The 61271-nt window shown below is 37.7% G+C and overlaps 2 protein-coding genes and 1 long non-coding RNA gene across 7 annotated transcripts; 1 reads left to right on the top strand and 2 right to left on the bottom strand.

Annotated features, from left to right (window-relative positions):
* Nucleotides 1–3459: 3459 nt before the first annotated feature.
* On the top strand, nt 3460–35031 carry LOC112149640. Of its 3 annotated transcripts, XR_002919818.2 has the most exons (6): nt 3460–4325; nt 19501–19546; nt 20157–20180; nt 23844–23975; nt 26331–26372; nt 34887–35031. It is a non-coding gene; the product is annotated as an uncharacterized LOC112149640 (long non-coding RNA). The 3 variants fall into 3 exon arrangements; XR_002919816.2 differs by lacking the exon at nt 20157–20180; XR_002919817.2 differs by lacking the exons at nt 3460–4325; nt 19501–19546; nt 20157–20180 and adding an exon at nt 23731–23766.
* ankk1 (ankyrin repeat and kinase domain containing 1) lies at nt 16813–26183 on the bottom strand. Its single transcript, XM_024277459.2, has 9 exons — nt 25010–26183; nt 24531–24813; nt 24273–24424; nt 23860–23909; nt 21567–21722; nt 20960–21084; nt 20371–20404; nt 19140–19380; nt 16813–19041 (listed from the first exon to the last, which is right to left on the bottom strand). Exons 1-9 carry the CDS (start codon nt 25189–25191, stop codon nt 17988–17990), a joined length of 2277 nt encoding a protein of 758 aa, XP_024133227.1. The 5' UTR covers nt 25192–26183; the 3' UTR covers nt 16813–17987.
* Nucleotides 29634–47007, bottom strand: LOC112149638. 3 transcript variants are annotated; one of them, XM_036214878.1, is made up of 5 exons: nt 38589–47007; nt 34783–35016; nt 33939–34095; nt 30485–30614; nt 29634–30186 (listed from the first exon to the last, which is right to left on the bottom strand). In XM_036214878.1, exons 1-5 carry the CDS (start codon nt 43799–43801, stop codon nt 29999–30001), a joined length of 5922 nt encoding a protein of 1973 aa, XP_036070771.1. In that variant the 5' UTR covers nt 43802–47007; the 3' UTR covers nt 29634–29998. The 3 variants fall into 3 exon arrangements, with proteins under 3 accessions (XP_036070771.1, XP_036070772.1, XP_036070773.1); XM_036214879.1 differs by lacking the exon at nt 33939–34095 and having other exon boundaries at nt 30044–30186; XM_036214880.1 differs by lacking the exons at nt 29634–30186; nt 30485–30614 and adding an exon at nt 34510–34532 and having other exon boundaries at nt 33965–34095.
* Nucleotides 47008–61271: the final 14264 nt, after the last annotated feature.

Raw genomic sequence — 61271 nt, 5'->3', positions numbered from 1 at the left:
GTAGATTACATCTTATATTGTAATGCCACGAACTTGGTAAAAGCTGGAAAATGCCTGTTTTTTAAACTGTTTCTTTGGGGCTTGTTGGCAGATGTGGATACACAATTTTTAGATTGACCATTGGAAATGATTTGCATTTCTCATAAGAAAAAAAAAAATCAAATCTTTTAACAAAATGAAACAGCATTGCTTCATGTTTAGACATATTCTTGCTTGGTAGATTTCATTTTATTTTTTTTAATTAAGGTCATTAGACTAAGGAACAAATGTTAAATACAATAAATCCTCAACAAATCACAGTGATTAAATAATACAGGAAGAACAAGAGAACAGTCTTCCAGAACACTAGAGGGTGCTGTAGCTACCATAAAGCACTGGCATGTGGCCTTACCTAGCAGCAGAAAAAACCTGATCCAGAGGTCCTGGGGGTTGAAAAAGCAGCAAACAGGCAAGTTTAAATGTATCTACATTTTCAAAATATACATTTAAGTGAGATTCACTCTCAAGTTGGGGCAGGTCTGACAAAAATTAGCCAAAGCTTGCAGATCAGAGTCAGGGTCAGTGGACGGCCGAATGTCAAAGTAGAAAGAATCCGATAGACGGATATTAGAGAGGAACGGGACAAGTGAACATGTACTGAACTGAACAGATGAGCATATTCAGGCAGGTGAAATAATACGAACTAAACTGTGCAGGCAGATGCAAAAACAAGCAGGGAGATAAAAGAAGACCAAAAACGAAGGGAATAGCAGACATCTTAGTTTAACACTGTAGCTTTGGTTACATGTAGAAAGATCATATACACTCAAAACAGCCACAACAGGGATTCCAGCTTGTGGGGGTTGGATACAGGGAGAGTCAGCAGTAAAAGAAGAAGCTGGACTGAATAAAACTGATCTATTAAAACCACTTTACCTGCAACAGCAGAGGCTGCCAGGAAAACTAGTGCAGCTAATGGGTCACGTGGTGTCAGGGAAAAACACATTTTTATTGAAGTGAGTCTTTAGAAAGTCAAATATCAGTATATGATGCAGAGAGTTGTGGTTATCCCATTTTTAATAAACCACCCTCCATTTGGTTATTTTTAAACCTTTGTTTATTATAAATTAGATATATATTTTTAAAACATATTTTAGTCATCTTGAGAGGCAGAGTAGTGATTTATTCCTATGTTGAGTTAGTGGCAGGAGTGGATTTTTTTTAGCCATTATTATTCCTTCAAAGGTGGAATTCATCTCTTTTTAGCTTAAGAGTAAGTTATTTTTAACTGTCTGTGTTCTATCGTTGTTCTACAATGGGATGGAACAAGGAGAAAAAAGTACATTCTAAGTCATTCAAATGCAAATCAGTGTTGAGCAATAGTGTGGCTAAGTGTGCAGAGGGTTAGCTCTAAAATTAGCTTAGGTCTGGAGGTTAAACAACAAACTTGCCTTTTCATTTTAAATGTCATATGCACTTACTCACAATACTTTGCAACTAGGTCAAACTAGTTTAACCAGCTCGTTATGTGTGATTTTTTTGTTAGTGAAACCTCTGACAGATGACTTCCTCATAACTGGATAATTCCAAGCAGTTTCCCGTAATGAAAAAAAATGCAGTCGGCCCAGTCACCAGGCTTCTGGTTCGGATCTGATTAAGTCACCAGATAACAGTAACGTTTACCGACAAGGAAAAGCAGTCCACAATTTCCTTGTTTTCGCTGGTGGCAACCACTGGGCACCAAAGAAATCATTCATTGTTCTTCACATTAGGCACCAAAGTCAACTGACCTTCCTTTGGGTCAAAACATTCGTAATAAACTACCAGACAAAAGGAGAAAACGTCTTTATTTTTGTCCTGACTGCAGTAAGTTACAAAAAGCTGTAATGATGCTATAAATGACATAAAGGAAGTAAATGTTATTTGTTATTTATTGATTTTATTTCTTTTTAGAAAGAAATAATATTTAAAGTATCTTAGGTGCACATCCTAGTGCTAGCTTCTCTACACAAACCATGATACAACACAACTTTGTGATGTAACTTGGTGATAAATAGAATTCTTACTATTTAGTGGAATTTAGATGTGATCTTTCCGGTCTTTGAGCAACCGTTATGTACAAGTTTTCCTCTGAAAATAAAACTTGATTAGCTTTCTAGGAAAACATGCTGTTCATTAGACTGGTAGAACTTCACATCTTCAAGTTGCTATAAAATAAATATCGGTGAGCCTGCAGAAAGACTGCATTGCGTCTTCATTAAAAGTTTAAAGCAAGCTTTAAATATATTATTTCTAGCTAAATGTTGTAGAAGCTTTGCATTTTTCTCATTAAAATTAAAACACCATGTGATTTGTGTTCAGACTGCTTTCAATAGTTCTAATTAACGGAGATGGAAAACGTAGATGCATAACATAAATCACATTGAAGTCCATGTGTACAGAGAAAATGCCTGTTTTGTTTAGCAAACATTATAGTAGAACTGAAAAACACATCCAAAACAAAGATTAAACTGATGAAGTGTCCAAACATTTTTTTTTTCGCCAACTCATTTTTGGACAACAGTCGATATAGATAACACTTGTTAAAAAAAATAAAAAATACAATAAGAATATGATCATTTTCACAACATTTTAGGATCAAATTTGAAATTCCTTGCTAGCAACAATCCACAAGGCCTTCTTTAGAGGATTATTTTTTACAAGAATCGAAAGGGATGTTGAAAAAGAACGCTCAGAATGATGGTGATACAACAAAGCATTACCATAGGAACACACACACACAAAATGACTTGCAAAAGAGGCAATGCACTGGAGCAGAACGGACAGACAGGATAACTCAGCAGCAACCCCTGCTATAAATCATGACATATTTGTGGTTGCAGAATTCTTTGGCATCATCAAAAACAGACAAAGGACCTACAGATAGAACATACATCTTCCTTCATCAGGAAGCAAAAGGTCATTCTGAGCACCTGAAATCTATAAAATAAAGAGAAACTGCTGTCCAAAGTGCTTAGCTGAATGTGATGTAAACACAGTGCTGTTGCAAAATTGTGCCCATTTAAAAATTCAAATGCACTAAGTGATATATGAAGCTGTTTCTGGTGGCACACACATTTACGCACACATACAGAGGAAAAGCTGTTGTCAGTCTATGCATGCAATTTCAGCTGACATGGCAAATTTAACAACTTCCTATGAAATTACACGAAACCCTTTAGCAGCTTTTAGAGGGTTTTTTTTCAATCCTCCTTAATAGTCTAATAACATCAGGGTTGCTGATTCTTTCCAATCTTGTGCACCTATTCGTCCCATAATTTTTGTCTTTGTTACAGTGTGATGTCACTTATGGTGAACTGAATGAGGAAATAAATCACTGGTGTGAGGACATAAGAAGTGTAATTTGAGTCACTGTTATGCTCAGGGCATGAGACTCAGCCATGCATGATTGATGTGGAGTCTTGTAAATAAAAGGTAGAAGAAACTGTGTTCCAGGTATTTCCTTCCAGACATAGCTGGATGTGTTTGAAGAAAGGCTTATCGGTAATCCTTCAGTGGTACTTTGCTCATATTCCGTTTGTTTTAGCTGCTGATAATCACAGATCAATGCATGTTTGACAAATACAAGAAGAACATTGGACTGTAAAAGCTTCTGAAATAACAGTCCAAACCTATATGGTTCTCCGTTCAGGGTAAACACCTACAGCTGGTCAAACTGCAGCCAGAATGATAACTGCTGGGAAATAACGCTGTCTGTGGCCTTCACCCTTCAGCGTGTGTCTGTTATTAAAAAGCATACCTTTTAATCCCAACAGGTCGAATCCATTTTCAGCGTGATCAGATGAAGTATCAGTTCAGTACACTTTGCTTGACACCACTAAACGATCCAACTTCTATTTGCTCTTTTTAGTTTCTGTATCATCAAAACTTTGAGGCTAATTACTTTTTGCAGGACTACAGTATTAAATCCCTAAGAGAACTTAGACGAGCTATAATTGGATGCATTTCTAATTTTGGCACCTTTTTGTTCTTGCGATTGAGCATGGAAAGTCATCAGCCATCAAGTCAAAAGCTTGAGGTCAATTCGTACCATAGAGCGTGTGTTTTTAATTGTACTGGAAGGGAAAATAAGACTAAAAATTTCTCTCAGTACAACACAGAGTGATAATCTCAGTCTTGGGAAGATCAGTTCACTTCCTTTCCCCTTTGAATTCACTTTGGATCTATTTAATGTGCTCCACTTTCTGTTAGTTTTTTTTTTTTTTACTCTCCTTAGGTCCCTAGAGAAGTCTCACTGCGCTCCACCTGACCAGCAGAAGCACAGAGCTGCTTTTCAAGAAAAATTGGTATTTTAAGATGCTTAACCAGGCAGGCATAACCTCATTTGATTTCATGTCCAGCCTTTTTAATCCAGTCATTTTTATATACAGATAATAAGTGATGCTTAAAACTCATTTTTAATGGTTTATGAGTGTCAGAATCTTTAGGTCTATATTTTGAAAGATTCTTTTTATTGATAGCTGTTTCTCCTGCATTTTAGAGCAGGGGTCCCCAAACGTTTCCTTGTGAGGGCCAAATAGCTGTTTTCTTCTCTGATGTGAGGCTAGGGTCGGTTTGTAGGCTAACAGAAAAAGTGTAACAATCACAGCCTAAACGTAAACATTTGTTGTTTTCCAAAAAGGTATAAACAGCTAAATTTTAAATAATTAATTTCTGTAATTAGTAGTCTATCCTCTCATAGTCATAGTTCAGACTGCAGAAGGGTGGATTAAAAACTCTCGTTCTGTGGGGGTCTTGATTGTCCAGATTGAAAAAAGTTATTCGTCTCTGATAGTGTTTGGGGGTTCGGGCCAAATGTTGAGTTGGGCCATATCCAGTCTGCGGGCCGTAGTTTTGGGGCCCCCATTTTAGAATGTATTCAGAATGAAAGGATACCGTTAGTCCTGATCGAGTCTGTTTAATTTGGTCCGGATCGAGTCTCAAACTTAGTATTTGGTCTGTTTTCAGACAGCAGTCATCCGGACATTTCTGCTTCAAACTAAAGCTTATAAACAAAACCATGTGACTAAAGATCTCTTCAGTCATTGGCCAGGAATTATGAGGGCGGGGCAAAGCAACAAGAGAAAGAATAATTGAAGTCCTACCCTCTGCAATTCTTGTCGGAGTAGTTCTCTTATTCAAACTTTATATTTCACTGACCAATTTTAAACGTCTGTATCAAGGTCACGTACAACAGAATTTACTGCTACTTTGGTATGGTCGAGGCATTCTGCAAGACGGTTTCTGAGGAGGCGATGGCTAAGAAGGTACGCTCGTAAGTGTTCATGACATATAGATTGTTGGGAAAACGGTGTGAGAGGAAATGTGTCTCACATTAAAACTTAATTTAATAAGCCTGCATTCATCTGACCACATTTCCCTGAGATACTATGTCTTTCCCTGAGATACTATGTCTCATTATTGCCCCACTTCTTGGAATACATCCCATAATGCACAGCTACAGTTGCCATTTTGGTCCAGTGGTTTCACTCGTAGCACAGAGCCTTTTCATCCCAGGCTTCACGCAAGTGAGTGCAAAGTGCATCTGGTACACTTTTCAAAATAAAACTTATTTTCCGCTCTACTACCTATCAATTAATTTTTTTATATCACTGCTCGCTATGTTTTCACCGTGGTGTAAAGCTTACGTCATTTCCGCCAACACTGGATCACATAGAACGTGGTAGAGTGTTGTATTGGTCACTTAATCCAAAATCACGGCAGAATGAGGGTTTGTTTGCTAGTTCTTCCAACATAAATGGTGGATTATTGCATGAATCTATGTGAGTTCAGAGTCTCGCATGGTTGTGAGCAGACCCTGTGAATTTGAAAATTTGTCCCAGATTATCTGGGAAAACAAATTCTTGTTCACTTTAAGCAAACCAAATGTGTCCGGTCTGAATACACCCTTACGATCAATGTCAGACTGGAAGTCTTGCATTTTTGTCAGACATCGACCTAAGAGACAAGATGAGTGTCCTTGTAGCTTAAATATCAAAAGAAGCTTGACAGTTATTAAGGGTGCATGACATAAATGCCACTGAGAAAATGTGCAGCATCCTGACAAGAGAAGAACACAAAGCCTCCAATTATCTTCAGCATTCTTGAGATATTTTCTAAAAAAGGAAATGTGTTGGGTAAAGTAAAAAAAAGATAGTAGATGACCTTGCTTTCTAGATTCAATTCCTTTTACTTGTGTTTGCTGTTAGGTTCATTTGGATTAACCAAATTTTTTTTTTTTTTTTTTAAATGATCTTCAAATAAATGTGCTACTCACTGGCAATAGTCTCCATGGCTAATACACTCAATAAGGTGTGTAATGCAGTATGTACTTTCTGCTCTTTTCCTGTCGTGCAAGCTTCTTCTTTTACTGCAGCTATTTGGAATTACCTTTCTTACATTTTGTTTTTTTTTATTTCTGCCTCAGCAGCAGCAGCAGACTAAACCATTTCACTGATATGTACTGAATATTTATTTTTGTTGCAGATCTTTTTTTTCTACGTTCTTCCACCTGTGTTCTGAATTTGGGTCCACCTGGTTTCAAAAAACCAAGGACTTTACTATTTTTTATGGTAAAAACAGTGACACTCTTATTTGACCAAATAGTCTTCAAAAAAACTGCTTATATAAATGTTATTGTAAATTACAAGTGAACAGAAACAATGCTCCTCTTGAAAAGCTATATGGCCATGCAGCACATTTATATTGGAGTCAGAACAACAATGCTTGAAAGCTACACTTATTTGCTTTATGACCTTGCAAACTGTTGCACTTTTTGTAATAAATCCATACGAGCTGAAATGTTCTTTTTTCAAACACTCTTCTAGATTAGTATTATCAATTTAGCATGTATTTGTTTTAGTGTTGTTACTTGTTAGATTGCATTAGTAACTGCCTGAAAACAAAGTTGTTTTTCATTGCAGATAAAAAGATTTTTTTTCTATTACTGTTTGGTAGATAAGCAGAATGTAAATACTTTGAAAAAACAAACCATTTTTCTTATATTGGGTGCAACTTATTTTTCCAAGTAAAAAATTACTCTTAAAGCTATCTAACAGTCAAGGCTCTTATTTGGCCAGGAGCGCAGTACTTGAAACTTTCCAAAACGGATAACTCATTACTATGCTGTCAAATATTTTAGCAGTCCTGCTCACGTTTAAAAAAAACTCTGTGTGCCAAAAGGATAACATTTTATTCTGAAGTTAAAATAGTACATTTTGCAGTCCCCACAACCACTACCCCCCCTGACTCTTACGAAACACACATTTAACACTTGGGTCTTCTGAAGGAAACTCTCATGGTAAAAATCCATAGAACATTTCCCATGATAAAAGGTCAGAGAGAATTTCCTCTCAAACTTATTGGATTTTCACTTTCACGTGTTATAGATGTGTGGCGATGCATCCTTTCACAGTGTTGTTTCTTTGGGTTTATATCAACCCCTTTTTCCCACATTATAATTTAACTTCCATTCTTCCAGCCTTAGTTTTTTTTTTCACACTGTTTAATCCAAAATCAGAAAAAGAACAAAGTTGCTATCCTTTAACCTTATGTGTAAAGCAATTTTACTAAGGCGATGCCTATTTTAAAAGTCACTTTGCAGTGAAAAACTCTGTCATCCACACCTCTACAACACACTGCATATAAATGACAGCTTGTGCATGAGAAGTTTTTCGTTCAACTTTAGCAAAAGTACTATGAATAGAAAAGCTGTACAGTCACTTTGTGATATTAGGTGAGGTAACTGTGAATTTAATTGAGCATTTCTATGCAAGTTCAGCGTCTCAACTAATATTTCATGCAGATGAATGGCAGTTTTTCTAAAATGCTTTCTAATTAAACATATAGTTTCTTGTGAGACATTGATGTGTTATCTGAAGAGTTTGGCAACACCATTACGTAACCTGTCAAGATATTCATTGCATAGTGACTTTGAATCAGCCACAAGATAATTATCAAAAACTACTAAAAATAAAACACTTGATACGACCCACTGTTTTGCAAACCAGCTCTCTTTTCTTGCATTCTTCTCAACTTGAAACACCTGTGGGCATATTAATCTGAGTATCAACACTGTCGATACCAATGTAAGTATTGATACAAGAGTGATGATAATGATACTTTTGCTGCAGTTTTTCTTCAATACATACAGTAAAGTACTAGGACTTAATCACAGATTTCATGTGAACACAGCGTGTATCTAAGTCAGTCTATTCAGAATCAGATTTTCATGCTAGCACTAAGCTCTGCCACCATTTTTGCCTTAGCAATGCCTCCTCTAACCACCACACATTACCTTGCAGGAGCTTCTCCACTGCTACAAAAAAGTGGGATATATGGATAGAGTTTTTTTGGGCCAAATCCAATTTCTGCCCCTACCCCTCCAATTGTAGGGGGCATTTTAAGGGGTAGGGCTGTCCAAAATGTTTTTTTTTTATGGGCTAACCCTTGCCATGGTGGGATGCAGAGCCCTCCACCATGAGGGTGAACTACTTCGTACTGTTGTGAAGGAGGAGAAGCGCATTTCTTCACATGGGTGCGCTCTGAAGCACAGAAGTTTACATTTAAATGTGAGTGATGACTTTTTGTTTTAGCATGACTTTTTTAAAGCTCCACGCTTACGCAGCTGACCAGCAACTATTGACTTCATTAAGTGGGAGTGACGACCAAATTTGGACAGACATTAGACTAAGGAACAAATGTAGATGCAATTTTTCTATAACTCTCCATTTGAAGGGCTAAGGAGAAGCCGTAGGGGTAAGAGAAGAATTTGGATTCGGCCTTTGGCATTCAAATCCTCAAATCGCAGCAGCATTGCATAGCTGGTACCAATGCAACTCTTGAATTGTTCTCAAGCACAGAAAATAAGCCAATTCCACTGGACATACACCTACTTCACCGGTGGGAAATGAATTAACCATTGTTTTGTATTTGGTGTATCTCTTTAGTTAAGATTGTTGTAATGTGTCAGGAAGGGCATCCGGCGTAAAAACTCTGCCAAATCACTGATGCGAAACAGTGGGTGCTGTTACGCTGTGGTGACCCCGAAAGGGATAAGCCGAAAGTGAAAGAAGAAGTATAATGATCACATAATCCATCCATTTCCTAAACTTTTGGTCCCTTTTGGGATCATAGGGCTGCTGGAGCCTAACCCAGCCACTTCTGGGCGAAGGGAGGACATACCCTGGACAGGTCGCTTGTCAGTCACAGGGCCACAATCACACTCTCATTCACACTCATATTCACACCTAGGGACAATTTAGAGTAACCAATAAACATATTATGCATGTTTTTGGATGGTGAGAGAAAGCCGGAGTCCCCGGAAAAAACCCACGCATGGTGTTTTTGTTTCAGGTCCTCCAGCCGGGACTTGAACTAGGGGCTTTATTGCTGTAAGGCAAGAGCGCTTACCACTGCATCACTGTGAACCCAAAAACATTAGTAGTATTATTAATAGTATTAGTCAAAAGTATTAGTATTGATATTGGTGATACTAGCCTTGTAATTATTTGTTATGAGATCGATACCCAAATTCCCAGTATTGCCCACCCCTAGTACACTTGGTAGTTTGCTTGTTCACTGACACTTTCACTAAGGTTATATTAATGTAGCAGCTGGAAGGTCTTAATAATTCATAGAAAAATCACATTACCGGTGAGAGCAAACCTCCCCCTAATCTACATAACTGATTCAGATAGTTATCATTGAATGTTCTTTATAGGATGTTTCAACTTTCTTGCTACAGAAAGACTGTCAAAATGTAATTTTCCACTAACAAATGTATTAATCTGCTGAATATTCTGTAATAAAATTGCAATATTTATTTCAAACATGAATAAATAATTTGAAACTGTGAATTCTTGCTGTCATAGAACTACATAAAAAAGTGCAAATTTTAACAAGTCTTTTTACGTTTTTATTCTTTAAAAACAACCAAAACTCTAACCGGTGGGAAAACAACAACAACATGCCACTTCCAGCAATGTCAAACAGAGAGCAATGGGGATTTATTGTATTTTTTCAAACAGTTGGATCAGGCTGTAGAGTCAGTGAAATCATTTATTAAACAGACCAACAAACGCAGTTTCTTTTGCTTTCAAAACAATATACACAATGCTGCCTTAATAATATTCTGGCAAAAAAAGCATTCCTGTGGGGAAATATTTTGCTGATTTGCTAGAAATGTTGCTACACATTGCTGAATCGCTGAACCGTTGACACAGAGGTAGATGGTGAAAAAAAAGCAACTTAAGAAGGCCTTTAGGAGGCTGGATCTTTTTTTATGATAAGGCTAAGTGCTGCATTATTTGTAAAAAAATAATAAAAAAAAAAAAAGAAAGAAAAAAAATGCTGGAAATTTTAGCTACTGAAGAGCAGTTCTAGAGAAGAGAAATAGAATCATGAACCATTGGGATTAAACCTGTGTTGGACAGATGCAATGTTTTCTTCACCCTTGTTAACCCCACTGCCTTGCCCTTGAGCAAGACACATAAACACAGTCGCTCCAGTGGAGCATCTCTGTGATTTTGCTGGCCAGGTTTTTGTATGAAGCTATTTGTGGACTCACTTGTAAAAGATAGTTCACTGTGAATAAGTAAAGGTGAAATACTTTTTATTATGCCATCTTTTTTATTTACTAACAATTTATGTTGTGTTTTTATGCAGTTATCAGTATCCAATTTTCCTATGGGAGTGGGGAGTGATAAGCTGAAAAGTGCAATCTTATTTAACTAGAAAACATTTACAGTTTTTTTTATCATTTCTATTGAATTGTGAATTTATAATTGAATACTTGAGTTATTCCATGATATCTTTTCCTTTTTTTTTGTTTTTTTATAAACGCTGTAGCTGCAGCAATAGTTTAAACTGACAAAGAGCATTTACGTTTTAGCTTCTATATTTTTGTGGCATTTACCATTTAAAGTCCTAGTCCAATCCTCTTTTGATATATTGTGACAGCATTCCTAGTGGTATTTTTATTATGCCATTATAGGCACAATCTGAAAAATTTGTGTTGTTTTCCAGCACACTGTTTCTGCAGAGCTGCAGAAATTTGTCCCCGAGTTGTGGGCGGGGCTCTTGGCACAGAGTAAGCCTTCAATCATTTCCCATCATCTCTTTGTTTACACTCTCTCCCGCTAGTTTACATTACCTCACAACCCCAATCTAACATTAATGGTGCAACAAATATGGCGAGCAATATCAGAGCTATCCAGCCGTACAGTTTTGAGCTAGATGCCAGCTCAGATGAGGAAAACCAAGATGTATATGAATCTAAGGTAGCACAAGCTGATTGTAGTTTGTACTAGTGTTTTTAAATAGCTTTTTTTGTTTGTTTGTTGTTCCTGATGCAATTTGAATAAACAAATACTTAGAAGTGCATTTTTAATCTTAATTTGCCTTATATAGGTCATCTATTATGAGAAAAGTGCCACAAGTACATGCTGAAAAAACCAACAGCACAATTTACAGCAGAGTTAGTCTTTAAAATATAAGTGAAACGCTTGATTGTTAAGCCCCCTGGACTACTTTAGCTGGACTACTGGATGACTGCTCTGAAATTTTTTTTTCCACAAACTATTGGAAAACTTATTCAACTGTGGGCTACCCAGGTTTTCCCAAAGGGTCAATAAGTGTTAAAGGTTTGACTTACTAGTTTATTGCAGCTCTTCAAACTTATTTTTGTACAAGTTATTCAGTCATTTTGTTGTACTTATTAAATATATAATGTAAAAATCTGAGATGCTCCGGTGCGGTTGATCATTGTGGTAGCAATAACTCTAAGGTGAGCAGGTCTATTGGCTGCAAAACAAAATCTTGTTCCTTAAACATTCTCACTCCAACTTGTCACATATTGGCGTTTGGCTAAGGACCACTGCGCTTAAAAAATTCACGTTTTGGGTGTCCCCAACTCATCATTTTCCCATTAAATCACAGGACCCCAACCTTTGGGCCACGAACTGGAACTGGTCTGGTACCGGGACGCGGAGCGCACCAGTACCCTAACCCAGTACCGGTTCGCATCCAGGCCTATGTTTGTTTCCTGTTCGGACTCGGTACCTTCATCTGTGCAGTGCCAGGTTATGGTTAGAGTACTGCCCTGCAAACATTGCAATGTAGGCCCCATATGTTTCAACTTTGAGCTGAATTGGTGGGCCCCAAGTGGGTGGGACTGCTGGCGCAGAAGTTAGACAAAGCAAGTTTCTCATCAGCCCTAGGTTTACACCCTCTCCTGCGAGCTTATAACACCTGACAACCCCAAGCTAACATTGGCATAATGAGCTTTTTTTAAACCGCGGATTTTTGTCTGCTCCTGATCCATCATGGTTTAAATAAAGAAACTCTCAGAAGCACAGTTTTAATCTTAAATTATTTTATATACGTCTTCCGTCATGATAAAAAGGCCACAAGAACATGTTAAAGACGCTCCATGCTAAAAAGCACAAAGAGTGTTGGCACTCCTACAGGACAGACTAAAGCAAGCCAACATTTCTGCTAATGTTCCTTAAATCCTAAAACTTCATTAAAAGGAAGGTCATTGAAGTTATAAAGTCTCCAGGACTGACTAAATTAGAATATTTTCATTTGGTTAACCCCTACAATAGAAACTGAAAACTACCAATGAAGTTGCCTCTTTTGTTTCCATGGAATACACCAGAGTATCCAATTTTTCCAACTAGCATTCAAACTGTAAATCAAAGAATGGTCACTGAGTAAGATGAATGATTGAGTGTCCCTGCATAATATTCAACAAAGAGAGCCTTGACTTTATTGAGCTTGAGAGCAAAGAAGATTATAGCTCAGGCACATGAGACATAGCTTTTATGGATGAGAGCCTCTTTATCCTTGACTCTATAGAAAGAAGACAGAGGGTGTGACAATTACATGGTGTGAATCTCCGCAATGACTGCACACAGGAAACCACTTAAGAAGGTGGGGATTCAGTGATGATGTTGATTATTTAGGAATAATGCCATTGGGGGTGCTGAATGGAAACATCAACGATGTCATGTATCAGGGCATCCTAGAGAAAAATTGACTTCTGCATGCAAGAAAGGTCTAAGGGGAAACGACTTCAAGATCACCTGAGGCAGCTACAGCGAATGTCTTAATGCAAAGGGAGGGGCAATAGATAACGTGGCCTGTCTAGTGTGCAGATAAAAAGCCTTTCAATCTTGCCTGGGATGCCCTTTGAGGGCTGTGTCCTTAAAGAAAGGGCAGAATGGGATCCACAGTGGTTGGATTGCTGTGACAAGTGGGATAGCCCCCTTTTCCATTGACAGGATCTCCAAGCTTGTGGGCAGTTTGCCAAAAGGTCCTAAAGCACTGAGGGTGGCTTTACAATTAGTCACTATGTGACATTTTTTAAGACACCATTTGTTTACAAATCCCCTTTAATGTGTTTTTTAATTGGCCCTATTTGAAAGAAATTTCCATATCAGTTATTGACCATCTCAGTTGTAGTCTAAACTGGGGTTTAGTGTCATTGCAGTATTTTTGGAAAAGGTGAATCAACAAAATGTTGGGGAGAAAAAAATATATTCTTCATCAAAAATAGGTTTATGTATTCCAAATATTACATGAAAAAAGGATTTGTATTTTTAAGACTACTTCTCACATAACCCTGACACTACACCAATTTAAAAAATGCAAGGTAGCTAAAGGATGGTGTTTTCTGTTCAATTGTAGATAGTGAGATCCACCATTAATCATTTCACAATAGCACAACAACGCCGAGCAGGAGGTGCTAAAAGGGTAATAAGTAAACACAGGACAAAAAGCAAGTTTTGTCATTAATAAAGTGGGCAAGTTATCAAAGTGCTGTTGTGGTAGGAATTTCATTTTAATTAAATTACAGTGTTTGGCAAAATGCTTTACTCTGTTGCATAAAAATTCAGTGGGGAAGGAAAACAATGTACACATGCAACAGGAGAATCAAGGATACACAAAAGACTGACCTCGGGTGTTTTCACGGCATCAGATTGCAGTGATGGGTTGCTAGATTGCTGTCCTTATCATCAAATCATCCCCGAAGAGGCATGATAGATGCCTCAGTCAGCTGTGGTGACAACAGAGACGTCTACCTAAAGGCCTGCTTGGTGTTGCTGAGGATACACACCTGGGCCAAAAGACACAGCTGCATCGTAACTGAATTCACTCTGATGGATCTACTTATCACCACAGGGAACAGCTGAGTGGTGGAGCTTTACTCTACCAGTAGGGACTGGCCTCCCAGTGCATGTAATGACTCTCATCTGAGACGATGACAGACCGGATTACAAATCATTTAGAACAGGGATGTGAATGTCAGAGGCATAAACTGTAATAGCGTTCACTTAATTTTTACAGTACAAAAAAGCATTTTTGTTTTTTCATTTTTGTATGTTGTTCAGTCCCCTTTGAGTGACAGAAAGCACATATAACAACAATTTATTGTCATTATTGTTAAAAGCAGTTTCATTTTCCTATAATGTTCAGCTAATTAAAATTAACATATGCACTAGGTAACAATTACAGTCTCAATATTTAATTAAAGTGAGAATTACAGCAAAAAAAAGTCTTTCAGTTAAGTGAATGCTTGCTTTTTTCTTCCTGTTTCAAGTGTTCGTGATATCAACAACTTGTGTGACATTATCTTCTTCCTGCTTGTCTCCCCATTAGAAATTAAAATTAGTTTAGATGCTTGCAAACCCAATTACGGGCTGTGACAGAAAGTATTCAATGTCTCGGTGTATGTGCGAAAAAGGCTGAGACAACTGTTGATTTTAATGATTAGATACTAGTGGATAAGTGACTTGTTTTTCAGGAACCAGTGTTGGAACATTGTTGTCATTGGAGAAAAAAGAGGTAGACTGTTTTCTACTGGAGATCAGCTGTTGGTTTCATTACAACAAAGCTGTGCAGGGAAAGTCATCAGAATACAATCAGGCAATGGTCTATATTGCTTACGTTTTGAAGATCCACCTAGATGAAAACTGTTTTTGGTGTTTTTAACATATTTATGTGGGATTTTTATAATGATACAATACATTAAGAAAAGTAAGTTAAAATTTGTATGTCCTAGTATTTCATTGTTTAAATTGTTGTGGATCAGGAGCAGTTTACAAAAAGAGCTTATTTGTAAAATAGAAAATACGCTGACCAGGCCACAAGCTACCTTTGGCCTTTGACATTTGGTTAAGAACTCCTCCGTGTCACTTTTTGACATTTTGGGTGTCTCCAAATCGTTTTTTGACGTGCTGGCTGTTCCCATTAAATCCCTGGTCCTCAACCTCCAGGGGACGAACCAGAACCGGTCAAGAATCACAACGCAGAGGTTCCCCTTACCTGGCACTGGACGCTGTACCAGATGTGAGACCAGACTGGGTCCCAAACCAGAACAACATGTGGTACTGGACGCGAACCAGTACTGGGTTAGGGTACCGGTACTGGACGCGTCTCGAGGACCAGTCTGCATCTGGTCCGCATCCATTATTGAGTCCCAAGGGTTACGGATACTTGATTTTCCAAACAGCCAGCACGACGTTTTTTTTTTACTTTTTTTGACGTTTTTTGAATTTCTATTTATGGATACGATTAAACTTTTTAGCGGATAAATGAAACATGAGCACAATTTCCCGATGTGACAAAGCATATGGCACAGTATAGGCTCACCATTGAGCATTTAGGATGAAAAAGGAAGGTTACTCACCAGCAATTTTTCCAAACACTCGGGATAACTCTGCCCTCTGACCATATCGAAAAACTCCAATAAATTACACCACAAAAGTTCTGTATTTGGCCAACTGACAGGATGGGATACCAGATGCTCCCTTCTTTAAAAGGAATGGTCTTTTCTGAATAAAATGACCCGGTAGTCACCAAGTGTCTCTTTGAAAAGGATGTTTGAATTCAGCAAATTGAAAAGGAAATCTCCTTTAGCAGGGAATACACTGAACCATGCTTTCTATGAAGAGACGATAATCCAACCCCACAATTTTTTGTGGAAACATTGAAAGCGAAGCAATAACCGTTCTTTCATGATTAAACCGATAAGCACAGAAGCATCAAAGGCACACGGGTATACCTTTAAAAAGCCTGTGTGTTGTAAATGTATGTTATGTAAGCCACCAGGGGTGTCTGGGGGTAAACCTTGCAACTATAAATAAATAACTGTTGCAAAAACGTTTTTAGTAATGCTAAACTCATAAATTGTCAGATGTCCAACTTACTTCTTTCTTTAGCTTTTGTAAAGTGTGTATTTGTGTTTTCCAAGATGGTTTGTTTGCAGGTTTTGTACACAGCTGCAACTGCACTCTTTGTGGTCCATCTATGTACATTTACAGTACAACCTGGATAGAATTGCATCATCTTCTGTTGTGATGAATTTTTCATTCCCATAGGAATGGTAATGTTAAATGTAAAATGCATATATCACCTTTTTTTTTGGTTTAATTTAACCTTCACCCATTTCCAAGGCCCTTCAAGCCACTGCCTAATTACATAGCCATGGGACCCCCCAAGTCTAGGTCTCCCTGTGCCGGTCTCCAGCCTGGATAATATACAGGGTTGTGTCAGGACGGGCGTAAAACTCTCTGCCAAACCAAGTGTGCAGATTGGTGAAAGCTGATTCACTGTGGCAACCCCAATTGGGATATACCAGAAGGTAAACAACATTTGAAATTCTCCCAATTCTTCTCTGTTGACTCATGAGAGAATGAGGGGCATTTTTAGGAATTTGGAAAAGAAACATATGCTTTGGACTGGCTACATGACCCATTCAAGGAACCTCTGAAATCAGAATAACTAAAACTGCCTGCAAATTACACACCTGCCAACTTGTGTTTAACCATCTGCAAAAAATTATGAAGAAACACACCTGAAACCTAAAAATATCAAGCTACATACTCATGCGGATACACTCTGCTTGTAGAGGCATAGGAATCATCTATTGACAGCCTTTGCTGGTGTGTGATTTTAGGTGTAGAAACAATTTGTTGACGTTTTGTTTATTGAAACCTTCCTAAAGTTTTTTGTGATACCCACATACATACATAGGTGGTAGTTTGGTTTAAACATTGTTTAGGTGTGCAAAAAAAGGAAAGAGAAAAGCCTGAAAGACAAATGAAAAAGCTAACAGAAAACAGCAATTACCTTAAGTCCTAGAGGGGATAATTAAAATACCACTTAAAAACCCTATTCTTTTGAGCAATACAAAAAAAAAAAAAAATGAAGCCCAGTCTCAATCCAATTTTAACTGTGCGCTTTTCATTCACTCTAATTTGATTGGACTCAACTCATGCCTCTCTTTCAGAGTCGGTCTCCTGTGGTTGCAGGGAAAATCCTATGAAAGTGTAGGTCAATACCTCTCCTCAATCTGTGCATTTTATTTCATTTTAATAAGATGTCAGAGTGGTAAATGAGTGTGGCACAAGTTGAGCTACATTTCTTTCAGTCCTTATGACTGGCAGATAATTATCTTGGCTTTTCATTAAGCATACAGTATAATCTATGCATTAACTATAGCTGGAGAATATCACCTAAAAATGTCATTGCCTTGTCAGTCGCATGGGATTTAGCCGGATTATTTGCTTCGAAATGTTCAGATATGAAACGAACAGCTTTTTTCTGTACTTTTTATTTCAAAAACTAACAAATTAAAGGAAGAATTGAAAGGAATGGGTTTGTTTATTTGTGTTACCCCCATGCTTTTTGGCCAAATCTTATTCTTTATGTTTATGGGTATTTTGCATTTTGTATCAAAATAGCTAATTTTTTAAAAGAAAAACTTATTTCAATAGGGGCTTTTAAATGCTGATTAAAGGAGGTAAAAAAAAATCAAACAAATGGTTGTCCAAAAATATCAATCCATTATTAAAAAAAGCCTTTTTTTACTGTGTACTATAGGAAAAAAATGTGCCTTTTCAGTTCACAGTATTGTTTCTAATGTGTTGATATTGAAAGATGATTTCACTCAAAAGAGTCTCCCTTCAAGTTTGGTACTCTGCAAATTCCAGTTCCAACAGGTGCAGAGTTTCCAATTTTTCATTTCTCCGGGCTACATCCACAGCTGTGGAGCCAGAAGAGTCTAAAATCGTTCCATCGGCTCCATTCATCAGCAGAACCTTTACAATGGGTTCACAACCATGTTGTGCAGCCAAGTGTAAGGGTGTTTCTTTTTCTGAATTTACTGCATTGACATCTGCTTGATATGATATCAGGTTCAGGACACAGGGCAAGCTGACTCTGTTACAGGCTATGTGAAGGGGTGTCCATCCATTGCTGTCCTCAGCTATGTTTGGGTCGGCTTTGGCTGCGAGAAGCTTTGCCACCACGTCCGCCTGGCCCTGGTGGCAGGCAAAGTGTAACGGGGTCCATCCATTCTGACCTTTGGAATTCACACAGCCATCCTGACTCAACTGGACCACCACGCCTTCATGTCCTTTTAAGGCAGCTAGGTGAATTGGAGTCCAGCCCTGGAGGTTCTTGGACTCTGGGTTTGCTCCATTTGACAGCAGCTGTCTGCAAATGCCCGCGTGACCCCACAGAGCTGCCAGGTGAAGAGGTGTGCATCCTCTCTTGTCTGTGGTGTCAGTTTTAGCCCCAAACTTTAGCAGATGCCTGACTACGCGGTTGTGCCCTCGCTCAGCTGACAAGTGAAGTGCAGTGGAGAGGGATGAGTCAGTGCCATTGGGATCTGCTTTAAGAGTAAGAAGGAGCTTGACGATATTCAGATGTCCATAGAAAGCGGCCAGATGGATTGGCGTCCTGCCATTTTCCTCCTCCCGTTCCACAATGGCTTCTTCGGAGGATCGTGAAATCAGCAGGCGCACCACGGATTCGTGGCCGTTCTGGGCGGCCAGATGAAGCGGGATCCAGCCGGACTTTTCCCGAGCATTTGGCAAAGCCCCTTTGTCCAATAGAATCCTAACAATCCTGTCATCTCCATTTTGAGCTGCAAAATGGAGTGCTGTCCACTGATCTTCATCTCCCTGGGTTACAGAGGCTCCATGTTCCAATAAAAAAGGGATGATGTCATGAAATCTGTTGAAAAAGCATGATTTTTTTATTATTATTGTGGTGCACCAAGCACAGTACCTTCTTGTGTCACGTGTGATTGCTGTAGTATTTTTTTTACAGACCTTTGCAGAACAGCAATAATAAGAGGCGTGTATCCCTTGGCAGTTACAGAGTTGACCTCAGCTCCCAGACTCAGGACATGCTTGACACTTTCTAAATCACCGCTGGCTACAGTGAAGTGAAGGAGGCTCTTCTGGCCTGAAAACTGCATACAAACATGCTCTTGTTTCACAGATTGCCTAAAACTACCAAAGTCCTTTTTTGTTAGTAAAGACAGGACGCCGTCCTCGACATTCTGGTCATCTGTGAAATCAAAACAGAAATGCTTATTGAACTGCACACACAAGCAGTACGCTGCAATGAATTGTATGAATGAGCGGATAAAGTGGCTCAACTCTGCTCTTTTCTCATTTCATCATACAGCGCTGTTCACAAACAGAGAGGAGGAAGATGTGCGGAGACTGCAGAGGTAAGTCAACACCTTCTGAAGGTGTGAAATGTTTACATTTCGTGCTTGTTTTGGAACAGACTGCATGGTGGAGTTCATTTATATCATATGTCAGTTAAAGGGCAAATAAAAAGGTGTTACAAATCACCTATTCAACTGCTATGAAAACATTCCTTTGGAATGGTCTTTGAATGATACTTTCTCGCGCTTAAGCAATAAGACCTACGCCAGATAAAACTCAGGTTTACATGAGCTATGGAGCACAGTTTGAGTGCAGTCTTTGTATGTTATAAAATGTTACAAAAAGCTGGAAAAACAGGCCTCAGCAGCACTGCTACTGCCTCAATGTTCTTTTTTGTTACAATGAGAAAAATAAAAAATGAGTCAGAGTTTCTAAACAAAGACTTACTATAAGCCCGCCCACTTTGAGGCTGGATTCAAACTCAAAACTTAAAGTGCCTATTTCGTTGGGGTACAAAAAGCTTTACTGAAGGTAAAGGTTTTATATAAGATTAAAGACTTAGTAGTATCAATTTGACATAAAAAACTTAATTTTAAATGACATCATATCCAATTAAGCTTTCATCCAGATCTAAACTTTTATAAGTTTCATTATTTCTTGTGTCAGCAGATGAGAAGATTGAGATACCTCAAGGTAAAGTGTAATGTTCCTTTATACATGTTCAGAATTGAAAAAGATTTGTGGATATGATTTACTGTAAAAAGTTTTTTATCTAAAAAAAATGTTCATTATTAATTTAATTCAATTGTCATAAAAAAGAAAACTTTTTAACAAATGTTAAGCTACAATAATTTATTCTAACTTGATGGGCAGTCTTGTTTACCTGAGGAAAAGTTGAGCTTCTCAGCAAAAGAGTCCTGCATAAGAAAAACAAGAAGGGAATATTAAAGTTCTTCATTATTCATAAACTACACCCCAAAAAAGAAATAGTCCCTAAACTTTCACATAATAACCTTATATATTTGTATTTTTATTAAATGGAAATAATTTTCTTATAACATAAATGTATAGTGAGTGCCAGATTAACTCATTCCTACAATGTAAATAGTGCGATTTCAGATTGTCAAGCATGGCAATTTGTTTAAAAAGAAAATAGATTTCCAAGACAGTCCAAGTGAAATATAAATTGACAGATAAAAACTTTTGATAAGTATGTAAAAATACTTTCTGTCCCTAAAACAGTAATTTCTCTTTAACAATGGTAAAATGTGCAAGTGCATTTGCCAAAAAGTATTCAAATAAGTGTGTTTATTTTCTGTAAGCTTGTAACATTTTTATCTCAAGCAACACAATGGAACAACTATTTTCCTCTTTAAACAACGATTGTCCTCACAAAACCCATGGTTTGCGTTGTCCTTGCTAGACTAGATGTGGTACAGCATTATTTAAGCAGTGTATCAAGCAGAACTGACTTGGTGCACTGGGGAGATCAGCCATGAATAATAGGATTCCTGCTTGGCGTCCCCATTGTTTTGACAGCCCATCGGACCAGGGATCTTCAAGCCTTCATTCAAACGCTCAGTTTTCCTCACAGTATCTGCAAACAAATCAAAAGCCAGATTGTTCAAAGTATGCTTCTTGAACACAAGTTTAATGTCATACTTGTTTAATGAAAGCTCTTAAAATTCATCAAATGCAGAGTGGATTGGTACAAAAACAGGCAAAAACCTAAACCCAAAAACAATTCTATTTTGACATATTTGTCAAAGCAGACTTTATAAAAAAAAGAGTATTTTCTATCTAATTAAGGAATACCTCAAGGTTTTTCTCCAACTGATAATGACACCATGTGTGAAAAGAGTGTGTTTGGTTATTAAATCACTAAGATAATTAGTACACAGAAGATGACCAGGTTAGACGTGGGTCAAAAAGTGATGACCTTTATTTTTGGTCGGTGTCCCAGCTGGCATGCAGCAACACAAAATATCTGACCGAATCTTCTTTTGTTTGTCCTCCTAATGCTTTTATTTTTGTCAGTCTCTTTGTTTATTTTCCCCTCACATTTTACAACATCAATACCTAAAAACAGTGGTCTCTTGGTGTGGTCCTGGTTCCAGCACTGTTTCATAATGCAGATCATCTCATCACACTCGCTGGGTCTCGGAGCTGGCAGAAAATCCAAACAAGGTCTCTTGCCCTGTGACACCTGCAGGATGACTGCTGGCACACTGCACCCTGCATCCACAACACAGAGAAAATGAACATGCCGAAATTCAGCAAAACTGTTTCTGAAACATCTGCTGGGCAAAATAAGCCATTTTCCCTCTATGTCATTAACTAACAATGTATCAATTTGTAAATAAGTCTTTGCTTTAATGCTTAAAGATATTTTTATAAAGTCTGAATATTTTGTTGTTGAGGTAATTTTAGATTTTAGGTTAAAAAAAATGCTTGAACTCCTTTCTCTGTACAAGAGTTATATGCATGCTTGTGCATTCTAGTGCACCTTGCTGCAGACGTTGTTGAAGCATATCGAGAGTAAGACGAGTTTATGAGGAGGGAAAAAGAGGAGAGAGGCTGTGCACTCTGGTGAAACCATCAATCTGCAGCTACACATAGCAAGTACGTGTTATATAAGGCTATATAAGATTTTAAAATGAGAACTTCAAATTTATGGAAAATTTTCCTCAGTAGAGAAACCTTTAATCGCTTAAAAATATATTTTTTATGCTTATTGAAGCACTTTGAATGAGTTAAATGAATGCACATGAAACATTTTTAGTACCATAAGGTTACATAAAGAAAGCTGTAAAATTATATGCTACAAAAGCTGTGCTGGCTGAACTACTGATGGAAAAGTTGTGGTTTATTATGATATAGTCATTGCGAGCGGGAAGTAGTTCCTTCTTTTTTCTGTTCCAGTTGAGTGTGTGTGAGTAATGTTTCAACTAACTCTCTGAGGCTGCAAAGCCCACGTCAAGAGAGGGAATTGCATTGTTCAGACCAGGACCCAAACACACACATCAAGGAATAGGACACAAATGCAGCTTATTTCACATTAAGACTAAAAGCTACCTGCAGCAAAGCAATGCTTTTTTGTAATCTTCAAAAAAGACACGTTGCACCTGTGTACAGAAATAAACGTTGGCTGGCAGGACATTGTGGTGGAAAAAAAGCTATTTTGCCATCAAAAAACCAACAGGTTTAATAATATTGTTGACTTTGTTTTTATTCTTTTCAAAAGAACAATTTGTATTATGTCAAAATAGAATTAAGTGCTGCAGAAAAATCAGACAAAGACAAAATTCTGCTTTACTGGCTATTTTGATGACGTTAAAGTAACAAAAAGTTAAGAAGCAAGCATTTTTAACTTCGGTCAGTAAATTGCCAAATTCATACAGTTCCAAATTAATAACTCATTAAGGAAACAGATGGAGATTCTGCTCTGTGCTAATAAATTAAACATAAACCAGTCTTTTTTTTAAAGCTTTCCATGTAACAAAGTTGAAAAAGTAAGATTTCAATAAAATACTTTTTAGAGCTTTCCAAATTATATGGCATATCAATCCTAAATTAAATGAATGGCTATATTTGTTCTTTTCAAATGCGTTGGACTGAATCTCAAATGCACATCTGTCACATTAAAAAAACAAAAAAAACAATGAAACATGTTTATCAGCAATAAGTGGATTATTCATCAAAGCTAATTTTGAAATGTAAATAATTACAATTGTTGAAAACTGATTGTCTTTTCTTTGCATTGAAAGATTTCTTTTGTTGACTTAATTCATTTTTTAAAATTCTGTGCACTCCTCTCTGTCAAACTAATCCCTTGTGCAGACTTAAATGGTGTCAAGTGAGGGGTGAATTTTCTTGCAGAAGAAGCAATAAATAATTCATTGGTTTTAACTGCTAATTTCATAAGGCTGTACAATGAGCCTGAGGAGGCAAAGTTGACGGGATGAGGTTTTTTTTGGAAAAAGTTTGGGATACCAAGTAATTCAACTTTCTGTTTTTCTTTTCCAGTCTTGAACAATGGACGGTTTGAAGTTCTCCCTTCAATAATAATATTTACTGAGGAATTGTATGTACACAACATGAAGATTCACTGTATCTTTAATGCATTTGAGTATAACAAAAAGTGGAAAGCTAAATGCACAAAAAGTGCAAAAATATTTCAAACATATGCCACTACATACCAATTTGCTGTCTTTTTCTAACTATTTTATCTCATTCTTATCACAAAAAAAGAAAAAGAAAACACTTGGAAAGATTTTGAGTCAGTAGTCGTAACAACCACACCTCCCTATGCACCCTATTGTAAATCTAATTAATATGAACATGTGCACTTTTCAGATCAGTCTATTCCCACCTGGATATGGTTTCTTCTGTGATAAAATCTCCCACATCACAATCCCAAAGCTGTGGATCAAAGCAGAAGGAGACAGCTGAGTCCTGGCATCCTGTAACTTCTCTCTTCAATTCTTAGTAAGAGATTTCCTTTGAGGCAAGAGGGGAAGTTTTCCGCTTTTTGACATTTTTATCTGTACCTTGGGGTTTGCTGAAGACAGTTCCTTCAAAATGTAATCTAAGTTTGTTGCTAGTGTCTAGAAAATTAACAGTTTTGTTTCAAACTCATTCCCCTGCATGCATCTATCACAACACTAAAATATGTCCCTATGAGAAAATAGAGTAAACATTAAATATGTTTCACTATATAAGCAATTAATTATACAAAACCTAAATGCAATCTACATGAAATAATTAATGGATTTAGTGAGTCACCTGTAAACATCAAAGGTAGTTCCTGGTGGTCCAGAAGACTGAGTAAATATCTCAGGTGGACTGTAGCGTATGTTTCCTCTTGCAATGAGATACTCCGTAAAAGCATTCTTGTTCATGCCTTCCTCCCAGTGGATTAAACCAAAATCTGCTATCTTTTTTTTTTTTAGGTAAATAAAAAAAAGAGGCAAATTATGAAACAGTTTTCTGAGGGACTTTGATCAATCTAAAATCACTAAAAGTTGGCAAAGTTGTATTGACCTTGACATGAAGATGGTCATCAAGAAGGATATTGGATGTCTTCAGGTTTAGATGGAGAAGGGGAGGTTTCATGCTGTGGAGGAAGTTCATTCCCATGGCAATCTCATGAATCATCTGAAACTTCTTCGACCACATGAAAGAGTAGCTGGCCAGGAGACTGTACAAGGATCCATTACTCATGTACTCCATCACAACAGCGGAGGCTTCGCTGCACATTCCGTAGATGGAAATAATGTACTTGCATTTGAGTTGGGCAATCTTGGACACTTCATCTATTATTTTCCTGTGATAGAAAACAATAAAAAAATGTAGGTGTGTTCTCTTTTTCTTTTTCACTTTGATGTGAAGAGGCAGAAGCTAATGAAACCAAGGATTGAGGCAAATTTAAGGGAACTCAGATACAATTCCTTCAAAACGTCTAACTCATGAGTGATTATGAGTCAGGAACTTGCATTACGTTGATCATTTCTTTCTCTTACCTGTAGTTGTTGGCATTTAAGATGGTATCAAAGGTTTTCAACGTGCATTTTTCCCTCAAAAGCTTGAGCTTGACTTGGTACACATGACCAAATTTGGATTCTGCCAGCTTAGTCCAATTAGCCTCGAAGTCACCCTTCTTGAAGTCTGTAAATTGTCCAGGGGATTGGTCCAGGCAATCCATGAGTATCTTCGCTCAATAGATTCTCGCAACACCTACACTTTGTAATCCTACACATAAACAGGACTTATCCTCCAGGTCAATACCAGTCAGCGGCGCCGCATGAACTTGTGTCTCAGAGTGCTTCTAACAAAGGCACACAGTGAAATGATCGCCTGCCAGTTAATGGGTAATCTCTGTCACTCTCTTGATCTGTGGGGAGGAGTTGAGGTGCAGAAACTCTGCAGCCCACACAACTGGTTTTTTGCTGTCAGGAGTGCTGATGTAACTTCCAGTCTTGCCTTCCATATGACTCATATTCTTTCCTTCTACGAGTCGATGCAGGTCCATATTCCTCAGACATTTGCAGGGTAAATTGTGATATCTGATAAAGACAAATGGAACCGCTGTGATTTAGGTCTGTATGAACAGTAAGGGAACTGCCTAATGAACCATTCAGTTCAATCAAACTGCGGTTTAACAAGGCACTTAACCCCCAACAGCTCCTGCAGAACGGCTCACTGGGCTTCAATTTGAAGTCGAGGACATGGTTATTTTGTTAACCTCTCTGAGCCTTTGTGTGTTTGTGCTTAGTGTGTAGACCAATGTGCTGCTGTTGATTTGAACATCAAAAGTAAAAGTTGCATCATGTACTGTGAAGAACCTGTACTTCAGTATATATATCTTGGCTCATGTTTTGGTTCACCCTGATCGGCACTGACCTTAGCACGCACAGACTATTCCCTCACATCTTCTTTCTTGCTCAACTCGTCTAGCAAGACAAACAAGCCCTTTTTTTTTCCAACTCGAAAAGTTTTGTTCCGCATTCCTGATCCCCGCTGTTTCCTCAGTATATAAAACTCAATCAACTCATCTGTAAAGGTGCTAGAAAAACACTGCTTACTTAAGCTTACAAGATAAAAACACAATCATTAAGTAAGCGGTCAGCATTAAACATTTAAGAAGAATAGCAGTTTTCCTCAAAGTTACTAAAATAGTATTTCCTTGTAAATGATCAACCCAGAAATACACCTAATCATTCATGAAATTAAAACTTGATTGTAAAAAACTTAATTTCTATCATTCAAAAACAAAACAAAACATCTTTAGTTGAATTCTTGCTGTCATTCTAGAAAACACTAATAAAGCTAATTTCTGTACAGGTTGAATTTTATTTGGACTCCATTTGCTTCCACTTCACCCAGGTAAGCTCTCCTTTACACATCAGTGGATAAATCAAATAGCCCAACTGGGGGGGAAAAAAACTCCTAAAGTTAATCAAACTTCTATTGCAAAATATTGAATAAAGGTGAAATGTGTTTTGTTTGGACCTAACCTCTTCTTTTACAGCACATAGATTGTGAAGTGTGAGCTTGGGGGTTTTATTTTTTATGAGGAGATATGATGTTACCTGAAGCCTCTTCAAGAAAATGACATGACAAATACTATCTTTTCTTTCCCACATAGATCTGTTTTTTATTGCACCTCACTTGTACAAAATATAGATTTAGACAGAGATATTATAGATATGGATTCGTGTGACTACAGTATATGCTTTCTTCCTCATGCTACAACAGTTTGTTTAAATACGTTTCCTGCTGAGAGTATAAGGCCAAACTCCTCCACAAACCCATAACTGTGTGTAAAACACACACAAACTATCATTCATGAACTGTTTATCATTGTCCAGCTTTTATTTCTTCATTATTTTAATGCAATTTTAGGTTTATCTTCAGGACTGGAATTAGCCAGCCCCACTATGGGGTGCAAGTAGAATATCATGGGATGTGAGTCTGGGGCTATGTCCAAATTATTTCACTACTTATGGTATAGTGCACTATATAGTGTGTTTGCCATTTTTTAGCGCTGTCTGAATCTACAATTCCAAAATTTAGTGCATTAAAAATTTCCCAGAAGTCTCTGTAAAACAACAGTGTGCATCAGTGCTCACTGGACTGGTGAATATAGACCACAATACACTGTGCTTAAACAATTTTTGTAAAAAAAAAAAAGTGATTTATTTTTTTATGTTATGAACCATCCATGTTTTCAACATCAGAACGCAGTGAAATAGTCTTCATAAAATGCTTGAATTTATTAGGTTCTTACTTCACAAAATCAGTGATGTCATATTTGCCGTTTAAAAAAAAAATAGAGGGCATGGTGTGTGAATTAATTATAAAATCCAGGGCTCTAGATAGCCTCCCATTATATAGTTTTTAGGAGTTGTGGAGTAGGGAGGAAATCCTTCTGAGCCCACAAGATGCATAGAAAACCATCCTATCAAGACGTCCTCATGTCCTATATGTCTAAAGTTCTTCCTCAAGCAACTGTCTGCATTTGCCAGGACTGGGACAGGCTGGTTTGTGCCCTATTGAGATTTCTTTTTATGTGCAGTATGTCTGTCCATCCATCCTTACTTATTTTTTGTATGTTGATATTTTTTTTTATTTTTGGTTGTTTGACTCCCACTTGTCATGCATGTACAAATGGTTCGAGACTTCTCCACGTCACTTTTTAAAGTTTTGGGTGTCCCCAACTCGTCGTTTTTCACATTCTGGCTGTTCAAGTGTTTACTGTCAGGTCCCCAACCCTCGTGATGCTAAGCTGGATGCGGAGCCAGTATTGGGTTAGAAATGGTGTACCGATACCGGGTTAAGGTTAGTAGTGAAACCCCTAAGTAGTGAATGCATTTTTCCCTGTCTGTGGCCCTCGGAACAGTATCAGTTCGCGGCCCAAAAATGGGGAGCCCTGATTTAATGGAAACAGCCCACATGTCGAAAGATGATGAGTTGGGGACACCCAAAACGTCAAAAAGTGAAGCGGAGGGAACCCTAACCATACCTCCATATAGGACGAGTTGGGGGTGAGAATGTGTTGGTGTGTGAGGATAACCTTTATTTCTTTAGCCCCCCTAAATTAGGTCAAATCTTTTTTTTTCTTCAAACTTCTTTTAAGTCAGATTGTTGGTATTGTGAGGGGAAAGTTGCATGACCTTTAACAGATGATGTACCTTTGAAAAGTGCATGTGAAATGTCTGCGAATGCCTACTGTCTTCAACAAACCAAAGAAAAAGGTTCATCCATTATTTATTTTTTAGTGCAGTGTGTTTCTTTATAATAAACTCTAAACTCTATATCCTACAATCATATACAAAATCCTCAGCATACTTACTTTTACATTTTATTGGTTAATAGTGTTAACTTGAGAGCCAGGTCATTGCATCCCGACGTTCCAAACATTCAACCTCTCAACCCCTCATAAGTACGCAGAAGAGGTGAGAGATGAAATTAACATTCACTGACAGCCGTAGTTTCATGGTTCACTAACCCTCACAATAATTTGGATACAGACTCGTGGATTGATGGATCAGTGAAAACCAGGTGCTCGTGATCGGATTTCTGATGGACTACCTGCAGGGAGAAGTCTGTCTTTGCTGATGGAAGCCACATCTTGCAAGTCGGCCAATCAAATTAGCAGGCTCCACCACACTGGTTAGAGCGAAAGGCTTTCTCCATTGCCCTCTCATGTCCTCTAATAGCTTAACTCCAGCCTCTCTCATCCATTTTCTCTCAATATAGACTGAATGATATTAAATGGTCAGGAGCAATGTGTGATCTGTTTCACTATGAAATTCAGACTGGAACATTAATTGGCTCTCGTGTGCATCTCAAGAGTATTGAATGTATTTTAAATCCGATTCTTATTCTTAAAGTGATGTTTTGCCTTTCAAACTGACACACAATTAAAAACCTGAGAGGCGTGTGAGAAGGAGCAGTAAGTAACACCGAGTCAGAGTAACAGGAGACAGTTTAGAGCTCCACCGAGTGATGCTTTTTATGGTAATGCATTCCACCTTGTGCACTGATTCCAATCGGTGTGTCATGCAATTTAGATAAGTTTAAACCTGTTTTCTAGGCTGTTTTGATTCACTTTACCTTAAGAAGTTTTTGGATAAACACTGCGTCTTGTTTGGACTTTGATTTATCATTCATGCATGGATGGTGTTTAGTCTTTAGATTATTTGATTTCATTTTGGATTTTGCTTCGATCACTTCCAGTTTCCCAGGGTAACCAGTTTCTTGCTATCTTTGCTAATCAACAAATCTGTCTTATTTTTTACTACAAATACTATATATGTTGTTTATTTAGGAAATTTTCCTCCACCTTTACTGGAAAAATTTGCTTAGTTTGAAACATTTTTATTACACTAATATTATTAAATGTGAAGATGCAGGTAAAAAAGTTGATACTTGGTTGTTGCATGATCAAGAACCCCTCAAATCAGAAAGAGCAAAACTATGTTCCCTAGAGAAGAACTATAAAGACTTTTCCTTTCTTATATGTTAACAAATCAATAGGCATTTATATTACTTGCTGTATTACATCATGCAACATATTGATGCAATAACAAACAATGTGAGGCTCAATCACAGGAGCTCAATGATGGCGTTAGGTCGACAAACTGTTATTAACAAGTAATCTTTATTAAAGTGGTTTACAGCGAACATTGATTTGTGTTACTGAGGAAGAAATAAAGGGATCAGTACAGGCTTTCTATTTAGGGATGCTGTTTATTTCTAGTGAACGATAATAGACTGCTCATGGTTAAGTGTGAAATTTGACTGCAACAGCTGTGTCACCTATGAAAGGAGGTGTCAATTGGATTGCTCCTCATTGTCTATTCTTTCTTATATCGGCTGATCAAACTGGCTGCTTCTGCTCACTGGCAAATATGATTGACTGCTCCACTGTCTGTTGACTAATGTAATTGTCTGCCGCTATTTTGGTGGAGACTTGATCAGGGTAATTGGCAGCAGTTCCTTCCTGGTCACGGTACGATCAAGTCGCCTCCTGGGCGTCGACAGCCGCAGCAGGCTGGAGGTGGAGCCGTTGACTGGAGCGGCCAGATTGCTCTGTGACGATAGGCCAGCCAAACCAGAAGCAGCGTCACAGTGAAAAGAGAGGAGCCAGCGACCAGGCTGATAATGACAACAACCAGTTCCAGCTCTGATGGGTCTGAGAAATTGCACAGAAAAAAAGTAACCTAATTTAAAGTTCCATTATAATTGGTTAGTGCACAGGAAAGGGAGACACATCAACTGCCCCCCTAAGTAGAGCAGTTTTCTATAATAAATCCATAAAAAGTAAAATCTTTATCTATTTTCAAAGACAGACTCTCTAACAGTGAGGCTACTTTCTGTACACTCTTAAGATAAATGGTACAGTCATCTCTCATTTCCAGTTCTAAAGCATCTCTCCTGCATGCTGTTATCGCAGACTGATTGTTTTGTTTTTAAGCCCGGCTAATAATTACCTATCTCCTCTGGGAGGGTGGAATTCTTCGCTTGCTTCAACATGGGCCCAAAAGATATGCGATTTCTGAGATTGGTGACAATAGCGCGTAGATCCTTGGAGGAAAACGCCTTCCTCTGCTCAAAGCATCGCTGTGAAAAAAGGCATTGAAAATTCATAATGAGTGTGGAAAATTACACAGGAGCTAACAAGTAAGTACATTTTTGAACAGGGGAGTTCTCTCTGTCATTTAAAAAAAGGCAATCTCAGAATTGCATAAAAAATGTAAAACAGCCTTTTGGAAAATTCACACTCCTCTTGAAGGTGTTAGTTTAAAGGAAACATACTTTCAATTTTAATTTTCTGCTTCCAGTGAAAGCTCTTCAAATGTTAGCTGAATACTAGCATTATTTCCAACATTTGCTAGACAATGTAAACACTGTTGAGCTTTGTGCCTTTAATAAGCTGTCCAGCATTTACCTTTGACAGCAGAAAAATAAGATGTTTAAGGGTGACAAGAAGCACCCACTTAAAAGAAACAAACAAAAAAAGGATTTAAAGTCCCATTTTTAAAATAAAGTTTGGTGTTATATTAAAGATAGGAAATTTATTTAAGGATGCTGTCAAACTGTGAATAAACTACTTAATGCATCTTTCTTGTAAACTACTGTTACAATTTTCCTTCCTCGAATAAATTGGTGGAAGTGTGGACAAGACTTGTAAATGTATTACAAGCCTTTCAATGAGCACAAAACAGCCTTCAAAATAGAAAACTTGCAACAGGACTTAAACTTGTGACCAGTGGCCTTACTTCCAGCTACCCTTCTGATGCTACACTTTATTACCATAACTATTTGCTCACCTGCCTTGACTCACATATGAACTGAAGTGCTGTCCCATTCCTAAACCAAAGAGTTCAAAACGATGTTGGTCCTCTAATTGAAGCTACTACAACTTTAACTCTTTTGGGAAGGGTGTCCATAAGGTTGAGGTTTGTGTTTATAGGAGTTTTTGATCATTCTTCCTAAAGCGCATTGGTCAGGTCACACACTGATGTTGGTGGAGAAGGCCTGGCTCTCAGTCTCCGCTCTAATTTATCCCAAAGGTGTTCTATCGAGTTCCGGTCAAGTTCATCCACACCAGACTCTGTCATCCGTGTCTTTATGGATCTTGCTTTCTGCTCTGGTGCAAAGTCATGTTAGAAGAGGAATGGTCCCACCCCAAACTGTTCCCACAAGGTTGGGAGCATGGAAACAATTCCACAAATGTTTGTAAAAATACTCTGCATGTCTGATTTTATACACCTGTGGCCAGACCAAGTGATTGAGACACCTGGTTCTGATCATTTAGATGGGTGAGCCAATACTTTTGGTAATATAGTGTACTTCTATACACCAGGAATGTGACGTATGTTCAAAAACATGCAAACACGCATTTTTGAACATGTGTTTAGTATAGTGTTCACACTGGACTGCTGCTACCGCTACAATTGCTGCAGCTGGAACAGACTTGATGTGAAATTTGAATCTTGCTCCAGGTTTTTTCTTTAACAGCTCTATTCTGATAAATGAAAGACTTGATGTCATATAATTCCAAACGGGCACGAAATGTAATTATTGATTCCTTCTCCATGATCAATTTTCAAACAGTTGGCACATCACCAAATCTGAGTACCTGATTAGCAAAGTTAAACTGGTTTAACGATCAACACGCACTTGCGTAGAAATGTGTGAATGCAAGATTTTTGAACGTGAAGGCCCAAAACACACATTTACATAGAGTTTTCACTGTAAGTGGTGACTGAAAAATTAAACGAGGACTGTTTGTGTTGTGATTAAATTTGCTCTGAAATGCAGTTTTTATACTGTGGTTCTGTTCATTTCCTTCATCTCCTCCATGTGTAAGCCTTGTTTTCTTATCATGTGCTTCCATTCTTTATCTTCCTCTGTGTATACATTCTTCATGCTCTTGAGTCTTGTTTTATATTAAAGGATAGCAGTTTCCCATAAGCCTTTTGTTTTTATCCTATTCAAGTGTGTCTGTCATTTACCTTTTTTTTCATCTTGTCTCTGCCTTTGTCATATGATGACTGTCTGATCTCCTCCATGAGCCTCCCTGTCCAGAATCATATCTTTGGTTTAAACTGCTAAATTTGTTGTTAAATTTTGCCGCACGTATCACCTATTATATATTCTCAAAAGGTCTTCACCACATTTTAAGTCTGTCTCCACTTGAAGCCTTTTGACATCACAAGTCAATAAAGTAGCAAGCACTCAATGTCACTTTTTAATTTGTTGGAAATGTTTTCTATATTTTGACAGCATTTTCCAACTTTGGACTGAAAAAATGTGATCTAATTTTATTTATTCATTTTTATCTTGAGCACCAACTCCAATCAATTTCCAAAAGTAAGTTTTATGTTTTGGGTTTGAATACAAACATTTATACATTTAAAATAGAGTAACTTGACTCCTTCCAATTTTTTTTTTAACTTTGTATTAACATCAGGACGTTTATTGCCATCAAATAAAGACTTTTAGAGAATTCAATTTTCAGGACATGTGCCTGAGGACATGTGAGTTTTGTTGTTTGTTATTGAGAAACCATGATTTGAGCTAAAACAAATTAGACTTTATACTTGTTTTATGGTATGCTGGTGGCAAACTGTGACTGTGATGTGAAGAAAAAAACATGTCACAGAATCTGACCTCTTCTATCCATATCTTCCAGCTTATGTCTGCATTGCAAGCTTGAAAAATATACTATTCACGAAGTAGTCAAAAGCTTCAACCAATCCTATGACAAGTATGGAATGGAAACTGGATAGATGTTTGAGAACTTGGCAGTACAAGAGGTATTGCTACAGTGAGAACTAGTGCTTTTAAAAAAAAAAAAAGTCATGTGAATGAGTCTCCAGAGTTTATGCTCCGTGTCACATCCGGCCTCTCGCACGCACCTGTCAGATGACTCACTTTCTCTGTTAAATCCGATAACTCATCCCAACAACACCAGGATTCTGAAATTGATGTCAGAGCATCGTCATTTTTTGCCACTCATAAAGGAGCTTTTGTGATACTTTGCAGAGATATCACATTTCTCTCGGAAATCTTTGTACCATTTTAGATAATTTAGGTTGTGTCCCAGTCCCACACACTTATATCTAATTGCTTCATCAGCTCTGTAAACTGTGGCAGAATATTTTAAAGATACTATATTGTCCTCTGTTTGCAATTCAGGAAGCTTATTAATCCATGAAATTTAAGATGCACCTCGTCTTCAACACATCACTCACCTTCACCCCTTCTTTTGCTCTCTTCATTTTATTCACAGGAGCCCGTTCACTCACCTCATCTGTCTTCATGTTTTTAAAGTGTCACATCCACATTCACTATGCTTAAATCACTCCCAGCCACTCATTCTTTCTTTCTTTGGCATTCATTGCACTTCCCTGCACGGTGAACCCATGGCAGTCTTACCCTTTCACAGTCAGAGCGGTTCCTCAGGCAGACACTGAGATCACAGTGTAGGTACACTACCGAGTAATTAATCATTTGAAAGAGACTGATGGTGAAGCCGGCAGTCGTCGACAAGGCACTGGGGAGCAGAGTGATACCCGCCGGCTGCGATGCTAACCTGAGGCACAAGTGGAAACACATTGTACAACCCCCTAGAAACACTTATACATAATGCTTCCACCAAAATGTTTTGCAGGTTAAGATATAACTCTAGGTCGGATTGATCAATAAACATAAAGGCAGAAATGCCAAAGTAGACTATGTTCAATGAATGAGGTAAAGCCCTAAACGAAAATAAATCATGTTAGGTAAAGGCCAGCTTTCAGTATCATCACTCATGCTTAGATTTGGTTATAGTGCAGTCGGTGCTCTCATTTCTCCTCATTTCAGGCATAGACCATGTTTTAGTTTTTCAAATTGTGTGTCATCAGTGTTAGCAATCTGTATTTACTATTTGTAATCTGACAGACATTTGCGACATCCAGTATTTCACTGAGTTTGAACACAACCTGACAGAAAAACGATGCATTACCTTGGTGACGAAGAGACTCCCACCTGCGAAAAAAACCCAGACCTACTGGAAATATGTAACTTCTTGTACGTCCTAACATCTACTAATAACTCTCAATTTTACAACAGAGATCATTGCAGAGAGTAAACATCTATGGGATTCATGAATTTATATCTTAGTCAACAGAAATGTGCTTAATTTTGTTGCCAAAGGAATAGTGTGACTAGCAAGATTCCTTTGCTTTGGGATGGAAACACAACAACTTGAAACAATGAGGTTATTTAAACTTTATACCTGGAGAAAAGACAGCAGGTGGAGTTGGAGAGGTCAGGCTGAATGGTTGGGGACAGACAGCAGGAGGTGACAGCGAGGTTTATTTGACTGTTGTTTGTCTTCAGGTTAATAACCACCTTCAGGCTGCCCTGGGATGGAAGGGCATCACCGGGATCAACACTCTTTCCCACGTTCAGACTCATTTCTGCTGTGTAGTTGCCAGTGCCACATGAGTCATCTGAAACTTCTGTAACACTAACAAAAAAAAAATGAATGCAACAAGTCATGGTGTGACCTGGAAGTTTTACACAAATGTATTTGTTGGTTTGTTTTAAAAGAATTAGTAATCAGTGCAGCACTGACTAGTGGATTAAAACAAAACATACAGCTGGATTTGAAAAAAACATAAATCTAATAAAGTTTCAGAAATGTTCTTTTTTATTTTTTGTCCAATTTTGGCATTGTGATCAAATATCAAATCATGTTAAAAACATTCATGTGCGGGTGTCTTTTTTTTTAGCAAAATAACTCTAAAAATCAAATAGAATTTAGTGTAATCTAAATAATCAGTCCAAAAAAACAGTTTCACAGTCTGCTTTTAATAGTTTCTATCAACAATGATGAATGATTTGTTTCATAACTAGACAGTAGTGAAACAAAAAGGGGCTTAGCAAGCATTGGAATGTGCTTTTAAACTAACCAAAGAACTCACTGAGAAATGTCATTTTTTGAAAAATATGCAAGATTTAAGATTTTAGATACTTTCATTAATTCACGGGGGGAAATTAATTGTTTTTCAGTACAACCCAGAACAAGACAAAAGCAGACATGTATACGTATACTTGTGCTCCAATATAATGGGTTAAAATAGATCTGCTGATGGATGAAGTTAAAGCTTACCAGTCAAAACTCTGCACATGTTTAAATTAATGAACATTTTATTGTGACAGGTCTTCATTCAAAACCCTCACCTGCTTTCACCCCTCTTGTTTTTTTGTAATTATTATAGTTACATGCTTTGTTGTGTCTGTTCATAAGCTTCTCTGTGGCCAGAAACAGTTAATTGGCCACATATTGTACTTGAATTGCACATGCTATTCTTTGATTAGATTGATTTAAAGCCTCTGTGCATGTCCCATTGGAAAAAAATGCAACATTTATTACTTTAAAAGTAAGAAGTGGCAAAATCAAGTTTTATTTATACTTAATTTATTTTGTGCAAAGTACTTCTGCTCTCAGAATCTGTCTAAATCAGTTTAGCTGAAAAAGTTGAATTTCACTTCTTCAATTTTTCATTTTCTTTTACTAACCAAAATACAGCTTTGCTTGTTTGGTCCAGATCAGAGTTCACATTTCACAGACATGAGCATGTGATGCACAACTAACAGCCCGGTGTCAAAGTGTCAGTGTGGGAATGTTTGTTGTGATAAGCCTGACAGTTTCTGTGAGCAGTCAGTTAGTTCTTTGAAAACATTAACTGTCTCATTAAACGCCTAATTTCTGTGTTTTCCTTTGAGGGATTGATACAGCAGATAAAAGGGAGATCGCTGACAGATGGATGGTAGACCGTCATCAAAGTTCTGTCAGGAGGAACTTGGCATACATTATGAGATAAAGGACATGTTTTTAAATGTTCTCAGTACATGTGGTTCCAAATGCCAGTTTTTTTTATTTAAAATTAGATCAAATATTTCCATTTTTCCATTTGAGTATTATTGTGAAAGATGTGGTGAAAAAATTCAAACTGTTTTCCTTTTTTGACATAATTATTTTTCCTAGGGTGATTTATTGTGATAATAAAGAGAAAAATATTTGGCGAAACTGCAGGTCATTTTTCTGTTTAACTCATTTTGCTGTAATTGCCAACATCAGAGGAAAACGGGACATGATAGCTGTCCCACATGCAGCAGCATTATGTTATGTGTTGAAGAGGAGGGAAGATGCATCTCTGGAGACAAACTATGAATCTTTTAGACAGGTCATAAAAGTAACCATTAGCACCCCACTCACTGTGTATACCTGATGTTAAGGTGGTTGTTATTGGTTCTGTGGTTATTTGCTCATAAACCAGCCGAATGAAGAAGTGTTGACCTTTTGAATGGACATCAGGAGCCAGTTAAATAAACCAGTAGTGCAACTGAAACCCAAATACATCCACACACTTTTATTGTTCTCAGGATTGAGTTTTTTTTTTTATTTTATTTTTTTTTTTAATTCTACTTTGACTTGAAATGGGTTTCTGCAGCACAGCCTCAATTCTCTGATAAATGGAAATGACATTGCAGAATTACTTTTTACAAAACATTCTTGACAAGAAAGAAATGAAGATGGTTTACTTGGTGGTTGTCCAGAAATGGTAAACAGATCTTATTATTATTATTAAATGACTCAATCTCCATTCCTATGATCCAACCAGATGGATCTGTCTGAAGCTAGTTTTTAATCAAATTGAATTGACCTTAACTTTAAAATAATTTCAAAATGAAACAAATTATAATTACAATAAATCTTGGAAAATACCATTTGGATTGAGACTCGGTAGGGTTTTTTTAGGGGTGTGTATGTTTCCCTCTCACACGATTTAAAACGCATCTTGATACATGGTCCAAGAATCGATCCATAAAGGATTGAACTAACTTTTTGGCGTTGTGATACAGTCCAATTCTTTCACCAAAAATGCTCAAATCTAGATATTTCTTAATCATATGACATTTAAAGCTATAAATAACAATGCACAGCATTTGACAGAGAAATGTATTCAGGTATTGATTTGGAAGAATCAAACTTATGATTGGACATCTTTTTGTTTGCATCACATGTACATGGAAAGACAGAGACAGAAGAAATAAAAACGGAAATGGAAATTGCAGTTTGCCAGAAATTGATTATTTACTTCTTGATTGATTTTATATCTTTTAACCATCATGTTCATATCTGGGGTTTTCTAACAATCCTGCAGTTGCTTGATATTTTTATTAAATATTTTTTACATCCCAAAACAATACTGCTGTTACACTCTGGTTTATTTTTTGGCTAAAGATGTCCTGGATCAATTTTAGGTCAGTGAATCGGATTGTTTAAGTTGAACCAATATATCGAGAATCGTATCATCAACCACAAATTATGATAAAAATCGAATTGTTCGTTAAATGAATTGTCACACCCCTGCCTTTTATAAAACATGCCCCTTCAATATCAATATTAGTTAATTACGGCTCTGAATGTTTCAAATCATTTGTTAAGTCGCGGCTTGTGTTTAACCTGTGAAGCTGAAAAGTAACAGAATTAGCCAAATTACTGTGTTGCTCTTTCGTGCACAAGATAGTGTTTTTTTTCCACCTTCACAACATTACGAAACACAAAAGACGATTCCCTTAAGAGGCCAACGTAATAACTTGAGCACTCAAGCTATTATGACTTGCAGACAAGACAATTATCTTGTATGCATAATATAAAAAAGCAAGAGCAGTCAGCACTTCATTGCTCTTCAGAAAATCTTTTTAACCCATAATCTAATTTGTTCTTTTGCTTTAAAATCTTCTTTTGCAAAAATGTAAGTTATGTATTTGCTATTTATGAAAAAAAATAGAAAAAAAAATAAATGAGGTTTTTAGAAGTCAGTCTGTAAATGTCTAAAGAAGACATGCCTGGCTAACTTGTGAGTGCAGGATCAAACATAACTCATGAATTTGCACAGCCTTGCCTTCTCATTTAGAAAATAGCTGTTTATCACTTTAATGATATTCCAATAAATGACACTACAAACACAATAAAAATGTATGGTTCTTTGCACATGAAGAATAAACAAAGTAAAGAGAATAAATTACCCTGAAAGGTACAGATGTGGTGAGATCTGCTTCAGCTCTGACACCAAAGACCTGCTCTGAGCCAGTGGACTTTTCTTCTGTGCTTTAGCTGACCTGCTGACACTCTGTGCTTCAAATATCCCATCTCCGCCTGCTCCTCTGTGCAATAGTTTCTTGCTGTGATTTTCTGTCAGCAGTGCCCGCTCAGTAGACTTGATTGGGGTCTGCACAGTCGTTGTTTCAGGTTCAGAGAGAGTGGCCTTTGTTGCAGGGATCTCTGTGGGAAAGTGTCTTTGAGTTGGTCTTTTCACAAACTGAGTCCACGGAGGCGACCTGTGTCTTTCCAAACGAGTGTTGTTGTCTGATGTACCTGTGGTCTTTTTTGACATTGTCTCATCAACACTGGTGTGGTCACGTGTGGATTTACTGGTGACTGGTGAATAGTACAGTTTGATGTTGTTGGTTTGTCTTGTTACATTTTCATCTACAGCACAGTCAGAGGTACAGTTTTCCATAACAATAGTGTTTCTTTTTGTCATTCCATTGAGGATTTTGTACATGTCCTTTGTTTGTTTAGTCACACTCACAGTATATGTTGTGTCAGTAGTTTTGTTAATGACGTCTGTGGGTAAGACCCCTACTGGTCGAACAGAATCAGTCGTAGCGTTCATATTCCCCTTTTTAGGCAATGGTTGCTTCTTATCTCCTCTTTTATCTGGTGTGGAATTTGCAAAAATCCTCTCAAGTGACCCATGTTTGTTTTCATCCACCGTCGATAAAATCTGAGCTGATCTGACATCTTGAAGTAAAGAAAAGTTCATAATTTCACTCGCAGCAGATGCTTCCGCATGTGCCCTTCCAGCTCTGTGGACAGTCCTCAAAGATCCTGCTGTGCTGTCTGCATCTGCTTCATTATCGGGATATGATGCTGCCGTCATAGCAGGCTGGATGTGCTGGCTTTGTTCAGTAGCCTGAGCAAAAATCTGATGCTGAGGACGCCCCACACTCTGCGTTTCAGTTCTGCTTTGTCTTTTCGCAGCAGGAGTGACTTTTTCTGCAGTGGCGGCAATAAGAGGCTGCGTCCCTGACAAAGACGGCGTATGATTATGGGAGTGCATTGTATGTTCAACAGCAGCCTGAGATTGCTTTTTAGTGATTGCCACGTTCTCACTCACAGTGGCAAGCAATAATCTGGAATTCACTTTAGCTTTATTACTATCACCTTTCCTGGCTGTAGGTACAAAAGAGACTGGGATTATCTGAAACGGAGAGGTAGCGTTCACTTCAGGGTCAGGGATCTGCTGTGTGAATTTTCTTTGGATTATCAGCTCATTACTGACATTGGAAACTGAGGGAGTGTTACTGCTCATATTTTGCATTAACTGTTTTTCTTCTGTTTTTGACTTTAACTCTGAACTCCTCTCTTTGTCTATAGAGTTTAGTTGCACTTTAGACTCTTGTGGATGACTTTCCTGTGTGATGGACAAAGTGGCATCAGTTTGATCCGTCCTGCTAGGCTCTGGCATTGCAATATCACTTTTTGCATGAACAAAATTGCTAACAGTATCCAACAAACGATCCAGATCATTTTCTTTAGTTACAGAAGTAAGCTTTAATTCCTCCCCTGTATTACTCATGTGCAATTTACTTCTGCCAGTTGTTGGTGTTGGCGTCACCTCCACCTCATCTGAATAATTTTCTGTTGACACAAAAATTATTTTCATACTTTCATTGTCGCCAGTTTGATTTTTCACCGCGGTGGTTCCAAAAAATGTCTCCACCTTGTCATTTTCGCTGTTTGCATATTCACTATTCACACTGGCCTGTGGTGTTTTTGTCTCTCGGGGTGATTCAGTTAGTCCTCCAACTTCCCTGAGATTTGGCAGTGGTGACATTCTGCTAAGAGGAAACTGATCAATTTCTGCTTCAGGGTTCATTAATGGTGTTAGAGTCTTTACAAATCTCTGCTTGTTACCATCAACAGCTGACAGCTTAAATGAGCATGGCTGACCTGAAATCATGTCAGAGCACAAGGAGGACTGACTTCTGTGAGCGACAGACTGCCCCTGGTGAGGCTGTGACGTGCCCGTGGAGAAGCGGGCCTGGGAAGACGAGGCAGCAACTGTGGGTGGCTTTGCAGATGAGTCATTAGACATCTGTGGCTGCTGCCGAGCAGGATCCATCTCTGTTGTAATGTATCCTTCCTGCTCTCTCTCATTCTCTGTGTGTGAAATTGAACTGGCCCTCAAAACTGAAGAAATGAGTTTGTGTCTGTGATCTGTTCGGCTGTGAATAATTGATAAACTGAGAAAACTATTTACTGTAAAGTGGGGCTGAGCTGTCTGAATTCCAGCTGTGATTGCCAGGGGATGAGGGGTGAGTGACATCTTATTACTGATGCTATGCAAAACAGGCGGATCTGACGTGGTGGTATCGCTATGCCGGGGAATAGTTGGCTTTATTGGATCTGTAAATTTCAAGGAGCTAACTCCAAAGACAGCGGCAGTTGCAGAAAATGTTACTTCCTCCTTTTGTAAATCTCTAGCATGAAGGGGTGGTGAAGCTGCGTGCTTTTGAAGATTATCCTTGTGGGACGGCAGATGCAGTTTAATCCGTGTGTGTGGCTCTCCGGAAGGAAATGCATCTGATCGGTTTGGTCTCTGAGATCTCAAAGCTGAGCGTGGTGGTTTGTGATTAGTTGTCACTGTATGGTAAAACGGCATACTTGTGATTTCTTCTAGCTGCGGAGCGTTTCTGCTCTGATGAATGCCGTTCTGCTTGGAGGCGGCCAGGTCTTTCGTCAAACTGTGCAGAGGAGACAGGTTTGCAGTAGTGTGCCCTTTGTCTCTTTTAGGTTCTTCTGAATTAGCTGTAGGTTCCAGGAAAACATTTGTCATGTCTTTCTCTGCTTTCTTGTAACTCCTTGTATCTTCAGTAATCCATCCTTTCTTGTTTTCCGCTCCTGGTTGTCCCCTCTCCAAATACTGCTTTTCGGCCATTTCTAAAGCAGAATTCTCTATTTTTATTTTCGTTACTCCTCTTCTTTCAGCATCCGTCTCTCTGCTGTCATCCCCTTGTCCTGGATCTTTGTCCCTCCTTTTCCTGGCATTGTCCTCTTCCACATCTTTTGCCTCCCCTGCAATGTTTTGAATAATCTCTGCTTCAGAGGTAATTATTGTTTTCAGTTTCTCACTTTCTGTCTCAGGCACTTTTAAGACTCCCTCTCTTTTGTTTCCGAAATTGTCATCCCTTCTGCTCTCCTGATTCCGAAACTTCTGCATGTCTCCTGTCTCTGTAACCCCCTGATTTTCTGCAGATATGGGTTCATTTGTGCCATGGACATTTTGTGATCCTGTGAATGGATTTTTGTTGGGTCTGATGAAAGCCTGGTGTGTTTTTGTCAGAAACCTGTTGTTGCTGAAATCAAATGTCCTCCTGTGAATGGTTGGTGTGTATGTCTCTTTATTAAACAAGGACGAAAGAGGTAAAGCTGTCTGCGTCCACATGGATACATCCTTACCAAAGTTCTGCCTTGGTTCTGTGTTAAGGAACTTCACAGGAAACAATGTTCTTATGGCAAAAGTTGAGGTGAGCCGCTGTTTCATAAATTGTTTATTGTCTGTCACTGAAGGATCAAAAATAGACTGTTTAATAATTCTGTGTTCCTCTGTTGATTTCTGAGAATTCTGCCGGTCTGCAAAGGGTCTGTTTGCTGTTCTCAATAGAAGCTTAATTGCAGAACTCCCTGGTACCAAAGTAGATATTGGTTTTTTGGTCTGAGAGCTCACTTTTGATCCAATTTGGATGCTTGATACAGGGATGAAAGCATCAGCTCTTACAGTCCAAAAAGGTGATATTGCCCCACGAGCCTCAATCAAGTTCATTTTTGCAGTTGGATGGGATGCAGTGCTGTGATCTGTCCCTCTAGAGGTGACACTTTTCTGACTGCTGTAGGGGGTTACAGTAAAGAGAGGCACTGGGCTACTACTGCTGACATATTGGCTCTCAAAAAGTGTTGTGAAACCATATGAAGCTTTTTTGTCACTCTTTGTAAAAGAAATCCCTTTTGACTGGTGGGTCCCGATGCTCAGCTGTTTCTCGAAAAGCTCTCCGTTTTTCACTGGCTTTCCATTAGTAGGAAATGACTTTGATGAGGGATAAAGTGTGGTGGTTGCTGCGCCAGATTTCTCTGTGACAAATGTTTCATGAAAAAAGGTGGGTCTTGATTGTTCCTTTGTATTTTCTTCTGTTACTAATGACATCTCAGCATGAGACGATGTGTCAAACACAACCTTTTTTAACTCTGTGTGAGATAAGATGTGAGAATTAACCACAGCATGAGGATTTACAGGTCTATTGTGTGACAAAGGAAGAAACGTCTTATTGAAAATGAGTGAACCTCTGTCATTGACACCAGTGTTTTTGTGACTGATCTCTTTGTTCAGTTCCTCTCTATGTTTTCCACCTGTCTGCTGATGCAAATTTTGCAATAAGGTTGTAAGATGCTTGAAATCCAGAGCAAGCACCTCTTTTCCTGGACGGCCTGAAGAGCCGTGGGGTGACAGAGCCTTTCGAGCTTCAGTGGATGGCCCCCTTACGTCTTTCCGGCAGGTGAAACACAAGTCCGCTACAATGTTTCCTCTCAAGGAATCATTTACTGGATCACTTTGGAAGATGGATGGCACGGTAGCGGACAGTTTCATAGCTTTTCCCAGGTTTGCAATACCTTTGCCTTGAGATCGTTTGTCATGGCTGTCATTATGAAACACGGTCAGGTTCTCAATTACTCGGGGATGAGATGCAGATAGGATTGGAGCTCCTCGCCCTCCATCAGCAGATGTGTTAGAGTTTCTTGGATTCCTGCTATCATGCAGTGCATGAAGCAGAGGATTGGCTTTTGTTGCTTCTGCAGACAAATGGACCTGCAGCTCAGAGGCGTCATTCATCACTGACTCCAGTGCAGCTTGAGTAGAGAAGGCTTCCTTCTTATGAACAGACTTGGATTGGACTTCAGATTTGAGGTCAGTCCTCACAGCTGCTGGGCTGGTTTTTGTTGAAGCTGTTGAGTTGTGAACATTTCTGGACGTCAAATGCCTGGGGGTTTCAGCAACAATGATGGCTCCTTTAGGTGTTTGCATCGTCTCATATGCTTGCGTCGGTCTGGCGTCAAACAAGACTGCCCTTGAAATCCTGGCAGTCGCTAACAATGCAGAGAGTGGATGTGTATTCTCCATCGGTATTGTGTCTGTGCCATGATTAATTGTGTTTTCCTTTTCCCAAAGCTGATCTTTTGTGACAGTTGTGCTTTTTGTTTGCTGGTTAAAATTACTTTGGAAGTCTCCCTTTTCTGCTTCAACTAAGCAGAAAAAAACAAAGTGTATCAGTCAGTTTCACTCCATTAAATCTATTCCTGTCACAAATATGCAAAAAAAGTAAGAACAAAGAAAAACAGTTTATGAGAATGTTAAACATTTAAGCACTCGATTTAAAGAACTGAACGTTTCGGATGTCATATATTCTCCTTAACTTTAAAGACATATTTAGCTTTTTAAAAAAATTAGTTAGTTCCATAAAAGCAAACTTATCCATTAAAATACTTTTCAAAGCTTTTAAGTCTCTATGAGCAACAGTAACATGTATTCACTGTAATTCTCAGAATTTATTTAAAAAAAATTCAAGTGGGTTAGCTTCAATGTAAGTCAATTTAATCCAAAGGTTGTATTACTTTCTCTCTTTTTCATATTAGTGAGTCATACATTAGGTAAATTTAATTTCAAGGACTCACACTCTTGCATTAGAATCACAGCAGAAGAGAAACCAATGAAAGAGCCATAAAACCAAGTTAGATTTTTTTTATACAGAAGCAAGTTTTATGGTTTAATAAATAATATTAATATTTAATAATTGTTTTTACTTTTAATCATGTTATATGTTCTTGTAAATGAGGGAAATAGCAACAATTTGTGTCATTTAAGGTCCTTAATGACTAATTACTGTGGTAAAAAAATAAAAAAAAACTATAAATTGTTTACATATATGCAGTATAAATATGTGTGTGTGTCTGTGTAGTATTTTTCTTTTAAGAAAAAAATAACACAAACAATATATTTCTGTTTTAGACGAAGGAGAAATATCTGAGTCAATAATTGTCAACAAACTTGCATCTTTTTCTAACATATTAAACTTCAGTAAAAAAATGTAATTAATATGCTACCACTAACTCCACATAAATAAATCCAAAGACATTTACTTACCACTAAGTAGGATAAATCCTAGTATGAAACTGTAAAGCTTCTTCATTTCAACTCAGTCCCGTTACAGGTGCTAAAACGGAGGCAACGACTCCTCTCACTAATGCTTGGTGTCACTGAGCACAAGGGATTCACTTGTCTGCACATATAACCGGTCACTGTCATCACTTGTGTCCTCCAAACCAGAAAATCACATGGATACAGTTTCCAAGTAGCCTGACCCCTCTGCAATGGCTAGCAAGTTGAATGATTTTGAACATGTAAAAAAAAATGTTGCATTTATTCTTAAAGATCCATACCCCCCAAAAATGTCAAGCTCCTTCTTTTATCAGCTTTATATAATTTTAAAAATAAGACAGCAAAAAACTGATTATCTCTGCTCTTATAAAGGGGAAATTAAAATTGGAAGAGGCATATCTCCTTGTAACTATCAGTTTTGTAGTACTTGGTGTGTGTGGTACTAATTGCATCAGTCACATTCAAAAGTTTGGTCTATAAAAAGCTTTACGACAAAGAAACAGACTGGTGAAAAACATTTTTACCACTCTAGCTAACCCCACAATCTTCATCTTTTAAGTATAACTAATGTGAACAGCACTGTCATCTTTAATTTGGAGATAATTGAAGTAAATACAATATAATTGTTCTGCTCATAGTTTTGTCATTAGGATTTGCTGAAATTCTCCATGTTTTTGTCCATGAGTTTCCCTAATCTGTCACGCCAGACTTTTTGTTATCCACTAATAGCCTTTGTGGCCTTTGACCAGAGCCTCTTTCTCTTTTTTAATTAGCTAACTATTTAACTTTGTGTGAGTACTGCCTTAACCTTTTACTCACTTCCTTCCAGAACTAGTTAGTTGCCATGGTTGCACAGAGGCATCATGATGTCATAGAAATACCTGAGTTTTTCTCCAAACCAGGAGGTCATTTGTTCAGTATGTTGGGGTGTGGGTTTCTCATGGGCAAACGGTGAGGGTGGAGGAGTTGACTGGGTTACGGTCGTGATAAAACTTGATAGGCTGACGCAAAAGGGGGAAAAAAGAAAACAAAAACAAAGGAAGAGTGACCTTGGTAGAGAGATGGAGGGCACTAAAGGCCTGTTGAGTCGATGTGGAGATCCAGGATGTCCCAGCATAGGTTGAAGAGGGGACGGGCCAAGGAGTTGTAAGAGGTGTTCAATACTACTTGAAGGGTTAAGGTTTAATTCCTGATGAAACAGAAAGGCTTCTTCCAGAAAAGATGCTTCGTACTTAGTCCATTGCTGTTCATTTTCATCTGGATTAACCTTTTTAACCACAATTACACTCAGCAGCTTGTGTGGCTTTCTCAAGTTTGAAAATACTTCGGCTAATTTCCATTTTGAACAGAGAGAGGGAGCACCTGGGGGTGGATCTTCCCAGTTTTCCTAAGAGCGATTGCTGCATTTTGTTGCACAGCTGCCCTCTCAACATCTCCCGCAGAGTGTCTCAGCAGAAGCAGCAGAACATCAGCACCGAGCAGGCGGGTGGGTAACTCCCTCCATATCAAAGCAATGGCCCAAACCCAGAGCTGTGTCTTCGGAAATCACCTCATTAGAGCTGGAACTCAGCAAATGACATAAAACCGACAGTCCTGTGTTGAACAATAGATGAAAGAAAAGGAGAGTGCAAAGGAAACAGTTTTGGAAAACACAAAGAACAGTGAATGCTCTTTATACTACATTTGCAAACACAGATGCCGTTTAAATTCATCCCAAGGGGTCAACATCGGAATTTTATTCAAGGGTCTAATGAGAGGACTCCTAATGTTAACACAGCAATCACGCCGTACTTTAATCAGACTTCAGCAGCTCAGTTCATGTCAAGTGACTGGCAGCCACGCAAACTGCCAGAGTCTTTAGCATACTTAGTGCTCTGCTCCCTGGGTAAGTAAGAACGTAAATGATAAAGACATCAAGCAAGGTGATGTGACCAAAAAAAGCTAAATAATTATTCATGTGAGATCCAAGGCAGCCACATTAAAATGGAACAAATGTAGCCTTTCTTAGATCTCTTTCTGCATTTCATAAATTACAACAGTTGCTGGTATCTCGACTCATCAGAGCCACAAATCAATACGGAGTTGTGGGAAGAGGGGAATCCATTGAGGCTGCATGTGAAAGAGCAGGAAGACTGCTGGGTCTTATCTGTTTCACTTGGCTGTAGATGCAGTTACTCACCTTCAGCTGCTGGAGCGTTGTCAGGACCACTCTTTCCTGAATAACATGTCAAGCGGCTTGTGGGGACTGGTGGAGGATGGTGCTCAACACATCTCTAGCTCTCCGGGGGATATAAAGCAGTTGCTTGCATCCCAAAAGAAAAAAGGAGGAAAAATACAACAAAAAAAAATGTTTATTCTTTTGCTTTAATGGTTTTTTCGGGGGGCGATTTTTCCTGAGCATCAGTTGTTCTTGATGTAGTTTCAGCTTAGATTTTTCTGATCTTCTGAAATTTGTTTGCAATAGATTTATAGTACACAGGTTTTCACAGGTGTGGGTAAACTTTTTCAAGTTTTTGGGCCAAAAAAGATTTTAAAATTTGACAGAAGGGCCAAACAAGGAGCAGATGCGTGGAGTGCTTTGGTAATTCTCACATTAGAGAAAGAAATTACATGAAATATGGAAATAAACATGCTTTAATTTTGATTAAAAAGGATATATATCTATAAAAAAAAGAACATTTTAGAGTTTTATTTCAAAATAGTGACATTCCCTTTTAGTGACAATTGCATTGATGGATTGATGTCCCTCAGGAAAAAAGGCAAACTTAGAGAAATGCTGCATTCATGTTGTGTTGAAATGATCAGAAAATGTAAATGACAGTCCAACTCTGAAAATGTAAATGACAGTCCAACTCTGAACATGTAAATGACAGTCAAAAAAACAACAAAATTTTCAAAGACAAAATAACTTTCTGTACATAAACAATGGTCAACGTATTTGTTGTGTGCCATCTATGGGTAGATGTCAGAATTACAGGGAAAAAAAACATTTTTTTTTTTTTTATATCAACATAACCGGCCACATGTTGCCCCTGGTTGGTAAATTGGTTGTAAAACCAATGTTGTTATATATTTTCCGAGCTCTGGCAGCCCCTTGCTATCGTGATGTCTGGCAGCTATTGATGGCGTCATCAAGTGGGAGTAACGTTCAAAATTTTAAGGACACATTTTTTTCCCATATATCTCCACTTGGAGGGCTTAATGTAGGACTAGGGTAGAGAAGCAATTTGGATTTGGCCGTTAAGTTTGATTTTCTTTCATCTTTTAGGTAAATTCTTTCTGTTGCATTTATTTATTCATTGTCTAGTGTCTGTTACTTTGTCTCTAGGGCAGTTCTCACTTTTGTTTTGTGAAGATATCAAAGCATGAGGCTTATTTAAAGCACAAGGTGGTTGGAATGTTACATGTGTCCCTTCTTAGCTTTTGTAAGCATGCTTTAAATACATTTAGTCTCAAAATAGAAGCATTAAGAAGCAAGCCATGTGTGTTTTTTGCGCAGTAAATTAACAACATATAATGCCATTTTTTAACTTGTCCAGCTGAGTAAACAGATAAAAACTGAGAGCTTCTTGTGTTGGACAGATTTTACCATCACAACAAGGGGTTGTTGAGTATAAACCCCTTTCGTATTATATGCTAAACTTTATTTATATTGATTGTGTTTGTGACCTTTTTTTTTTTTATTGGACCAGACGGAAAAGAAAAAGAGGGAGGTTGGACATATAATGTCTTGAAAACTACCAATGACCTACTGAGTAAAACAATGAATCAGATATAACAGAAAAACTAGGGGGAAAAGTCAGGTAAGTTGTGATTGAGCATCAAAACAAAACGTAACAGATAAAGGATTGTGGAACCTAATTTCCAGAAATCTGAAACTCCTGTATTGCTGAATTACTATACACATAAAAATTAAACAGCACCGGAAGCTACTGTTTAAATAAACCATTATGATACAAACACAATGCTGTTGTGAGGGGTTTTTAATAAATCTTCAGGGAAACACTGATAATCTGATTAATAATACCTTGTTTCATTTTATTTACAAATGCAGATGTTCTTTTTATTTAAAAAACACACCAGAAAAATCACAAAAGCAACAATTCTTAAAAAAATGGATCATGTAAGTGGCATCTATTAATCAGATGAACAAAAATGCTTTAGAGTGCAAGTGTGGAGAGAAGAAGCTGAAAAGATGGAATCAAAAAATACCTCTCTGTTCTCACCCCACTTCAACTCGATACCTATCTTCCAAGTACAAAGAGCTAAAAGTGCTATTTTCTGAATAAAGAAAAAAAAATCAATAAAAGCAACTAAGCAACGGACAAGCACAATCCTATTTAGACAACACTGTGGATTTTACTTCTTATTTTGGATATAATAAAGAAATCGAGACTCAAAAGTTTGAAAGATAAAACCAAACCTACAAAGTAGGCAAGACAAAAAAGAAATAATAAGATTTCAATCTCTCTTTTTTTGGATTTCATCTCGTATTGTGTGTTTCTAAGCTTCCCTCACAATTATGGTTTCTCCATCAGCTTCCTTCAGCAGCTACAAAGTAAAATAGCATGTTCCTGCAACTGTAACTAAAGAGGCTAAGATATTTTTCACTTAATTTCCACGTGATTATTTATGCAGCCTCCTTCTTACTCCTAGCATTCATTTTATAAACACAAAGCTAGTAGATTGTGACTCTTTCAGTCATTTTTCTGTCCATCAAACTAACTAATGTATTTGTTTTGTATGGATCACTATCATTTGCAAATATTCCTTACACTAAGCAGTTATGTGGAAAATGGGCACTTCATCCATATCATTTATCTGTGCAGCTATATAGATATTATTATGAAAGGTTTGTAACTAAACCAAGTCATTCAGGTAGGCACAAGAAGCCAGACATTTTCTTTGTGGCAGTGAATGAATGTGTGCATCTGTGACGTCCATGTGCTTTGCAGTGTTTGTATTGAGCAAAATAAATGTGTCTATACCAAAGAAACAAGCAAATTAATCATTTCTATTCATGGCAACAACAGTGATTTTAGTAAAACATACACCACATTGCAAACCAAGTGAAAAAAAAAGACTTTTTAGCTCATCACTGTTTCCTTTCATCCAGCTCAACGCCATAAACGGCTTCTTGCACATGTTTGGTTTAATCTGCCACGAGTGCAAACAAGGGCAACCAGACAGGGATTCCAACGCTTCAGATCACAAGCCAGTTGTTGGTGGAAAATATTGACTTAAGCCAAAGAGCCAACTAGAGGAATATGCTGATTTATTGTTTGGATATTACTCAAAAATAAATACAGAAAAAAGGAAAAACTTTTGTCTACATAAAAACCTAATTCTTATCTGTATGATACATAATAAAATACTCTACAAGTGTTGATGTAAATGGCATTAGCTGTGATATCTGCCAACCACTGAAAACAACTCTAAAAATCAGGGCCAGGAATCAATTAAAAACAATTGATTGATGAATCGCAAAACTGGGAAAAATAATTGCGATTTTTTTTTTGTTGCATTATTTGCCAATCACTTATGATCTGCAAATAATCACTATATGAAATCACACACAAAATTGTACATTTAGAACGCTCATCTTTAATTATTGCTGTTAATCGATCAAAAAAAATAATCACAGTAATCACTCTTTGGATCATCATTAATCACAACTGCAATGTTTTACTAGGTACATTTTATAAAACATTTTGCAGCTTTTAAGCCAAAACAATCCAGAGAGAAAATGTTTCCTTTATTTTTATTGTCTGAGATGTTTTAATTTATTAAGTGTTAACGCAGAAGTGTAATCTGCACAAAGCACATTAACAATAAGATAAGCAGAATTCTAAAGACTTTTATGTCTGCAATATTACTCTAAGAAGCAAATGTGTTAATATAAAGCCTTTAGAACTTACAAGGTGTAAATAATTTGAGGTAATAAATATTAACGAGTTTATTCTTTTTTAATAATCGCGTGCATTAACTTTCACAGCCCTACTAAAAACACAATGCATGACTTGCAGATGAGACATTTCCTTTACACACACTTTTCAGTTCATGAAAAGTTCCCCCTTTCCTGCGTCCCTTTTTGCAGCAATGTTTGCATTCACCAAAAGTTTTTATTAAAATCTTTGTCCCTCAAAATTTAAAGTTCAATTCAGATTTTTCTTTAACACAATAGGAATTTATTTTGTCTCCCATAGCCACTTGTTTTTTCTGAGCAAACAAGTGATAAAAAAGGAGCCACCAATAGTGTTTACAAGGAAGTTTTTACATTTTTAAATGAAGATCATTTTTCTGATTATGTTTGCTTTGACTTTTCCCAATGAAAAACAAAATATTTATTTGTGCAATAGAGTATTTACAGCATCATTTGTAATGAAAATGTTAACTTCTATCATAAAAAGTCACTATCAGGTGTTTTTTTATTATTCTGCCTCCCCGAAAAAACATTTAGAATTTAAGAGGGTAATTTCTGTAATTCAGAGTCATGCCAAAATAATATTAACAATAAGGTTACTCTTGTGAGACTCATTCAAAAACAGTCAGGTTGGTTGGCTCCTTTGGTCTGGGGAGACTATAAACGAATGAAATGTGAACACAGACAATAGATTAAAGAAGTGGAAATGATTCTTTAAGTGCATCATTATGACAGTGTAACGATTTGAAACGCGAAACAAAAACAATAATAACAGCTGAAGCATAAGCCAGCGCTGCATCCATTGTGAAGATAAAATCTAAACAGGATACGATGCAATTTCCCAGACAGACTCTTTGAGCAAGAAACAAGGAATATTGATTTCCCCATCAGACTGCTGGGATTAAAAGCCTAAAATGTCTTTTCATGTTAATTTTCACAAGGTGTAAGAGGGAGCTGGTTGCGAGTGGCGTCTCATGTGATATTAACACCTAGATATCACATGCTGATTTATTAATAAAGATACCACAGTTTGCATTCCTGTGGTAATCTTCCAGGGAGTAGGGCTTTTTAATATGATTGGAAGAATTTGTGAGAAATATTTTGAAGCCTCTGATTTAAAAAAAAAGAGAGAGAAGTACAGTATATAAATATAGTGCAATGAGAAAAAAAATGTTGGCAAATTGGCTATTAATTTTGCTACTAGTAATAATAATAAAGATTTTCTTAAGTTGATAGTGAAGGTATTTTTTGTGAAGCAGATTCTAAGACCTTTGGATAAATGTGCCTTTAATTTTAAAATTAGACAAAATCTGTAGCTGTTGCATTTTCTCTTTTAAATGTCTTAAAAATATGTGTTTTTTGGAATGATAATGACACTCACAATGAGCAAGGCTATAAAATATTTAAATAAAAGAACAGAATAACCTCTGTTTAAGTCATACGCACACTTGAAAAAAATAATAAATGCTAGTTTGAGTTGTATTTGCTGCCAAAAATGAAAAATGTCACTAGAAATTCAGCTTATCAATGCCAGGCATTCCTTTCTGACTGTAAAATGTGGCAGCATTTGCAACTGAATAACAGCCTGCCTGGTGACTGGACATGTCAACAACATTTTCTGGTTTTCATCTAAAAGCAAAGGAAAATAGATGAGTGGGACATCAAGAACGCAACTCTCTACCTACCCAGGGATTGATCTACTTTTTAGGTACGGTTGCATAAACATGACATAAACCTGATAACATGCTTCATAACTAACGGGCAAAAAAAATAAACTGGCTGGGCCAATCTGCATGTATCAAAGGCTGAAGAAGCAAAAGACTTTAAAGGCCTCGTGCGGTGAAAATCGTGATTTTTTTAAAACTGCAATAAAACATTAGTATTTATGTCACAAATGAACCCCCGCATAATTATTTTGTCACCCCGTGGTCTCTCTACAAGCGTTCAAAGATAGCGCGGTCGCTCAGATTTTCTGCAGCCACTGATAAGTAGGTCATAGGTCGTGTGACGTCAGTACAGGAACATCCAGCTAGATCCGCTAGTGTTGTGATGACTTTCTGGGCATGGAATTACTTAACATAACAGAATTTGGACTGCCGTGGATTTGGGGATTCGAACGAGATAATGGTGAATAGGTGTGTGGTATTTGGGTGCAGTAATGTGCCGAAGAAGGGGGTCTCCCTTCATGAATTTCCCGTTTCAATAAAGGAGAGGGGCGCTCCCCGGTCAGGGGGAGGCTTTGAGCCCTCCCCGGCCCTCCGGAGGAGGAACGCAGGGGGTGTACGGGCACCTGGCGGGCGCGCGCCGAACGGCCAGGGTGAGGCCGCCGCGCCGCGCTGAGGGGGGTTTGCGGTTCCGAGGCCTCGGGCCGAGCATGGGGGGCACCGTGGGTTCGCTGGACGGTCGTCCGGCGCCGGCAGCCGAGCCCGCACGAAGGGTTTTTACTCCCTCCCGGGGCTGTGAGGCCGGCGGGAGTGGCCTCCGCGCGGGGCGCAGGAGGACCCCGCCGGCCATCTGGAAAGAGGACCCACACGGAGGTTGGTTGCGCGCGGGCGAGGGAGGCCGAGAGGGCGGCGGGGGAGCGAGCCCACCCGTCGCCGCCGCAGCAGCAGACCCTCGTCCGGGGCGGGGGGCTCCGTCCGCCTCGGCCCTGGAGGAGGACGACAAAGGACGCTCCGTGGCAGCGGCGGCGCCTTTCCTTTTCCGGTAATGATCCTTCCGCAGCTTCACCTACGGAAACCTTGTTACACTTTTACTTCCTCTAAATAGTCAAGTTTGATCGTCTTCTCGGCGCCATTGCTGTATGAGCTTTCACCATCGCCATCCGAAGCCCCTGTATCCTCAGATGAGGAAGCCTCCGGTTCAAACTGGTTGGGCTGTACACCCTCCGAACCCTGTGTCGTTAAAATTTCCGTGTTTGATGAAGGCTCATCACCTTCATCCAAAGAAATATCCGCTAAATCGTGGTCTACGTCGCTTCTCAAACCGTCCGCCATTGTTGTTTACACTCTGGGATCCCTGAAGTGACGTCACGCGCAGCCCCCGCCGATCACCACCTATCACCCAAATTTGAAGCTGTGCACGACCATAAAATGATCAATAAAATCGCGCTGGATCATTTTAAGTGAATATTTTTATCAGATTTGTTTTCCAAGTTCCATTGACTTTCTAAATTAAAAAAAAAAATGCCACTGCACGAGGCCTTTAAGGAAATCAAGAACTACCCAAAAAATATATTCTTATTCCCACATGTTGCACTGGAACAATGACAGTAAACATGGTCATGAGCAGAGACAGAATGATCTTGAATGAATTCATGTCCTCAAAAAGAGACGTTGTGTCACTATGTGTAAAATAGTAAACAGTGAACCCCTGTGCTCTCTTTTGGGGTCCAGATGACCCCACCCTCATATTGATGTGTGATCTCTCCCATGAAAAGGTGGACAGGATTTTATGTCAGCCACGGACACCAGTGAAGATTAAAAAAAACCTTGAAAAAAAAAGTTGAGCATGACCCCACTTTTAATGTAAACATGCCTAGGATAGCACAAGGACAAAAATAAATTTAATTCTCAGACTGTTTAAAAATTTTACTTTGTAAAAAATAATGAGAGACTGGTAAACATAATTAGTTTTGTGTTTTTTAAAGGTATGCAAGTTTCAATATTATCACAAAAAGAGTATGTAAACAACACCTGCTGATGTCGTGGCTCAGAGGGTATTTGGTCTGTGATATGGAAAAGAAACAGCATGAGTTGAGCTGCAGGTAGTATTTCATCCTGGGGATTTATTTTTATGATATTCACAATATCAACTTCTTTAATGTCCACAAAACCATAACATGACCTTAAATAAACAAATTAACAATTATCTTTATAATAATAATCAGTCCTTCCAGAAGTCTTTTTTCTGCTTCTGTCAACAACATGCAGTCATTCTTATTGTACTTAAATCTGTTCTCAATGTACACAGAACTTGGTAAACATAATATTCTTAGAAAATTATGTATCTGTATTTGAACCAAAATTGTTTTCTCTATTTAAATTGTAAAAAAAAACTATTGTAAAAAAAAAACTATATACTGTATTTAACAAAACCACGAAATATGAATATACATGAATTACAACAAAGATCACGTGTTGACTGGCATTGTTTCTTCAGTCTTTCCCATAATTGTCATATATTTAAATATGATTCTTCAGTATAATTTCTGGTATTTGGTATTGTACACAAAATTATGTACATTCAGTGAAACACATAACCCCAGTACATTTTTTTGTGAATTAAAACGTTTCACAAATAAATTAACTATAAGATATAAAACTTCCTCACACCATTGTCTTGTTTAAGCTAGCTTCTATTGTTCTCTACTTCCAATATATTTGCAAGTAGCATTAGCGAGTTAGCTTTAAACACGCTTTCCTATTTCTTTATCCATTTCCTTTCAAAACACGTTTTAACTCTCACTACATTAATTTATGTTGCCTGTGAGATCTTCAGGCTCATGTTTGCACATTACTTTTCAAATAAAGTGTTTACTAACCTGTATAATGAAATAGAAACGCAGCACATGGGTTGCTGGTAGCATCATAACGAGAGGATTTATTCTTCCTCTGGTGCGCATCTATACAGTTGCGCTCTACGCTGCCATCTAGTGGACAGTTTCGGAATAGCAATAACTCAAATGAGTTGCAAATTAAAAAAAATAATAATAAAAAGGGAAAACAGTAAAAACAGGTAATCCTGTTTTTACTTAAAATTATTTTCCAATCCTCTACACTGGCATATGCACTTATCTACAAATTATAACGATTTTACACATAGAAGCAGAGTGCACATAAGGTCAGAGCACATTTTCATGCTGTGTTGTTTTCAGGCTGCACAGAAAAATGGTCTGTTTGCTTCTTACATTTGTTTTGTTATTTTTTTATTCTTTTGCTTGACATCAGTGCTGCACTTCCCTGACACTGTTCCAGCTTGATTCATGACAGTGTTAATAATGACAAGATGTGACAAGTTAATCATAACCTTTGTAATCTGACAGGAGAAAATAGTTTTTTTTTTTTTTTTTTTTTCTGTCATGCACAAAAATATAGCTTTGGAACAACACCAAGTACCTTTGCTGGCTCTGGCACTCAACTCAATCTCTGGAGTGATCATTTTTTTCCTGCTTTGGCTTATCACACAAACTGGACGGAAGACGAGTAAGCACTGAGTGATCTTTGTAGCTTAGGCCATGATTGTCTGTGTGTCCCCCTTGTCTGTGGGTTCATCTGTCAAAGCTTTACTGATGGTTGACTGTTACCATTCCCTCTGGTCTCCTTACCTCCTCTCTATGCTATTGCTGCAGATGATACTAAAGCCATTGTTCAGTCTGAAGAGTCTGCCCTGTCCCTGTTAGAGGAGAACCGATAGTGCCAAAAGATAAAAAGCTTTATTTCATCACCTTGGAGTAGAGAGACTTTACACACACACACACACACACACAAAAACAACACTTCTTTTCCTTTTGCAAAGCTGTCCTTGTTCACTGGTTTACCGTCAATTTGCTACAACAGAAAGCTCCTGTTCGTGCCCTTTTTCTGTGGCACTTCTATGTTGTTTAAACATGACACTTTGATCCATCTAAGCCAGGGGTGACTGAGCTCTACAGCACAGAGATCCACCATGGCAAAAATGCAGATGGCAAAAGTATTTAAACTAGTTCCTACCTAAAGATCCAGTCCAATCATCTTTTGATCTATTGTAAAAGCAGGTTTTAGCCAAAAATAAAGGCATTTGTTATTTTCTAAGACATAATTTCTGCAGAGCTGCAGGAGTTCATCATAGCTTTCCCTATGAGTGGTGGCTCTTTCCTCATTTCCCATGATTCTTTTGTTTACTTACAGCCCCTCTTAACTCCAACATGTAGCTTTCCAGCTTTACAGTTTTGAGCCAGATGCCAGCTAGGACGAGGAAAATGAAGACGTACATGGATCTGTTTGTCTACAAATGAGTGCTTCGAAATGGATAGAGCAGGGAGGTTGCGGCCCACTAATTGTAGAGTTTACATAACAACTACAAGCTTTCAAACTGGACTTTTTATGTCTGCTACAGATGCACCAAGATTTGAGTAAAGATATGTAGTTTTAATTTGATTTTTTCTTAATATATGTCCTCTATCATGAAAAAATGCTATAAGAGCATGTTAAAAAACACAATTTTTGTTGAAGTGGGCCTTCTGCCAGTATTGCATGCTAGAGGAAACTTGTATTACCTCAGTTCACTCAGCAGGAAACCTTTATTCTGTTTTTCCATCATTCTAAACGTTTTTGTTTTTCTTTTGTTTTTAAACCAGAGAATATGTTGACATCACTGTTTCAGACGAACAAAAACACACACAACTTCACATGCTCTTTTACTAAAGTTTTGAAAGCCTGATTGCTTTGTTTCCCATCTAAAACACATCTCAACACTAATAAAACCAAAAAGTTCAGTCATCTCTGAGGCTGCTGTTAAAACTCCACTGGAGGTGCTTTCACACAACCTGTGCTGTCAAAAACATGCAATTCCAGATCATTTTAAAGTTTTAAAGTCTCTTATAAAACAAATCAAAAATTTTGAGTCGAGATGCTGAGGATAATGTGTGTTACTCTTCCAAAAGCTCCTTCACCTCAAAATATTCAAATGAAGCAAATATCTGACGACAGGTTTCTTCTGCAGATTCAAGGCAGATTGATGGGATTGTCTCCATCAAGTTCCACTTTTACTGTATACCGAACCTTTTTGTGTTAGTTGGTTTGCATTTGAGTGAATTAGTGCAAATATTCACAACCCAGCTTTCACAATGTGATCGTGACTTTATGAAGACATTTAAAATAATTTAGTCAGATTCATGGTGGCACAGCGAGAGGGCCCTGATTCAAATCCTGACTGGGACCTTTCCGTGTGGAGTCTCTCCCTGTGCATCCGTGGGCTTTCTCCAGGCTTCCTCCCACAGTCCAAAAACATGCACCATAGGTTGATTGGTTACTTTAAAGTGTGTGTGTATAGGAGTGATTGTGTGGCTCTACGATAGACTTGCGATCTGTCCAGATTGTACCCTGCCTTCGACAGGCTCTGGCAAACCTGTGACCCCAGAAGGGATAAAGCAGGTTAAGAAAATGGATGGATGGAGTCAGATTTACAAGGTTCTGAAATGATTTTTCTGCTGTCTCAAGTTTCTTCTTTTGTCAGCTTTGATAATTTGATTCCTGGGCATTTGCCGTAAGTTCCTGTTTGTGCTTAGTGGGCTGTCTTTTATTATCAAGCTGTTTCCCTTCAATTGTTAATTATTTATTTTATTTAAACCGTGTCTCACCTTGAGCACTGTGTGACTCATCCAAAGCAATGAAAAGAAATGCAGTTTTTTTTCTAAGAAAGTGCAACTGCACTTCAGATAAGTTGTTAATACCATTAATTTACAGATGGAGAGCGTGCCTTAGTTCTAAAAGAGCTTTTTCACTCTTCTTTATTCTGTGCAACTTGATATTTATGCTGTCAACACTTCCTGAAGAGTGAGACACTGAGCCTTTTTGATTCAAGTTAGAAATATTTTTACCTTTTTTCTAAGTCTGGAAGACTAGACTAGACTATTAGAGATAGACAAGTGGTGTCTAGTCCTAAAAAGCCAAATGATCCTAACAAACTTGACTCATAAAGTGTAGATCATATGGATTTATTACTTTTACTTACTTAAAAATATGAAAAACACTTGATTCCCCTTCGTTATGTTTGCATGTGGCTTTACATTTTCCTCACTGCATGACAATTTCTGCTAACCCAGTTAACAAGCTACTCAAATGGGCTATATTTATTTTTAGACCAACTACATGTCTGACAAACTCAACAGGCTACTCCCAACCTTATTAAAGTGTCTGCCATTCTTTCCGTTTTAAAGTTGTACTTTTTTCTGTTGGCTAAAAGATGTTTTCAAACCGCTAAAATCCCTAAAAAGTTAACATGAAGAAGAAGAAATCCCCAAATAACCCCAGAAGACACGGAAAGACTCACAGCTGCAGGCGAAGGGATGTTATACATAACTTATTTCTGAGAATTAATTTGCTTTATAAAACATAAATGTTAATGATGATCTGGTTGACCATTCCAAAGATCAAATCTTCTTCTCCCTTGAAGATTAGACTGAAAAAAACATGTTTCCACATAACTTGGGACAATATTTAATAAAAAAAGGGGATGAAAGGCCACATTTTATTATAAATTCATAGTTTTCTAAAGTTTTCTGGAGGTAAATGCCTTATTACTAGGTCTGAACAAGGATGTTATTTTAAGGTTGTTAAAGTATATTTCCCTCTGGTGCCATCAGCTAGACAATTGGCAGGGAAATTTTCCGTTCACGATTTCCATTCTGCCTTATTTCACCACGAATAATCGTCAGAAATAAGACAGCGTCTTTGATGAGAGCTAAAAATTATTCAGGAACCAGAGTCGTCCAATTGACTTCCATAAAGGATGGGAGGTCATTTGACTTTTTCCTCATGCACCACATGAAAACTGTCACTACTTCTCACCATCTTTCCCCTCCCAGGTTCAATTTCCTGTATCTTTTCAGAGCATGTCCTTGCCTGAAAAAAGAGAGATTTTTATCACCGGTTCTTCAATATGCGTCACCAGCTTCTATGAATTCTATGAAAGAATTATGAGGGTCACTTTACCTGTTTACTGTTTTAAGTTTATTGAGTATTTACAACATAACTACATAGAAATAACTAAAATTAAGAGTAATTTCACATTAGGTTTTTCAGGTAACACTGATTATAAATTATTTCTTACACAATGAGTGGCTTAAAACTATGCTGAAACAAAAAAAAAGTTAAATATTAATAGATTAGATTAGATTGAACTTTATTGTCACACATGTACAAGATTACAGTACAAAATGCAGTTTGTGTCTAGAGTGCAAACAAGAGGTGTTATGATGTGGATATACAAGTAGAATTAAAGTTTACTTGATGGATGTTTTAATATATTCTCTGTTAATTAATATAAAGATGAATTTCTACTTTCTTTTCATAAGATATATGAAATGTCACATAAAGCTGTTTGCAGCAGATCATAGAGAAATGTAATGAAAACTAATGACACTGACCTTGGTATATTTCTTCAATTCAATAGATGATTTTTTTTTTATTGTGTATCCATGTGCCTTCATGCTTTTCTCATTACACTTTCAAAAAATTGTCACAAAAATGTTTTTTGAGCAATCCACCAGTTTTTGTAGAAAAAAAGAGGAAAAAATGTGTCTTGTATGCACTTTTTATATCTCAGTTGTTTTGTATTTTTTTAAAAATTAGTGAGACACAGATTTGCAATTAAAAAAGTTTTAATTTAATATATTTCTAAAATACTTTTATTAGGTCCACCCTCATAATAACACATTTCACTGCAGGTAAAAAGCCAGAAATGTGCCTATCTTTGCATGTAATCTTGTTATGCACTCAGTTGAAAATCATTTTTACTTTTATTTAAATTTCTAACAGGTTCACTAGTTTAGCATAATCAAACAAGTTCATTTGAGTTTGGATTTCTGTCAGATTTTCCTTTGAAAACCCATCCAAAGTTATTTGCGACTTCTTTTTACATTCAGAATCTAGTTATGGCCTTAAACGGTTCTGAAGCATCACAAATATTGTAAACATATTTAACAAAAACATTATTTCATCTGTTTAGACTATTTAGAATAGTAATGTTTAAAACTATTTATTGAAGTTTTAATTTTTTGCCACAAGTTCAGTCTTTGCCAGTTTGGGTCTGACACCACTCATCCCTGACAGACTGAGAGGGAATGTTGTAATAGTTCCTATGGATTTTATCACAGATAAGTCATTTTTGGTTAGAAGGGGATGAAGGGTGAGGGTGAAAGGTCAAACAGCACCAAGACAAAATGATGACCAAAATGTGCCTTTGTGAGTGTGATAAACAATGACAGACACTTCCCAGTTTAATTTTTTTTTAGTATGTTTTTCTACAAGATCTAGTCATCGCTACTTTTACTTTCTTAAAATATAAAAGGAAAAAGTGATAAGTGCAGAGATCTAAATGTATCCTAATAAACAAGGACAAACACGTTTAAAGTTTGACCAATGCTGAGAAGCAAAGACATAAAGTGGCGCTTAGAAAAATCCTGCTTTTTCTTCTTCTTCTTTTTTTTTGTATGTTAGTCACTAGAAAAGAAAAAAAAACAAGATGGCGACCATTTGTAAGTTTTGTTCCCAAATATCTATTTGCTCCATGCAGTTTCAGCAGAATGGATTGTTCATGCACAAAATGCAGTCTTTAGACTTGAGGAATACCTACACTAATATATGTGTATTTTATTTAAATAAATATTATATTTAAAATCTCAGATTTTCTCGTGGCTAACATGCTTTTCTGAAAGAGGGGATCCGAAGGTACAGCCATACCAAATGTGGTGCTTGAACCACAAAATTCTCAATTAAATGAATAATCAGCGCCACAAATGTCTGTAATATT

The sequence above is a fragment of the Oryzias melastigma genome, linkage group LG13 (genome assembly GCF_002922805.2).
Source record: "Oryzias melastigma strain HK-1 linkage group LG13, ASM292280v2, whole genome shotgun sequence".
In the NCBI taxonomy this organism is placed as follows: Eukaryota; Metazoa; Chordata; class Actinopteri; order Beloniformes; family Adrianichthyidae; genus Oryzias; species Oryzias melastigma.
The sequence above is the reverse complement of the archived record's forward strand: the minus strand, read 5'-3'. Positions and strand labels throughout refer to the sequence as shown.

Coding starts and splice junctions, on each gene's coding strand:
- LOC112149638 (XM_036214878.1), bottom strand. CDS start 43,801: ATGGAGAATACACATCCACTCTCTGCATTGTTAGCGACTGCCAGGATT. Junction 35,017..38,588: donor CCACATCTGTACCTTTCAGG/GTAATTTATTCT, acceptor TTTTTTTGTTAG/TGTTACAGAAGTTTCAGATG. Junction 30,615..33,938: donor ACCGCTCTGACTGTGAAAGG/GTAAGACTGCCA, acceptor CTTTTTTCACAG/CGATGCTTTGAGCAGAGGAA.
- ankk1 (XM_024277459.2), bottom strand. CDS start 25,191: ATGGATTGCCTGGACCAATCCCCTGGACAATTTACAGACTTCAAGAAG. Junction 24,814..25,009: donor TTAAATGCCAACAACTACAG/GTAAGAGAAAGA, acceptor TTTCTATCACAG/GAAAATAATAGATGAAGTGT. Junction 23,910..24,272: donor ACTACCTTTGATGTTTACAG/GTGACTCACTAA, acceptor TTTGATCCACAG/CTTTGGGATTGTGATGTGGG.